The following is a 72089-nucleotide window of genomic DNA, read 5'->3' on the forward strand; positions in this document are numbered from 1 at the left end:
ACAGACCTTCAAGATGTGCATTTCACTGATCAGCAACTGAACCACAAACTTTTATTTGCCATGGCCAGAGCACCCATCATTAAGAATAACAAGGTCCATTCTATAACGAAATGTTGTTTACGTCGTTCAAAAATTACCCATGTGACTACAGTGGACCTTCGCTTCCTTCGCGTAAAAGACATCTCTAAACTGAAGCTGAGTCATTTCCCTGACTGATCACTTTAGCACATTTGCTTTATATAGCAAATGGCAGTTGACTGCAAGTGTGGTGGGGGCAGGTTTTGCACTTCTGCTGTCAACTGCAATGTCATACACACTACTGACTGATTCTCCTCAAAATGTGTCAGTATAACTACGTAATATGGTGTTTAAGAGAAAAGAAACATCTACATTATCTATAAAAAAAGAATTGGGTAATGCATTTATACATATTACAGCTGACGTCACGAAACTTTATTATTTCAAAAGTAATGCCATAACAGTTGCTACATTCATGCCACTGTGAGACAAGACGGCCAATACTTTCCGGGCAAAATGTTTGAGGTTGCCTGCGGAAAAATGACTCTACACAGGCTTGTACCTCTTTATTCTAAGCAAATCAACAGCCACCGATATCTTTCTCCAGTGCTCCAAAAACATGGAAATCGAATAAGGAGAGTCGGGACTGTATTTAGGATGCGTAACAAAATACCCATAGGAACATGTGAGAAACCTTAGACATTTCGTCACAATCTACAGTGGTAGCAGCAATTTAAAGACACTTGTTGTTTATGTGAGAGGAGAATACAACAGAGTTTCGAACGTACCTAACTTTGTGGCGCGCTTTGTGGCAACGTTTGTATTTCAAACCATGGTCGAGCATGAGAGAGACTCTTCAGATCTTCGTGTCTTTTACGCCGTTTCCAGAGAAAAGATCTACGGATCCTTCTGTTTCCCAAGGCACGGACTCATGGAACTCACGTACCTAGAAAGCCTCCCACTGAACTGCAAGTTCAAACGAAATTTCGTACAAGCTTCGCCCTGATTTTATGCGCTTAACGAGCGAGGTGGAGAAATGGTTAGGACATTGGATCCCTTTTCGTACCACACTTACCCACCATTTCTTAGATACCATAAAAGGGCAAGCGGGATGGAATCATGGAGTCACAATTTATAATTAAGACAATTTATTGACATTACGCCTTTTAAGGAATTTGAGAATCACAAATTGTGGACGAGCCACTAGATAAAGCTTTGCAAATACAGTTAGAAACTCAACGTACTCAGTACTCAAGTAAACAGTCCCTTAAGATTTATAAAAAACGTAATGTGCCAGGCATTTATAGGAACCTTAAGCATGGCAATTATCAATTACTTCACATAGCCACTTCATGAACTCCTTAAAGCCAGTCATTATATCAAGATGGCCACACTTAACGTTCTTCACTAAAGTACATCTAACAACGGGGGATTAGTAATTGCAGTCTTAATCTGTGCGAAGGCTCACTGCCGATTTTCTCCCCATGCGAAATCGCTATTCTTCTTCTGAAGGTCATTAAGGGGAGCTGCAAGATGGGCGAAAATGGCAATGAATTTACGGAATAAATTCGCTAAGAAAAAAATCTATTGTTTACACAAGGTGATCTTAGATGGTTTAACGATGAGGCCAGCCGAACGCAATCTTAGAAAATCCTGCTCCATGTGAACAAGGTGTGACTGAAGATAACTACGTCATCTAAATATTTGTAGACACAGACGAACTTCAAGTCCCCTAAGACCACATCCAACAAACGGGACAACACAGCCGCGCCAGTGGCCAACCCAAAAGGGACCCGGGGGAACTCAAATAAATTCCAATCTGTGCAAAACGCTGTCATAGGCTTGGATGACTCGGAAAGGGGGATCTGGTAATATGCCTGACTGAGATCTCAGATGGTGAACACATTAGCACCTGCAAACCAGGTCAAGCAATTGTGCAAATCGGGCAAGGGAACTGACTCCAACACCACCTTTTTGTTAAGCCTCCGGTAATCAACTGCCATACGAAAATCGCTACCCTGGTCTTTGGGCAGTGGAAATGCAGGCGAGGTATAGGGCGAAGTTTATGGTCTAATCACCCCCTCTTGAAGCATCTTATCGTGTTTGGCTCTCAAAATCTTCATCTTCGGTGGAAACAGCATATAAGGGGCCTGACGGACGGGCACACTATCAGTTAATTGGATGAATTTCTGTCTCCCCCCAACTTATCCGATAAGAGCTCAACAGCTCTCCCGGACGTGGTTGAGAGCCTGCACTTGATACGCTGTAAGACAACTTGTTTCAACCCGGACATTGCACACAAAGCTCACATTCCCTGCACAAGACTGTTGGCACGAACACAAAGAGACGGTGGTGAGGCGCAACCTGAAAATAAAAGACACTCCCGGCGTAATCGAATACCAAACCGGCATGCTGGATGATATCACACCTGACCAACAAGGGACCCTCAAATTCTTTGAAAAATCTATGAGGCCACGAGAATTTATCGACGTGCAACCACCCCCGCACCTCCCCTACTAAAGGTAGCTCTCGGCCATCGGCGACCCGACATCTCTGACCCGGAGACTGCAGAGACGAAAACCTGCACAAATGTCTACATTCTACGTACCAGCCATAATCGACTAAGGGTACGGAACTACCCGAATCTAGCAATGCACACACTGGTTCCTGTCCTACCCTACCACAGACAATAGGGAGCGCTGGAACATGCGTCGCCTTGTAAGTAGGCTGTTTAGGTTTTTTTATTGGTAACGCCACGTAGCGCTCTGTATGAAAATCACTGGCTGTGCTGTGTGCAGTCTGTGGTTAGTTTGCATTGTTGTCTGTCATTGTAGTATTGGGCAGCTGGATGTTAACAGCGCGTAGCGTGGCCTAGTTGGAGGTGAGCCGCCAGCAGTGGTGGATGCGGGGAGAGAAATGGTGGAGTTTTGAAATTTGTAAGACTGGATGTCATGAACTGCTATGTTTATTACGATTTTTCAACACTATTAAGGTAAATACATTGTTTGTTCTCTATCGAAATCTTTCATTTGCTAACTATGCCTATCAGTAGTTAGTGCCTTCCGTAGTTTCAATCTTTTATTTAGCTGGCAGTAGTGGCGCTCGTTGTATTGCAGTACTTCGAGTAACGAAGATTTTGGTGAGGTAAGTGATTTGTGAAAGGTATAGGTTAATGTTAGTCAGGGCCATTTTTTTGTAGGGATTTTTGAAAGTCAGATTGCGTTGCGCTAAAATATTGTGTGTCAGTTTAAGCACAGTCTTGTGTAATATTTCAAATTGGACGTTTCATATGTTGACCCTTAGCCGAGGATACCTCACTGGAATCTTCAGATTGTTTTCTTGTAGTTTGTGTAATTAGTGTAGCTATTGTTTATTGCTAGCGCGTAATTGTAGAGAGAATCTCCTTTGTAGCTGCAGTCTTTCATTGTTGTTATGGCATGCATGTAGATTTGCACCAAGTATTTCACAGCTGCGCTTGTAATTAACTAGATATTATTTACAGTGCTATGTTAATGTGTTCTCTTATTTTTGCTCTTCAAATTGTGTTTTTCTCTGTTGTCGTGTGAAATCTTGTGACAATAATGGCGTCTGAAAACGTAATACTAGGCTCCAAAGTAAACTGAGAAATGACAGTGAAGACGAAAGCAGTGTGTTAGCGCCACCATGTAATGAATTAACTAATGTTCAAAGTAGTAATTTGGTAATTGTGCATAGGGAAATGGAGCGGGCTGCAAATAATGGTGTAGGCAGTGAAACAATTAGTGAACAGGGAAGCATTATCGATCGATCGGTCGGTAACAGCTCGCCTCAGGATTCCGAAATGACAGGACACAATCTTGCAAATGCTGTAGATTCAGGTTTTGCGTCCTCACCGTTTTCTCAAATAAATCAAGACACATTTTCTGCTTTTCAAAATGCGAATATTGCCGGTTCAAATGCACTGCCGAACTGCACTGAGGAACATGTTTCAGACACCAGTGCATTGATATTACAGTTAATGCTACAAATGGGACAAAGGCTACAAAAGTTAGACACAACGCTTGAACAAAATCAGAAACAAACGGGACAAAATCTTCAAAAGTTAGACACAGTGGAACAAAATCTTCAAAAGTTAGGCACAATGGAACAACACCAGAGACAAACACAGCAACAGTTAGACACAATGGAACAAAATCTTCGGAAGTTAGACACCACACTTGAACAAACACGTGAAGATTTAACACTGAGTTACATAACATTGATTCGAAATGTCAAAAAGTCTGTAATGACGTAAAAACACAAATTTGTCAGCATTTCCAACCTATTTTTTCGCGTCATGAAAATGCATTACAGAATCACGAAGCAGACATAAAAGAACTGCAAACTATTGTTCATGAAAATCACGACACCTTGCAAGCTAAAATTGACTCAGTTGCATCTACCGATTCGGTTACGCAAATCGCAAAAACTCAGGAAAACTTAAAGGACACAGTAGATACGATTTCAACACAAATGGACACTCTGAAACTTGGTTCAGAAAAACACACAGGGGAATTAATTTCACTATCGGATAAAGTAGCCGAATTTTCAGATCAGTACACTAACTTCTCTACAAAGGTAGATGATGATCTAAATGACACAAGACCAGCCTTCACGGACACTGAAGAGTATGAACACATTAGAAAATTCAAACAAAATCAAAATCAAATCAATACTCAGTGCAAAAGAGAAATTCGGGAAGTACAAGATCAGTTGGCACAAGTAATACAAGAACTACATATTTCAGAGGCACTCGCGCTCCAGTACCGGAAGAGGGACATAGAAATACGGAACAGCCACAAAATAATAACACAGGACATTTCGGAAATTATGAAATAAATTGGCAAGGTGCACAGAATTTTGAAATGGAACCGCCGAAACGACGTAACAATGACCGATATGCGACTCGCCGACATGATGATTTTGAATATAAGCTGTTCATTACTACACGTAAATTTAAAACATTTCAGAATTCTGGCAACGACATTCATCCACAAGCGTGGCTCCATCAATTCTCTCATTGTTTTCCTCCCAATTGGTCATTAGAGCACAGATTAGAATTTATGTGTGGCTATTCAGAGAATGAACCAGCTGTAAGAATGCGATCGGTCATTCACGATTGTCACAATGAAGGAGAATTTTATCATACCTTCCTCTCAGCGTATTGCTCTCAAGCTACACAAGACCGGGTAAAACATAGCTTCATAATGATGAAACGTTTCGAACAATCTGAATTTTCCAGTCTTATGAAATATTTTGAATACATGTTGTATAAGAATCAGTATCTTTCAAACCCATACAGCCCCTCAGAACTCATCCGCATTTGCTTAATCAAACTGCCTGAACATTTACGACATATTATTTTAGCAGGACGTTGCAAAGACGACAATGAAGCTTTTCAGAGACTGTTACAAGAACTGGAAATTGACACTGACAATCGCTGAACGCGAAAACAGGAGCACAACAATTACAGGTCACATCTGTCACAATTCCGCGATGACAGAAATAATACACGACCAGGCTATTCTTACAACGTAAATCGTGACCAAACCAGACACCACCCCTATGACAACCGTTGGCAGAGTAGTAATAGTTACAGGGAAAGATCACCTCTCCGCGGTAATGACTATCACAGAGACAATCAGGGAAACAGACAATATGGGAACCAAAATAATTATTATCAAGGGAGACATAATAACTTCAGATGCAACGGTCCAGCGCACAGTTACGATTCAGGGAGAAATTCTCCACCACGTGACCGACAAGAAAGAAACTGTGGAATCTAACGACATGACTACAGACGATATGATCGTAACGACAGACCTGAATTGCATCAGAACTGGCGGGATTCAAACAGAGCAGGGCCCTCTCGACAAGGTGAATTTGTAGAAGTTAGGTCTCCAAATCCCAATAACGACGCGCGCCAACAAAGACACAATAGGCAATGACGCATAACGCTGGCAGCCACAAAACGTACTTCTGAAACTGACGACGCAGCTGCCGTAGCTAGTAATTACGTAAAAATGGAAGACATTAGGGACATCTTACACCAGGAACACGATGTAAAACATAACAACATTGCATATCCTGTGATTCACATTACAGTAAATGACATAAAATTTACGGCAGTACTTGACTCTGGCAGTCCCATTTCAGTAATTAGTGAAACGGCTTTTAGCAAATGCATCAAATCGAATGATTGTCCCACACTTCCGTTACGTAAGATTAAATTACAAGGTGCAATCTTTGGAAAAAGTGTAGATGTACTCCAACAAACCAACTTAGAACTCTTTTGTCAAAGCCACAGCTTCTCTGTGAACTTTCTTATTGTTCCATTATTGTCCACGGAAATTATATTGGGAGTAGACTTTTTGAATGAATCTCAAAGTAATCTTAAACTTTCACGATGCTGAAATAAGTTTAGAGAAAGAAGGTAAGTCAATAGCTTTGAAATTTGAAGATTGGCTCTCAAACCATGACGAGGAAATTAATCGGCTTTACCTTCTGTTAGACAAGAGTTCGGAATTTTCTACGGAACTAGACACTAACAATCACTCTGCAAGTACTGACGGGGATGATATCGACGGCATATTTGAAACTAATGAGTTAACTCAGAATAAAATTCAAACAATTGAGAATTGTAATGACACTGATAGGCAGGACCTTTTTGAGATTTTACAAGCACATTCCACAGTGTTTACTGACAAAACAGGAAGAATCAAGGGATTTCAATACCAATTTCGTGTTCGTGAGGATACTAAATTTTGTGTTAGACCAAACGTAATTCCAGCACATTATAGGGACCGTGTTAGAATAGAAATACAATCTATGCTTGACGAGGGCATTATTGAGCCTGCAGTAAGCTCATACAACAATCCATTACATGTTGTTGAGAAGAATAATGGATCGATCAGGCTTGTCTTAGATTCGAGACAAATCAATACTATCATTATTCCTGAAACAGATAGGCCGCAAACGTTGGAAGAACTTCTTCAAAATTTTAATGGTGTAAAAGTGTTGTCTTCCATTGATCTCAGATCCAGCTTTTATCAGATCGAACTTCATCCAGAATGTAGAAAATACACAGCTTTCCTTTGTTTCGGTGTTTGTTATCAGTTTCGGAAACTTCCTTTTGGTTTGAACATTTCTTCGGCAGCATTCATTCGCAGGCTAAATTCCATAAATTCTTAAAACGTCACATCACCTTATATGTGGACGATATTCTGATAGCAGAAGCCTCATGGGAACAACGCAATCGCATAGTCAACAGCGTGTTACATATTTTTGCAGAATCTGGAATTACAGTTAACTTGGAAAAGTCTGAATTCGGTAGGTCAAAGGTGAGGTTTCTGGGACATATTATTTCTTCTGAAGTCATTCAGCCGGATCCTGAAAAGTTAGAAGCAATCAGAGCCATTCCAGTTCCATCCACAAAAAAACAAGTCCGCAGTTTTCTAGGTCTCGTAAATTTTTACCGTCGTTTTATGAATATGCAGATTCTTGTTACACCAAAACTTTGTTCTCTCACTAGAAAAAATACTATTTGGAACTGGGGCGAACAAGCACAGTTGGAATTCAATTCTATGAAAGAAGCGTTACTTAACGCGCCAATACTAGCTCATCCAGATCTGTCACAAGAGTTCTGCCTTAGCACGGATTCTTCTAAAGTCGGTCGTGGTGCCCATTTATTTCAAGAAGCCATAGAAAATGACACTACTGTTCAGAAAACCATTGCTTTTGCTAGCCGAGTGCTAACAAAATCTGAAAAAAAATTATTCTGTTACTGAATTAGAAGCTTTAGCTATCGTTTGGGCATTTAACAAATTCCGTTTCTTTCTTTCTGGTAAGCACGTAAAAGTATACAGTGATCATCGTGCATTAAAATTTCTCATGTCTTCAAAAGTAAATCATGACAGGTTAAAACGTTGGGCATTGTTTCTGCAGGAATTCCACTTCACAATAGTCTACATTCCCGGCAAGGAGAACATTGTTGCGGACGCACTGTCACGCGCACCGGCTGGGCTTGAGAAAAGAAACACAGAAGGCAACCTCGAGAAAAATTTCAGTATTCTTTACATTCCGAAAGTCGCCTTTGAAAACTTCATCACCACCTCTTTAAAGGACATTGCTCATGAACAAAATAAAGATCCGATTTGGAAAGACATCAAAGGTAAATGGCATGAAAAGACACACACTCAGATTCGGCATTATTATCTGGTTAGAAACAACATACTCTTCAAACGCTGCACTGTTGATGACAAGCTATGGGTACTTTGCATTACAGACGATTTTGTTAATAAGCTCATTTGGTACATTCATTTCAGTTACGCACATTTTGGTCCACGAAAATGTTATCATATTCTTCGAACGACTTGTTATTTTAACAATATGGAAAAGAGAATTCGAAGAGTCTTGTCTATTTGTAAACTTTGTCAAAAGGCGAAACCATCTACTACCTCACATCGTGCTCCGTTGTTTCCTATTATTCCTTCTAAATTAAAAGAATTTGCTGCTGTTGATCTCTTGGGACCTCTTGTCAGAAAATCTAATGGATTTTGGTACGTTCTAGTCGCTGTTGAACTTACTTCAAAATTTGTTTCTTTCACACCGTTACGTAAAGCCACTGGACGGTCTGTATCCAACGCCTTTGTTAAAAATTTCTTACGTGAAGTTGGACACGTTAGTAAAGTCATTTCAGATAATGGACCGCAATTCAGATCTGCTGTTTGGTCAAGCATGCTTCGGAATCATAAAATCAAACCTGTTTTTATTTCATTGTACTCACCACACTGTAACCCCTCCGACCGGATTATGAAAGGAATCAGTAAGCTTTGCAGACTTTATTGTCACAGAAAGCATCAGCATTGGGACAGATATTTACACTTATTTCAAAACGTGCCGAATGAAATGCCTCATGACTCCACTGCTTTACCACCTACTCTTGTACTGAAGAATGAAGAACCACCGAACAGAATCATGGAGCTTGTACCTTTCCCGAATACACGTAAACTTCGACACAAAGACATAATTGATTTGGCTATTAAAAATATAAAATCTGCAGCAGACAAAAGGAGAAAACTACATGGTAAAGCAAATGCAAAGAAACTATATATTGGTCAGAAAGTTCTCATTAAAGCTCATTCATTGTCACATAAGAAGAAACACTTGAGTCACAAATTCTTTCTAGTTTACAATGGACCTTACAGAATTCGACGTATACCACATGATAATTGCGTTCAAGTAGAAACTCTGCGTACTAGGAAGAGTAAAGGTTTACACCACATTTCACATGTAAAACCATTTATTGAGAGATAATCTGCTTTTTAACTTAGTCTTTGCTGTAAAATTTTTCACTTCACGTTACTAGTACTCTATTTCAATCTTAGAAACTGTTAACATGCAACTATGTTTTAAAGTTAACTATCCAGTCAAGAACCAAGAGCACTTATTTAAACAGAAATTACGGATGCATTGTTATAGTGAACAGACGTCACAGTGTTATTGTGTGTATACATTCTTGCTTGTTAGTTGCACGATTACGTAATGACTATAAGGCTTACATACTTAGAACATATACTGGTACTGCTAATGAGATTTTAATGCAACATTTTGGTTTACTTGAAAATACATTTTGGATTTAAAGTACTTTCTGTGAAATACCAGATGACACAGTGGTTCGTTTATGTGACAGCTACACGATTGTATCACGACGCTACTAATGCATGACAATTTACAATGTTGCTTTTGTGGTGTTTCTGTTTCATATCTGCACAGTTTTTCTGAATTATTCTGGAAAATAAAACATGTTTTAGTAGTAACTTTTGTGGTATAGCTAAGAGACAGCCTTTTCCGTAGCACAACAATACGTTACAGCACAGTACTTTCTTCATCACGGCAATAAGCGTAATAACTAAGATATCTATACGCAAACATTTCACTTTTGTTTATCATGAGGTAAGTACATTGACTTTTGCGGAACGTAGCTTTCGGAGGACGATAATTACGACACTTCCACAGAGATTATCTTACAACAAGACGCACAGTTTAGCGCTACAGTACACGTATTTTAGTGATTATTTTTGTACTTAAAACATTTATTTTTAAAGATATTTGAAGTACAATGATACAAAGGTTTTCCGTGATACATTTCATTCCATTGCTGTAATCTGTAACACCTGAGGGTATTATTCATTAATCCTCAGGGGGGTACACGTTTACTTTGTGTACCATGTGTTTGGCAAGCACAAGGAGCCCTAGCTAATATGGTATTTGCTTATATAACTTTACACATCGGTACCATATTTCTCTAACACACAAATTACACAGCTATCTGATCATTTAACTGAGAGATAAACATTTTTTTACTACATCAGTGACACATGTTTACGCAATTACACAGTTGGGTAACTTCACACTTATGAAATTGTATTTTGTCTGTACTTAGTGAACTGTTCATTTTTTTTTTTTTTGGAACCATTGTCATACTATGAGAGCATTGAATGATGTATTTGGTAAGGGAGCATGATTTTAAAGTACGTTTGAGGTAGATGACACTATTGAAATGAGCAGAGATTTTTTATTAGGTTTTGACATTATTGCAGAAAGCTACGATGTTTTTGAGATTTGACTGAGGTGTTATGATGTTATTTTCATGACGACGATGTGTATTATGCTGTTGAGGTATGTTTATGATCAATAAGATGATGCTACCATAAATGGGGAATTTGATTATGCTACGTATTTATTTTGATGAAATATTGAAGAAGTGTCGACGAATACATATATGAATAATGACTAGTGGTTAGGGACTTTGGTTTGTGGAAAAGGATGTCGGAAACCAAGAATCGTACTTTAAGAGTTATGAAATGTGTGTAAATGTGCAAATGTATCACAATGCCGACGAAAACTTTTTGAACACTGTTATATTCAAAGGATTTTGTTTCTATACATTTGCAACGCAAATTCTCTACCTGTGAAATTTTTTATATGAGACTGTCACTGTAATCCAAACTGGTGGCGTAAATATTTCAGTAAGAAAGTTAAGTGACCACCTTCACGTAATGAGTCGTGGGCACTCAGCTGCGCGACAGTCGCCTGGAAAAAAGCCATTAGTGGGTGCTTTTCAGAGGCACAGGTGAAAAAAAAAAGAAGGGGCCATTATCCTCGCTATTGACATTCCTTTGTAGAAAGCATCGCAAATACGACATGCTCAAACTTTAAAACATATGATAACACTGTGGAGCTCTTAATTTATGATATTTACTGAAATGCCTAATGAAATGACGAGAAATATTTTTATGTCTATACACCTGATTATGACTACTGTCTTTCTAGTTGAGAGATTTTTTTACTACCTTATGAAATGCCATATGGCTAATCAATGATGTTTCATGCCTTCCTTTGTACATATTTGCTCATTTTCTTTAATATCTAGTTTCTAGCTGCACTGCAGCATTGGTTATTATAAAATTTGATAGATGGACTAATATCACTATTTTCTGTCTACAGACCCAGTAAAGAATACGTTTATGATGTACTTTCCCAGAAAAGATAGCACAAATAGACATTTCCCTCCACAGGAATTGCATAAATAATTTTTTTAATGACTTGGTAACTTTCTTGCAGAGTAAGTTTTTGTGAGGCATCACTCTAGTGTTAAGATGTGACATAGGTATTAAACATGGCCATTTTTACTGTAATATTTTTTCTACTTGAGCTATGTCATGTTTAGATATAAGTTATTGCATTTGCTGCTGCTGTTTGCCAGGCATAGTGCTACTAAATTTCACTTTACATTACTCTGTTAAGCCAGTTTTACTACTGATTTATTTTTCTTGTTTGCTGCTCATTGCCTTGCTTTACCAATTTGCATTTTTTTGTCATTGCTGTTTGTGTTAAATTGTTTTGTGCTGCTGCATTGCCTTGTCCCTTAGTTTAGCATCTGAGCTCAGTAGATTTAAGTTAGCTTAAGATGGGGTAGGCCATATAAGAGAACAAGTTGTGATGAATTGGAAGAAATGCATTGAGAAAGTATAATAAAATGGTTTGGCCAAAAAAAGTATTTTGAAAGAGGATATGAACCAAAGAAGTAGGGTTTAGCGACAACAGGTTTAGGTAGGATTTTCTTGGAAATAAATGATGAGGTAAGACAATGGACAATAAATAATGAGGTAAGAAATGTGTGAACATATAAATACAGAATGCATGCTTGCATAGAATTTTTTTGTTGGAAACAAATGTTGAAATAAGAGGAAAGATCTACAGAACGAAGTTTTGTGTTGGACTGCAGTACCAAATGTTACCCTGAAAACGAACCCTGTCTTTCCTTTTGTGTTATTCCGCTATGTGTTTATGTATCCTTGTGTATTTGTCTTTTTCCTGTCTTTATGTGTTGAGCTAATAAGATTTATGTTGTAGAATTTTTCAAATACTATGTTATTTTCTTTGTAAAGATGTTTAGACATTATTTATTGTGTTCTGTTTTAACGCTCATGTGTGAAATTAATGTTTCGAAAACTATTCTCATTATTTTATATATTCACTTATGTCATAATTCTTGTAGCACTGATGTACATGTTTATTTCTATTCTTTTTAAAGCCTGTTTTACTACAAATGTTATCTATATTGTTGTGTTCTTTAATTATGTCTTTTATACCTTTGTATTCTTATGTTATAAAATTGTAATTGACACCAGTTCATCAAATTAAGTAAGTTGTAAGTTACATTTCACTGCACACGTTTCTGTTGGTCATAGTATATGGACAATATGTGAGAAGTAGGGACTGATAATGTTTGCACATGTGTTAATAATTCCGCAAGGGACTGGATAACAGCATTGCTGGTTCTAAGGACAATCCCCGAAACTTTGCTATATTGTCTGCAAGACTCTTCGATGGTGACTGTGCACCTGCACAGTCGCAGCAGATGGCTGCTGGCCATCTCTACAAGGACTACAGTGGGTCTACACCTTTGATGACTCACCAATACCATTATTTCTAGAAGGACTGCAGTGGGTCTGCACCTCTGGTGGCCCACCAATACCATAATCTCTATCAGGACTACAGTGGGTCTGCTCTTCGACTTACTCTGCTGCGGGTTTGCTCTGTTGTGGCCTATTACCTGTCTGCATGTCAAGAGTCAGCACTGTCTTTCCATTGGAAGGACAACACTACTTCTTCAAGACTGCGTGGAAATACACTGCTTCCGTGTGCATTTTCTTTTACTACTCAGACTTTGAGAAAAACACTGCTATTTTAATGTGATGAACGATCAGGACTGTCTTTATGGACTGTGAGAAAATTTTAACTTTTGACCAACGTTGTATCAATAAGTGTGTGCATTTGATTTCTTTGTTATTGTAATTATGAAAAATTTTTTCAAACCTGTATTGGCCACTGCCCAAAACAATTTGTAAAATTTTTTGTGGGGAGCATGGGGGCTATGTAAGTAGGCTGTTTAGGTTTTTTTATTGGTAACGCCACGTAGCGCTGTGTATGAAAATCACTGTCTGTGCTGTGTGCAGTCTGTGGCTAGTTTGCATTGTTGTCTGCCACTGTAGTGTTGGGCAACTGGATGTTAACAGCGCGTAGCGTGGCGCAGTTGGAGGTGAGCCGCCAGCAGTTGTGGATGTGGGGAGAGAAAGGGCGGAGTTTTGAAATTTGTAAGACTGGATGTCATGAACAGCTATGTATATTATGATTTTTCAACACTATTAAGGTAAATACATTGTTTGTTCTCTACTAAAGTCTTTCATTTGCTAACTATGCCTATTAGTAGTTAGTGCCTTCAGTAGTTTGAATCTTTTATTTAGCTGGCAGTAGTGGCGCTCGCTGTATTGCAGTAGTTCGAATAACGAAGATTTTTGGTAAGTGATTTGTGAAAGATATAGGTTAATGTTAGTCAGGGCTATTCTTTTGTAGGGATTTTTGAAAGTCAGATTGCGTTGCGCTAAAAATGTTGTGTGTCAGTTTAAGCACAGTCTTGTATAATATTTCAAAGGGGACGTTTCAAGCCTGAATGGCTTTACAATTCACTGGCCAGTTAGTAGACTCCCCCTCTTTTCCCATCCTCTGGCGGCAGCTATTTGAACGAGGGCTCCTAGGTACCGGACAATCCCGTACTAAATGATCAACCGCATGGGAAAGGTAACAACACGAAACTACTGAATTAGAACTAGTATTAATAGAGTTACTACACGTTGGTGCCTCATATTACTCTTTCTTGTTCATCCTCCCAAGAAATCGCATGAATGAATCAACCAAGTGTTGGAACTGTTCCATAGAGCAAGGGCACTGTACAAGGTTCAACCTGGCGCGATGCTGTACCCGCATGCCTTCCAACATATGTTGCATACAATCAAGGTCGGACACACGCATATCCAACGCCCCTACGGCCGTGCGAACCCTCTCAAAATAATTCGCTAAGGTTCCGTTACAAGCTTCGATCTTCCAATAACATTCCCGCTCTAATTCGACGCGCATGCTCGCTGACGGAGCTGAACTAAAGTCCCCTGTTCCAATTCCTCGGCTATCATGCTACTAAACACACCCTTAGCCATCGCATATAATAATACTAATACGAAAGACTGCGGAACATGCAACGCATCAGAATGAATCGGGAGACGGACTAACAACCATAGGAAGGCTCAAATTTTCGATATACAAGACAGATATATCTTTCAAGACATACACAATTGGATAAGGTAACTTGGGAAATAAACTCGAATATTCTTCGTTACAGTTAACGCGTGTGAACTCACTCACATTTTCAGGCTCAGAATTAGTACTTAAACCTCCCCCACTTAAAAGCAAGCGCTACGGTGCGTAACTGCAAACCACCGGCAACACCAAGCAACTTATAAGGGATAGCACCCATTGCATCAATGAGATCGATTGAAGCGATATCCGATAAACAATTACATTAATGGGCTAAATGCGCCTACACGCGAACATTTTGTTTATGCATCGGCTGAGTAGACGCCAGATATTCAATTGGCCGACCTACATCACTTAAAACTGTTTCGATATTCGACAAGAAGTCGCCTACCTCGCTAACGATGTCTGTCGGAAGGGCTAAGGCGGCGTCGACCGCTGCACGAAGCCTGGCCACCAAATCACATTTCCGTCTACCTGCAGCCCGCGCACACGTAGTTCATACATCAACTGTTCTTTCCGTAAATAATTTATGCCGGGGCAAGCTCGGAGACTTATGTTATGTAACTTCATGACACAGGCAGACAAGTTTCAAAACACAGTAATGACAAATTTTACAACTTACCAAGCAAGCACTACCAGCCATAGGAGAGGATAGGAAAAGCAAATCCCCCCGCCCCCCTTCTGTCTCTGCCACCAAGTGGTACGTGTATCCTTTTTCGTACCACACTTGCCCACCATATCTTAGATACCACAAAACATGAAGCGGGATGGAATCATGGTTGATGGTCACAATTTATGGTTAAGACGGTTTATTGACATTACAACTTTCAAGGAATTTGACAATTACAAAATAACACTGGCACCACCTCACCCTGGCTCATTGAACTCGCATTCAGGAGGAAGGGTTTTAAAATCCACGTTCGGTGACACAGATTTAAGGTTTCCGTGATTTCGCTAAATCGTTTCCGGTAAATGCCTTGAGGGTTCCTCTGAAAGGGCACTGCCGGTTTCTATCCCCGTCCTTGACGGAGTCCTAACTGTAGTGGACTGTTAAGGCAGCCAGTCCACAGTGAAGTAGCCGAAAGGGCACGCGTCAACTCACGCCGTCTGGCGTTAAGTCTGGAACAGGATACGTGATGAATGTGATAAAGAAAAGAACGTAGCTACTAGAACACTTAACTTTTATATCGTCCTTTGGTATACAGCATTCTTGATGATACAAGTGAGACTGTCTTGAGATATATGCAATGATACAAATGGCGCCTTGCTATGTCGTAGCCATGGACTTAGCTGAAGGCTATTCTAACTGTCTCTCGGCAAATGAGAGAAAGGCTTCGTCAGTGTAGTCGCTAGCAAAGTCGTCGTACAACTGGGGCGAGTGCTAGTCAGTCTCTCGAGACCTGCCTTGTGGTGGCGCTCGGTCTGCGATCCTGACAGTGGCGACACGCGGGTCCGACATGTACTAATGGACCGCGGCCGATTTAAGCTACCACCTAGCAAGTGTGGTGTCTGGCGGTGACACCACACTAACCTCTGATCTGTCCCGTGCATCGCAAAAACTGCAGCGTGGCGTCCATACCTGACAGCTGAGAAATATTACGAAAGGTAACAGGCAGCGCAATGAAAAGTTAAAAGACGCCGTACTTTCAAAACAAACCACAATGGAAAATGGGGAAAGGTGCGATGACGCCACCTCTTACCAGTATGAATGAGTATATACACGTGGCAATAAGTATGCGTTCGAAAATGTGATAAATCAGTGTTAAAGTGTTCGAAATAATAGTACATAAATGGCAGTCTCATGTGGATAATGTAAATCGTCCATACAAGTTAAGCATAAGTTTCTGAGCATGTATCAGTTGATGGAATTCAAAAGGAGAGTAACAAATTGCTTCTTGCATCTTTTTAGAAAGACAGAGACAGATCGAAAGAGATATTACAAGCAATTTATATTTTTGTTTCGGATGTGTGTACTTGAATTCAAATGGGTCACCAAGGAACAATCAAATCCCATTGCAAATCGACATATACGTGCCACGAAAAAATGCGTTTGTAAATTTCTAAGGGACCAAACTGCTGAGGTCATTGGTCCCTGAACTTACACACTAATTAGATTAACTTAAACTAACTTATGCTAAGAACAACACACACACCAGTGCCCGAGGGAGGACTCCAACCTCCGACGGTAGGGGCTGCGCAATCTTTGATATGGCGCTGTAACCGCGCGGTCACTCCACGCGGTACGTGGAACGAAAAGCTACTCTGAATAAAAATTGTTTTGTAGTGCATTTGAAACACAAGAACATTAAACGGGACATGAATGAATCGCGCTGCTGTGGTCTACGCTCGTACAGCATTCTCACTGAGTTGTACCAGACGTCTTGAAGAAGCACCGAAGCAAAATCATCTTCAGCCACAGCGTATAAACCGTGCTAAATCAGGATCAGAAGCAAGTGTGTAACACTTACCCTTTCAGTTACAACTCCAGTTTGGGGGCCAGCACGCTCAGCGCCTCTCACTGGACAAAGTTCGCCGCCTGGCAGAAAGATAACATGCGACGCGATGCGAAAATACCTGCCATCGAGCTATCGTCTCCCAAGGCTCAATTTACTCTCACAGTTAATAAAACGTTATGGACTACTTTGCCGTGGTCGAATGGATTTCATATCAAAACCCAACTTTCGCCACCATCTGCGGATGACAGTTTTCGAGAAGGAGTGTAGTTTCTTTGAATTTTCATATTTCCGTTACACCACCGTATAATAGCCCGGAACATTTTATTAACTGTGACATATCCGACCCTGAAATTTTATATTTTGCTACCACACGTTACTTTGCAAACAAGCGACTCCCCTCGGCGCGCTTGTGCAGAGTATTTGGCTTTATGAAGCAGGTTTGAGCGCGTGTCACCGGCATGGATTAAGCTGGACGAATTTGACATCCTGCTTTTTTATAATCACTAGACCCTGTTTAAAATGCAATTTTGTAACATGGCGGAGCTATGTCGCAATGTATCATCATTTAAGATTAATTAGCTGGCTCAGTGGTGGATTGGACGTAAAGGATATACGGATGTTGCATAACACGAGTGGCCTCCAAGTTTGCCTGACTGGATGTAATTTTGCTTAATTTAGGGTTTGTCACTGTGCCTAAATTGCGAACCCGTACAGAAATAACAGTGACTGCAGTAATTGCAGATATGCTTGCAAGGTGTTTGCCTTGCGTCCAGTGGAGAGCATATTAAACAGTTGCGAAAGATAAATGCAAACTTACATCCTGAACGTAACTGTGTTACGTACCCCAATGTTATATGTGAGTGCACGTAAAGAATACACTCTCGTAAATTAAGGTCGTATGTAACACTATCGACTACTACTAAATTAGCAGTACACCGATAATGTTACTCCTGTGAAAGCACACTTATTTGACAGAGATCGTGCGTAATGACTTAACAAAACTTATTATTGAAAAAGAAAAGTGTTCCATGCAACTATACAGTAGTCAACTGATACTCAACTGGTAATTTGAGATAAAGGTTGTTGCAGTGTCTATCGCCAGTGTTATTAAAAAAAGGCGGGAATAGTATTCATGGCTCTTGATGTCTAACAAGCTCTGAAAATTCTCGTCTTAGGGTCGGATTTTCGTACTAAAGAGCTAATCAAAATATGCCACGAATAATAAGCGAAATTACTTCTGCATCCGAGGCTATAAAATATAATGTTGCAGTTCTTCGCACCTCTTTCAGTTCACAAGATGCGCACACTTCCCCTGCTAGTCACCGACAGACTCATGCCACAAAAGAGCTTTGCAGTTCGACCTCCAGATCCACCTTTTCTGTTCCCTCCAAGCCAGTCTCTTTGCACGGATACTTCCCTCCGTGTTTTACGTGATTACAAATCTAGAAACCCTATACATGAAACAGTATTAAAAGTAAATTTTAAACTTTTCCATTCCCTTACAGCACATTGTTTTTGACATTACATCCATAGATTAATTATAATTATATAAATTACAGTAAGTAGTGAATAAAACAATTAAGTGAATTTGACATCAAAGAGCATGTTTATACACAAATTACATTCCGTAAAAGCAGACAAAGAAGTTGGATAAGACCGTCGTAGGTAATATAGAGCAATTGTGTCACAAGGTTTCTACGTATGTTAAAATTTATCACACGTTTCTGTCTCCAATCAGGCAAAAGACACAGTACTCTGAAATCGGAAGTATTTCTTTGAAACACGGTATACATATAGTACGTAGTCCTCAATTACGAGTATGTACCAGAGATAAAGGCATTGTTTGGATGTCTCAAGCAATCGACACTGTTACTCTCTCCATACATAATTGATTCGACGAACAGCGTGAGCAGAAATCGGCGGCTGTTAACTGATGATGTGAGGTCGTCGTTAAGTAACTATAGGAAGATACACAGTGACTTGATAGAATTTTTAAGTGGTGGAATGAGTGGCAGCTGGATCTAAATGTGGAAAAGCGTAAGTTAATGCAGATCAGGAAAAACATTCTCGTCATGTTCGAATACGGCATCAGTTTTGTGCTGCTCAGCACAGTCACCTTCGTTAATCATCTAGGTGAAAAGTTGGAAAGCGATATGAAATGGATCGAACGTTTAAGGACGGTAGTGGTGAAGGGGAATGATCGATTTCGGTTTATTAGGAGAGAGATAGGGGAGTGTGGTTCATTCGTAAAAGAGAGGCGTGTAGGATGCAAGAACCAGAGCGAAGGAACATTGTTAAGTTTGTCACCGGTAGGTTCGAACGACACTCAAGTGTTGTGGAGATGCTTCGGGGATTCTAATGGGAATTCGTGGAGGGCGAGAGACGTGCTTTGGTAGATCATTATTGAGAAATTTTAGAGAACTGACATTTGAAGAAGACTGAAGAACAAGTGTACTGCCGTCAGAATACATTTCTCGTAAGGACCATGAAGATATGAGATAGTGTGGCTCGTACTGAGGTATACATAACAGTTTTTCCCTCGCTCCATTTGCCAGTGGAACAGGAAAGGAAGTGACTAATAGTGGTACAAGGTACCCTCCGTCACACGTCTGGTACAAAGTACCCTCCCCCACACGTCATAAGGTGCTTGTGGAGTATGAATATAAATGTAGGAATAGATAATCGTACAGGGGAAACACGGTCGACTCTCGTTTTCAGCTGTCGTGTTAATATTAAAGACTCTTTTGCAGTTAACTGTTCTAGATATACTGAATATGACAACCACCATGTTCTTTTCGCAGTAAGTTGTCCATCCACTTGAATACTCTAAAATTGAAATTGGTGCCATACCAGGAATCGAAGCCGGATTTCTCGCTTTACGCGAGCGGCATTGACCGCCTTAGTCCGCCGAGCACGCCTCCAGCATCGATCCAACGTTCCATAGTCTCGAATAGCTCTAGAATAGCAAGTGGGGATACATGAAAGCCTAAAAGTTTTCCTGTGAGCTCTGATTTCCCTTTTCTTATGATATAGTCTAAAAGAAAAATATTTTGGCATTGGGAGGAGATAGTTGATGGTTGCAATTTCCTGAAACGATATCATACCAACGGAAAATGGCTTTATTTAACAATTTCCAAGCCATGTATCATATCTGTAAAACTAACTACTCTTGTTCGTCACAATGAAAAACTAGCGACACTTCTTTGCAATTGCAATTTTGTAGTGGCCTCCGTCACTCCCACCTGTAAGGATGCCATTCCGCAGAAGTCTCCAATACAATATTCTGTCGCAGAGGTTGAAAATACCGCTTCAGTTGTAAATTACTTTATTTTCACACGACCGGTTTCGGAATGTGATAAGCCCATCCTCTGGCGTTGTAGCTGTGCTGTGGTCCCAGAGCGCCGCGTGCACCAGGCCTATGAACTCCCTGTTCTGCGCTATGAACTCCCTGTACTGCGCTCACGTGAGCGGTCTCTGCAAGGCAAGGTCAACCCATTTTTAACAGGACCATACATTGTAAGTAATTATAAGTTCAAACCAACCTTCAGACTGAGAACTGGTTTGCTTGTGCTGAAACTTGTTACATCCGCACTTTGTAAAACCAGTTCTTCCTCCTACGGCAAAGAGGCCACGTAAACAAGGTTCCCCAACAATCCTTCAAGAAAAAAATTCTTCATCAGCCCACTCTGGGGAAATTCTGGTGACATGATTTGCCAAGCGCGTTATTCAGTTCAGCCCCTCCTGTGCTGTGTTGCGCAGGTCACACCTAGCGGAGGTTATCAGGATTTGTCGGAGGATCATAATCATGAAATATCACATGAATTACGGGCAAATCTTTGCTTTATTGGATCATCGAGTGTAAAGAAACTCGCCGAAAGGTATGTCCACATCCGTTCCGACACATAATGTTATTCTGTAGGTAACTGAAGAACATAGTCAGTAGTTTTGGGTCCTTGAACTGACATGAGATGCCATTAATTCTTTCTGTGTTACATACGACCGTTCCATAACACAAAATTGATACAGGACACACACTACAATAAGGGAATTTGGTATTTGATGAGAGCAAGAACGCTAGTTTCGAATGTTATTGTACGACTAATAACAAAAGCAGAGACATGTGGCAATGCAAGATAGTACTAAGTGTAACACTATTGAAATTCCAAGCCTTTAACGTGACCACATTCCTAATTGTGTTGGTGCTATTAATTTTGAATACTCAAAACTCCCCGAATCGAGAAATTCTTATTATAATCAGTTGTTTCACTTTAACATCTTATGCACTGCAATCCTCTCAACGGATGTTGTTTCTTTTAAACCTGTCTTTGCGGATGGAACTCCTTTTATGGACTGCTTTAACAATATTTGCATGGTATCCTCATGACTATTCTATTATTCACACTTCAATGCTTGCAGAGGATTCAGGTACGGTCAGAGTGAAATATACACGAATTTCTTTCAATTCATAGCGTAATTCCCAGTAGCAAGGTTTCATTAATTCGTATCCCAGAATATTAACGTTAATGAAAATTTCCACTCGTTTCCCTTATCGGCATGCTGCCTATCCGCTCACGTTAATCCCTCCGCGCAATTGTAAACCAACATTCAATTTAACGTTTTAATTTACATTCATTGTCTGACATTTTCCACAGGGATATCTTCCTTTCATATCGCCGATCTTTCGAAGCGGAACGCGTGGATAAAATGGAATTATTGTTCCTTTCCTCACTGGAGATTAAATTATACTTGCTGGGTGTCAATATGGTGTCAACTGGTCACTTTCAGTATGTAACGAGGTTGTCCGGTCGGACATTTCTCTCGTGAAATTATACATCAGAAAATAATGATGATTTATTTTACCAGTTTCCTTTAATAAGTTAGTTATTTGTAACAGGTTTCTCATGCCGTGTGTATGCATTTTTCAGTTTTCTCTGTGTCCTACGGAGACCCATATATTTATTAAAATTCGACATTTGGTTCCACGTGAATATTACTCTCAGTGTTGTCATAGCCACATAAATTTCAATTTTCCATATTACTAGAACGGAATTAATTTAATACGTTCGTCAGACTGAGTTCAAACATCAGAAAGCATTTCATTCCATTTTTAAAGAATATGGATAAAGTTGTATCATCATCAAAACAAAAATGTTTATTGATGTATTGCAAAAGTGCAAAAGTACAACGTGCCGAAGATAGTAGTGAGACAGGTGACATTTTCGGTATTATAATTTAAATGGTCAAACATTTAAGTGTTTCGATATTTTTCGTTTACATCCATCGCTTAACCTTTTAACTTCTCGCGTCTACTACACTGAACATCCTTTATCGTCCTACCGTTTTTGTTTCCCTCCACTATTACACTTTTCTCTGAAAACATTTACGTGTGAGAAAGTATTATCGAAGAGTGTATTGTCACCTGTCTCTTGAAACCTCATTATTTTATTCTCTTTACTATTAATTAACAATACATTTCAAATTCATGCAGGGAATATTTGATTGGTTCTACTCTTACTCTTTCATTATGTAAAATAATGTTTATGCTAGTTCTCCAGGATAATACTGGAACAGTAGATGTGTACGAGATACTTGTCAAAAGCAGTATTTACCCGCGAAAGGCAAAGGTCCCGAGCTCGAGTCTCGGTCCGGCACACAGTTTTAATCTGCCAGGTAGCTTCATATCAGCGCACACTCCGCTGCAGAGTGAAAATCTCATTCTCTAAATGCAGTCCTCGTTTGTTAACTGAACGTCATTATCGTGTAAGAAGTTCATGGAATACGTGAAGTTTGTCATTTCCGCTGTATGACACAACTCATTATATGCAGTCAACCGCACAGTCTCAAGGCATTTTGATACGCTACAGGGCCTGTTGTTACGTGAGTGTGTACACAATTAGAATTAGTTAACGCCTGACACCTACTTGAGAATTAACCTGGTTTCTGTCCTGATATATGCCACATAAGCTCAACATGACTGGCCATGTTTCAGCTGTGTGAAAACTTTCACAGGTGCAGCGAAATGGGACGGAGACTGCTCGGAAGTAATACAAACGACATCCAAGTTAGAACTTTGACTGCAAACACTGTACTACGCTTTCTATGAAGCATATCTTAAGCGTCGATATAAAGATACTAGCTGACCCGGCGAACTCTGTTCCGCCTTAAAGCCAATAAATAATCACATTTTGGATGTTAAGTTCAATTTTTTTATTAGGAAATACAAATAAAGAATAAAGAACCATTAAAATGCGTAATTTTTTATGTTTTTTAGTGCGTAGCTTCCACTCTTCAATTAAGTACCTTGTGATACACGACATTTTCTGTTTTATTATCAGGAGCAAGAACAAACATCGCAGATGGTCTTCCGACCCGTGAACATGCCACATATAATTAACCATGTGAAAAACACCGATATTCCAGATTTAAACCACAAACTTTCAAGGATTGGCCTTGTGATTTGTTAATGGTCATGGCGAATGCAAGACGGATCGGAAATTGAAGTCTTTTAAACTCAAACGGCTTATCGGTTGGGATCATCGGGATCATCGGAATGAGAACTTCCTCACCTTCGAATTTTCCTTTGCGTATTGTCGCGTAAATAACATTGTTCATCAATTTACTTACCACCAAACGCGTACCGTTGCACAGTTTTGGTTGGTTTATGATTCGAAGCATGATTACTACGGAGCCAACTTTTAGGTGTATGTTGTGCGGTGGTAAGCCAGGCATATCCAAGGAGTTTAAAAATTCAGTTGGATAGTTGGTGGCTTCATCTTCATTTGTAACACTGTCAATAGATTTGAATGAATGCATTTTACCACTTATCTCATTCTGAATTATGTACTTTAGGTCATCTACGTCTTTATTTTTAGCCGCTAAAATTTCTCGCGCACTCAACCATTCATTACTTTTGTAGTTAGTAATGATGTTTGGGAATACTTTGTTAATTAGTTCGTCTTTGGACGAGACAAAGTTACAGAAATTATGAGGAAATGAAATCAATCCGCTTGATTCTTCGACAGGTACTCGACCAATACCAATGGACAGCAATTGCTCGGAGAAGTCTTCAGCAGATGTATCATTAACCAATGCAGCTCTCATGTTTGTTGTCAGCTGAAGATTCTTCGCATAGCGCCATAGATTCGATGATTTGAGGCAAGCATTTATTTCGTCTGCAGCCGTTGATCTTGGAAGTACTGGCAGTGTTTGGCAGAAATCGCCAGACAGTAAAATCATTGCTCCTCCAAAAAATCTCGAGTCACTGCGTAGATCTTTCAATGTTCGGTTAAGTGCCTCTAATGCACGTTTATGCGCCATTGTGCATTCGTCCCAGATGATGATCTTGGATGCTGATAAAACTTTGACCATTGCTGAGTTTTTTGTAGTATTACACGTTGGTTCTTCAATAGCGTGAAGATTTAACTTTAATTTTAATGCTGAACGATCCGCACGTCATGCTTCTAGCAATTTGGCTGCTATTCCAGACGAAGCAACTGCAACCGCAATGTTGGATCTCGCACGAACAGGAATGTCTTGCCAGTTCCACCAAGGGCATCCAGGAAATATAAAGCACCATTTCCATCATCAATTGCCTTCATTAATGTATCATAAACTTCCTTTTGTTGGGGGTTCAACAGGGGTACATTCGTTTGAACTACTAAATCGCGGCATTGTTAATGATGATTCAAAGAAAATACAAATTAATTCCTTAAATTTTTAATTAATGATATATACTGATACTTAACCATAGACGTTTAGCTGTCATTTGCGTTTTGTTATTCCATGTAAGATGCGTTTCTGTTATACCACGTTTTATAGTGACGTTTAGCTGACATTTGCGTTTTGTTATTCCATGCCAGATGCGTTTTTGTTATACCACGTTTCCAGCTGTCGAACGGGATAGAAAGTATCCATTGCCCGTCGCCTGTTTCTAAGCTACCTCTCCACCAATTTTCAGCCAAATCGATCCAGCCCTTCTTGAGTTATAAATAGTGTAACTAACACGACTTTCTTTTATATATATAGATTTGGAACACGTGGTGAAACATCGAAACAGAAAAAAAGGTGCCACATAATGAATTCACATTCATCAAACAAATGAAAATGTAATATAATTTTTAAAAAAGACAAGTTATATAAGATTATTTGTTATTGGTAAATACTAATTATCACATCATATTGTGTAACACCCGATATTATAGCAGAGGAAATTCAAAACAAACAAAGCTTCTGACACGCGTTTTTGCGAGTGGGTGGATGTCAGCGATCTTAGACTGTTTGCAGATGATGCTGTCATTTACCATCTTTTAACGTAATCAGATGATCTAAACCAATTGCAAACTGCAAAATAATATCGCCTGGTTAGAAAAGTGACAATTGGCTCATCCACATGAGTACCAAAAGGAATCGACTAAATTTCCATGAACAATCTAAAGGCTTTGAATTCAACTAAATGCTTTGCGACTACAATTACGAATAACCTATATGGGAACTATGACATAGACAAATTTCTTGTGGGGAACTGCATTTTTTGGGCAGAAAACCTAGAAGATGCAGCAGGTGTACTAAAGGGACTGCCGATATTGCGCTTACCCGTCCTCTTATGGAGTACTAGTGCGAGGTGTGGGATTCGCATCAGATACAATCGATAGAGGACATCGAAAAAGTTCAAAGAAAGGCAGTTCTTTACGTATTATTGCGAAATAAGAGACAGAGTGTCATGGACATGCCACGCGAATTGAGATGTCATTCATGAGAACAAAGGTGCTTTTCGTTGTAGTAGGATCTTCTCATGAAATTTCAGTCACCAACTTTCTCCTCCGAATGCGAAAATATTTTGTTCGCAGTCACCTACATAGGGAGAAAGGATCATCTTTATATAATAAGAGAAATCAGAACTCACACGCAAAGATGCTAGTGTTAGTTTTTACTGAGTGTTGTTCGAGTGTGGAACTGTAGAGAAATACTTGAAAGTGGCTCGATAAACCCTCTGCCAGGAACTTAATTGTTAATCGCAGAGTATTGACGTACATGTAGATGTGTATGTAAGATGCAGGACCACTTTGCAAGTCACTTGAATTTACGGATGGTTAAAGTAGAAGTGGAGACCGTACATCACGTGTTTTGACGAGATCGAAGGAGAGAACAAAGGCAAATCGTTCCCACCAGTATGTCCTAGTAGAAATGCAACACGAAAAGGAATACTCTGCATTCTGCATATCCTAAAGCACGCGTAAGCTATAACCTCCTAAATGCAACCCGAATACATGTCATTTACTGCGATCTCACCGTATTGTGAACAGCTGTTCGTTGAATACGCCTATCTCTGCAATACTACGTGGGTAGCTGCAAGAGGGTTCTACGGCGAAACATAAGCGACAAGCGATATGGTTGGTTGCTACCTGTCACATGCTCCTAGTAGGTACCTGCCGATTCCTCTGCAAGTAGCCTCTCCAGGCAGAGTCAGAGAGTGTCCATAACCTTGCTGTTGAGAAGATATATACACGTGATGCGCGAGAAAATGATATAAAAGGCGATCGCGATGTAGCGGCTTTCACACCCATGACAACCACATTAAACAATAAAGGAATAAAATACTACCACATCAACATATGTGCGTCCATTCAAGCACAGAATAAAGAATGCAACAAAAATGATATTTGAAACCCAAAATGAAATCGTTCAAATACTCTGTCTGGAGGCGACCATAAAATAAATAACACCGTATCATTAGAAATTCTCTTCGATTTTTTCACTTACAGACGACATAATGAAAGGATATTCAACATTAGCGGAAACTCGTGAGCCGCCTAACACTTCCACTCAAAACTTTTTCTTTATGAAGTACGTCTGTAATCTCATTTGTTACACGAATAGTGACAAAGGCAAACAGACGTTTAATGCTTCATTAATTATTGAAATACAGCCACTAAGTTGTTTTTTAAACGTAAGATGCGTCTGAGAATGATTCAGCAATATAACTCTTTTTTATGTGTAGCAAAAAATTTGTTCTTGTTGTGGTCTTCTGTCCAGAGACTGATTTGATACAGTTCTCCATGCTACTCTATCCTGTGCAAGCTCCTTCATCTCCCTGTACCTATTGCACACTACTTCCTTCTGAATCGGATTAGTGTGTTCATCTGTTGGTCTCCCTCTACGACTTTTACCGTCCACGCTGCCCGTCAGTACTAAATTGGTGATCCCTTCATACCTCAGAACATACCAACCGATCCCCCCTTCTAGTGACACAAATTTCTCTTCTCCCCAACTCTATTCAAAACCTCCTCTTTATTGATTGTATCCACCCATCTAATCTTCAGCATTCTTCTGTAGCACCAAATTTCGAAAGCTTCTTTTCCCTTCCTGTCTAAATTGTTTATCGCCCACAATTCACTTCCATACATGGCTACAGTTCATACAAATACTTTCAGAAACGACTTCCTGACACTTAAATCTATACTCGATGTTAACAAATTTCTCTTCTTCAGAAACGCTTACCTTGCCACAGCCAGTGTACATTTTATATCCTCTCTATTTCGACCATCATCAGTTATTTTGCTCCCAAAACTGCAAAACTCATTTACTACTTTAAGTGTCTTATTTCCTAATCTAATTCCCTCAGCATCACCCGATTTAATTCAACTACATTCCATTATCCTCGTTTTACTTTTGTTGATGTTTATCTTATATCCTCCTTTCAAGACACTGCGTTCCGGTCAACTGCTATTCCAGGTCCTTTGCTGTCTCTGACAGAATTACAATGTCATCGGCCTAACTCAAAGTCTTTATTTCTTCTCCATGGATCTTAATTCCTACTCCGAATTTTTCTTTTGTTTCCTTTACTGCTTTCTCAATATATAGATTGAATAACATCGGGGAGAGGCTACAGCCCTGTCTCACTCCATTCCCAACCACTGCTGCCCTTTCATGCCCCTCGACTCTTATAACTGCCATCTGGTATCTGTACAAATTGTAAATAGCCTTTCGCTCCCTGTATTTTACCCCAGCCACCTTCAGAATTTGAAAGAGACTATTCCTGTCAATATTGTCAAAAGCTTTCTCTAAGTCTACAACAAATGCTAGAAACGTAGGTTTGCCTTTCGTTAGTCTGTCGTCTAAGATAAGTCGTGTGGTCTGTATAGCCTCACGTGTTCCAACACTTCTACGGAATCCAAACTGATCTTCCAGAGGTCGGCTTCTACCAGCTTTACCATTCGTCTGTAAAGAATTTGTGTTTTATTTTGTAGCCGTGACTTATTAAACTGATAGTTCGGTAATATTCACATCTGTCAACTCCTGCTTTCTTTGGAATTATTATATTCTTCTTGAAGTCTGAGGGTATTTCGCGTGTTTCATACATCTTGCTCACCAGATGGCAGAGTTTTGTCAGGGCTGGCTCTCCCAAGGCTATCAGTGGTTCTAATGGGATGTTGTTTCGACTTAGGTCTTTCAGTGCTCTATCAAACTCTTCACGCAGTATCATATCTCCCATTTCATCTTCATCCTCTTCCATTTCCATGATACTGTCGTCAATTATAACATCCTTCTATAGACCCTATATAAACTCCTTCCCCCTTTCTGCTATCCCTTCTTTGCTCGGAATTGGTTTTCCATCTGAGCACTTGTTATTCGTACAAGTGGTTCTCTTTTTTCGAAAAGTCTCTTTAATTTTCCTGTAGGCAGTATCTATCTTACCTCTAGTGATATATGCCTCTACATCGTTACATTTGTCCTCTAGCCATCCCTGCTTAGTCATTTTGCACTTTCTGTCGATCTCGTTTTTGAGAAGTTTGTATTCCTTAATTCCTGCTTCAATTACTGCATTTTTATATTTTCTCCTTTCTTCAGTTAAATTCCATATATCTTCTGTTGCCCAAGGATTTCTACTATTTCTCGTCTTTTTATCTACTTTAACATTCACTATTTCGTCTCCCAAACCTACCCATTCTTCTTCTACTGTATTTCTTTCCCCCATTCTTATCAAGCGTTCCCTAATGCTCTCCCTGAAACTCTCTACAACCTGTGGTTCTGTCAGTTTATCCAGGTCCTATCTCCTTAAATTCCCACCTTTTTCCAGTGTCTTCAGTTTTAATCTACAGTTGATAACCAATAGATTTTGGCCAGAGTCCACATCTGCCCCTGGAAACGTCTTACAATTTACAACCGCGTTTCTAAATCTCTGTCTAACCATTATATAATCTATATGAAACCTTCCAGTATCTCCAGGCTTTTTCCATGTATACAACCTTCTGTCATGATTCTTGAACCAAGTGTTAGGTATGATTAATTTATGGTCTGTGCAAAACTCTATCAGGCGGCTTCCTCTTTCCTTCCTTACCCCCATTAAATTTTCATCTACTATGTTTCCTTCTCTTCCTTTTCCTACTATCGAATTCCAGTCACACACGACTATTAAAGTTTAGTCTCCCTTAACTATCTGAATAATTACTTTAATCGCATCACACATTTCTTCAATCTCTTCATCATCTGCGGAGCTAGTTGTCATAGAAACTTGTGCTATTGTGGTAGGCGTGGGCTTCGTACCTATCTTGGCCACAATAATGCGTTTACTATGCTGTTTGTAGTAGCTTACCCGCATTCCTATATTTTTATTCATTATTAAACTTTCTCCTGCATTACCCATATTTGATTTTGTATTTATAACCCTGTATTCACCTGACCAGAAATCTTGTTCCTCCTGCCACCGAACTTCACTAATTCCCACTATATCTAACTTTAACCTATCCATTCCCTTTTAAATTTTCTAACCTACCTTCTCTATGACGATGGACAGTGCCTAATCTGGCTTGGGGGTTATAAGGTTTCGACCACACGAAGAGGATGGAAACATGGTGTATAAGACAATTAGAATCAGTAGCTGAGTGTTGCCGAATTGTGAAAAGAATTACTCAGTCACTGAGCCCTGGGTTTCGAAAAGTTTAGGTTTCTTTCTGTTTGGGAGAAGAACTCGTATCTTCACTCTCCAAAAAGTACTCGAGTTGCTTCTCACGGCAAAACTCAGGGACAAGTGGTGTATAAGATGGTCACTCTGTCTCCAGGAGTACAATTTCACCATCACATATGTACCTGGAAAATAGAAAGTAATACAGGATGCTATCTTCCAATCACTCTTACGACTGGAGGAACAGGTAAGTGAAGAAACAGAACGATACCACTTTACTTTGTTCTGTATGCATAATGTCGCATTTAAGAACTATATCACAGTGACCATGAAAGATATTGCTGGAGAACAGGATCGTGACCCCCCCCCCCATCACGAGATCAAATGGAAATGGATATACCACACTCAAACTGCTATTAGATAATCTGTGCGGTGTTGCCCACTCGTCGCTAATAGGGTGCCTACACGATGTAGCGTTCTCGTTATGCTGTACAACAATTTCAAACAAACAAAATTAGTAGTTTTATTTCCAGAAATCAGAATGACAATTATTAACCTTATCTTTACAGCAAATATCGCTAGCGAGAGGGGACGTGAAAACAGGACAGTTATTGCTATACACCGAGTCCAGGGAACCACGCGATACGGATCTGACAGCGTAGCACTAAGCACGTTGCAGACTCTGGCCGATCATGTGCGGCCGAGGCTGGCAGGAGTTGCGTTTGTATGCAGCTGCCGTAGGGGTGCCCCTGAAGCTGCGAGGTCCGATTCCGAGCACCATTGACCGCTGATTCTTCACTGTCTTCTCTGGTCTTTCGTTTCGCATCTTCGTTCCGGCGTTTGTGGTTACGCCAGAACATAATCTTATCTCCTAAGAAACTGAATCCTTTCGCTGACGTAACACAGACGATTTGCTATGGTGTTGGTGTATCAGTGAGGAACTTATAAATAAAGTTATCTGCCACGCACATTTCTCCTACGCGCAATTTGGCGCTAGGAAATGTTATATCAAGTTAAGCATGTCGTGGAATCTCACTCACATGGAGCAAAAAATAAGGCGAGTGTTGTCCACCTGCAAGTAGTGCCACAAGAATTTTACACCACAATATCCACGCATGCTCCATCATACTCGATCGCTCCAGAGAAATTACAAAATGTAGCGATGACGGCTCTAATGGGCCCGCTTCTATGTACATGGAGTGTCCGCCCCGATACCAGAGTGGTCAGCGTGACGGATTGCCGTCCTATGGGACCGGGTTCGATTCCCGGCGGGGTCGAGGATTTTCTCCGCTCAGAGACTGGATGTTGTTTTCATCATCATTTCATCCCCATCCGGTGCGCAGGTCGTACAATGTGGCGTCGAATGTAGTAAGACCTTCACCTAGGCGGCCGATCTGCCCCGTAAGGGGCCTCCGGGCCAATGACGCCAAACGCTCATTGCCATTATGTAAAGGAGTGTCTTCTGCTATACTGTGGTGGTGACAAAACTCACGTGCAAGTTCACCACGCTCACGCTATTGAAAAAGGTGATGGGTTCGATAGTTTCACGAGCATTGTGCAATGATCTTCTCCGGCAAGTGGGCCGTGTGGACAAGATCATTTCAGGCGACGGACCTGAATTTCGTTGAGGCATTTAGAATCACACGCTGCAGATGTGCAAAATCCTGCCGATATATAAATATGCAAATCATCTTGGCAAGGCCCCCGCCCTCCTGGCGAATGTTGCGGAAAGTGTGATGATGAAGGATCTTGGAAATTTCTGTCAGATCTTTTGCTCAAATCAACACCCGTCTTGGGTCGCCTTCTTCCATGATTTTCAGGATGTAACTAACACGACCCTACTTATTATCACAATACGGGCTCCTCTGACTAATGCGAAACCAGCAGCCGAAGAACTTCACTAGAAAGGTTCTTGATTTCCCTCAGAGAACGAGAGAACAACACTGGAAGGTAACTGAGCAGGCTCTAAACAGAACTTAAGAAGCTGCAAGGAGGCACAAGGAAAAGCGCGACAAATGGGCGATCGCTCGAAATTTTTGTTTGGGACAAAAAGTTTTGGTGAAATCCTTCAGGGTATCAAACAAGCGAAATAATATATACCACAAATTTTCTTCCATTTACGACGGTCCCGGTACGGACAGAAAGGATGGCAAACCTGAATGCCTTTGAACTCGAATCCATTCAGAATAAGAAGTCAACGGGCGTTCGCCATATTTGCCACAAACCCTGTATAAAATAATTGGTATTAAGATTTGTAGTTGTTAAGTGTATATAGTTCTAAATATGAATAGTACACAGGTAATAAGATTTGGCCGTCTAATAATGTGTCCCTCAGGTTCTAACAGTAGTCATGTCACCTTATAGAGCATATGGTAATTCTATGAATCTTGTACTGATATTCGAAAGCAGACAAATGAAATTTACAAATGAGATAACTGCTGTATACGGTACGTCATTAATTCGATTGAAATCACTGTAGAGCTTTTTCAGTTTGGAAGAGCTGAGAGTGGGTGACTTTAAAGTCCTGGTCATATATTTCACCAGGGTCAAACCTATACTCCGTTGGCAGTATTGGGTCATGGCAGTTAGTGTATAGTGCCCACGCAAAGGGGCGTATGATGCGTTGCGTTTGAGTGAGTCTGGGCCACACTGTGTCAGTAGTGGATCCTGTTTTCTCTGGAGTATACGATTGTGTGGCGTTTTCCAGTTTTTGTAGCCTCCACGTCATCGGACCTGGAAGAAGCGGTTCGATTTGCTATTATATGAGAAGACTCATATGCATTGCACGCAGAGTACATCTCATAATCACATGATGATTAGGCACATCGAAGGAGGAAGTTGATCAAGCAGCAGATTTAAAAATAACCACAAAGTTAGCTGAGAGGGAAATTTATGAACATCAAGTGGAATCGTTGAAGATAAAATTTTCTGGGTTATTAGGCCGCGTCATATTTCTTCTAAAATGATCGACGTTTCGACCCATCTGCTGGGATCTTCCTCAGGATCTTCTGGTGTCCACTACTGCCGTATTTTAAAGTTTACACTTAAGTTTCAGCAAGGAGCAGACGTAAGGGAGACAATCATTACAGGCAACTGAAATTGCGAGGCAAGACAAACAGTTAGACAATGTGACGACCGGACAATGCACAGTAATCTGCAAAGAGACATGATGTGTGTGGAAGGGTAGGTAGGCAGTAACAGCGGCAGCAGTAAAATTAACTCCATATTTTAAAAGCGCCGATTATTAGACCATTATTTTATTGTATATTTTTTCTTTTTCTATTATCAAAAACATTTTCTTTCAGTAGCAGCGGAAGCAAGACACGTCCCCTATAACGCCTGTTGCTATAACTGTGCTTCATTTCAAAAAAATTATTTTCAAAGATAGTTTCGTCCCGACTGTGGACCGAACGAGTGAGGCCTGAGATCCCTGTAGTTATTTTAATTAATCCATTGCATAACCATGATTAACTATTAAAAAGTTTTGTAAGATGGTGAAAGGTAATCAGAATTGTAAAGTACTGATAGCCAATCCATCTGTTTGAGGAAGTAATTAGAAGCACGAATAATGAGGTCTAGTGCAACATATACATACGACACCACACCTGGTTCCATCGACACAGCTCTAAGATGATATAAGGAAGAATTTTACTGTTTACCTATGTAATAGTGCAGTACGGAAAAGTAGTATAAGATTTTTTTTTAATTTATCAACATATTACTTTTGTAAGACATTACTGTTCTACGAGGCAGCAATACTGAAAGAATATTATAAATCCATGGTTGTAAAATATCCGTTTTGAGATGTGTGCAGATTTTTCGATACGAGCACTTGCAAGTACGCCACCACACGAGCCAAGGGCAGGTTTTGGGGGGGGGGGGGGGGGGGAGGAGGTGGGGAGGCAGTGGTCTGGACCGACAGCTACAAGCGACGCATTGAACTATGCCAAGGCAAAGTGATGAGCCACCTAGCGATGCTCCAATTCTCAGCAGGCGGCGGCGGAGCAGCTGTCGCAGTAAGTGGTACTTGTCCACCATGCGCCTCACCTTACGTGCAAGACGACAACAGACCGTAGCAGGAGGCGAGAGTCCCCGGGATCAAGCACGTGTTCACAGCACGAGCCGAGGAAGACCACTTTAGGGCCGAAGGGCAGCTAACACAGTTCTCATGAACAGAAACTTCATCGCGTGTCTGTAGTCCCACAATGCCTTGCCCTGATCACTCCTTGGTTGATAGTTACATATTTTTCTGTTAAATGATGCTCGACTGTGATTCTTACCTCAAGTCATAGGCAAAGAGTTTTCGGATCGCGTTCACACAGGTACACTGTAGCCAACCAATGCTGTGGTTGCCAGGATATTTGGGCTTCTACTTTCTCGTCATGAGAGCTGTCACCTACTATCACCCACGCAAACAGATTCGATCGGGACACCAATACATGTACATGGATCCAAGACAGCAACAAGTGGCCAGTTGTGCTACTCTATTGACCTGCTCCTGCGTTGCTCGACACCGAGCCACAATAACTCTTACTTACCCCCTGTGAACCACCCATATGGTGCTAATCAGTGCCGGCCGGTGTGGCCGTGCGGTTCTAGGAGCTTTAGTCTGGAACCGCGTGACCGCTACGGTCGCAGGTTCGAATCCTGCCTCGGGCATGGATGTGTGTGATGTCTTTTGGTTAGTTGGGTTTAAGTAGTTCTAAGTTCTAGGGGACTTATGACCACAGAAGTTGAGTCCCATAGTGCTCAGAGCCATTTCAACCACTTTTTGCTAATCAGTAGCTACAATTCCTGTTTCAAACTACTTGTTTCTTACGCCACATAATAGAGCTGTAGCCCCAAGTCCACACTATGAAGACCATCCTGACCAACACTACAGCACCACGTCCTAGGGGGATATTAGTTGCACACTGCACGCAACGCTCTCGCTGCCCAGAGGCACAACTGCGCTGTACAGCAACTTCAGACCCGCAGAGCCAATCAAAATAGATCCAGAAATGTTGCAAATGCAGAAAGATCATGTGCAGTTGTAAAGCCAATGTTTGTAAGGGAAGTGCTCTCACGGAAGTGATCTGACACACATTCTGTAACCTTGTTTCTCTTTCAGCAGGACTGTGAGGTTACCATTCAAATTATTTTTGTGAAATTTTAGATAATATCATTGTTGTAAAGAATTTGTTACTTTTCTCTGTGTTCAGTAGTATTTTTGAAATCATGTCTTTCTTGTGGCACACTGTGGTGATCATATAAATATTTTGAAATACTGTGTATAGTGTCATGCACCACAATATTTTTCATTAACAAATGTTCTTTAGTTGTATATGTTAAATTCATATCAAATTTACCAGTGTACTTGATTCACTTCAGTCAATAAGATTTACACATAGATCTACTTGATTTAGGTTTTGTTGTCTATGAATGCTGGTAAATGCAGGCAGTTTCAAATCATTGACACTTATAAAATTAGGGAATTTAATGCTTCACTTATTTGTTAATTTGTGCATATTTGAGCGATGAACTTACTCCAATATAGAAGTAAATGTAATCAGTCCACATTAGTCGTCGCGTGAATGTGAATATGAACTAGTTCCATTTAAGTCAGTACGTGCTTTCTGATGGATCTGAACTGTTTCAGACCATGAGCTACAATTGTTCTATGAACAGCACCCATCATAGTTCTTTTTACACTCAAGAGTCAAAAATCTGGTACACCTACCTAATATCGTATAGGGCCCCCACGAGCACTCAGAAGTGCAGCAGCACGACATGGCATGGATTCGACTCTCCCGAGCAGCACGTTGTAAGGTATCGCAGATAGGCTCAATAATGTTCGTGTCTGGGGAGTTTGCTGGCCAGCAGAACTATGAGGTGTCGCTTTTTCCTTCTAGAATTGCCCAAGTCCGTGCGAAAGCACAACGGACTCGGATGCTGGTGATGTTTACGTACGTGTTGCCTGACAGAGTCATATCTAGAAGTATCAGGGGTCCCATATCACTCCAACTGCACACGCCCCACTCCGTTACAGAGTCTTCACCAGCTTGAACAGCCCCCTGCTGACATGCAGGGTCCATGGATTCATGAGGTTTTCTCCATACCAATATACGTCCGTCCGCTCGAAACAATTTGAATCGAAACTCATACGACCGGGCTACATGTTTCCAGTCATGAACAGTGCAATGTCTGTTTTGACGAGTCCAGGCGAGGCGTAAAGCTGTGGGTCGTGCAGTCATCAAAGGTACGTGAGTGGGCACTCAGCTCCGAAAGCCCATATCGATGTTGTTTCGTTGAATGGTTCGCACAGTGACACTTGTTGATGGCCCAGCATTGAAATCTGCAGCAGTTTGAATAAGGGTTTCACTTCTGTCACGTTGAACGATTCTCTTCAGTCGTCGTTGGTCCCGTTCTTGCAGGATCATTTCTGGACCTAGCGATGTAGGAGATTTGATGTTTTACCGGATTCCTGATATTCACGGTATTCTCATGAAATTGTAGTAGTCCGGAAGCGTGAGGCTGCTACGGTCGCAGGTTCGAATCCTGCCTCGGGCATGGATGTGTGTGATGTCCTTAGGTTAGTTAGGTTTAAGTAGTTCTAAGTTCTAGGGGACTAATGACCTGAGAAGTTGAGTCCCATAGTGTTCAGAGCCATTTTGAAATTGTAGTAAGAGAAAATCCCTGATTCACCGGTACCTCGGAGATGATGTGTTCCATCGCTCGTGCGTCGACTATAGCATGACGTTCAAACTCACTTAAATCTTGTTAACGCCAGGGTTCCCGGGTTCGATTCCTGGCGTGGTCAGGGATTTTCTCTGCCTCGTGATGACTGGGTGTTGTGTGCTGTCCTTAGGTTAGTTAGGTTTAAGTAGTTCTAAGTTCTAGGGGACTGATGACCACAGATGTTAAGTCCCATAGTGCTCAGAGCCATTTGAACCATTTTTTGAAATCTTGTTAACGTGCCATTGTAGCAGCAGTAACCGATCTAACAACTGCGCCGGACACGTATATAGGCGTTGCCGACCGCAGAGCCGTATTATGACTGTTTACATATCTCTGTATTTCAATACGTATGCCTACAGCAGTTTCTTCGGAGCTTCAGTATATTCCTGTGAAGATATACGTGTGCGTGCGTGCATGTGTGTGTGTGTGTGTGTGTGTGTGTGTGTGTGTGTGTGTGTGTGTGTGCGTATCACCGTAATGCTTGTTGCATGAAAGTGATTTAGTTACATCAACTTTCCCTAAGAGTTGGGAAAGTAACCATTCCACATGATTCAGATGTTCTGTGGTGGGACAAAGGACAAACTGATAGTACTGCTTATACATGCCACATTCCCTATATAATAATTTATCGCAATTGGAGGTTCTGAAAGATAGCTTGTTGTTCAGAATTGCTTTCGTTTCACTTCAATGTCATAATCGGTTTGTCAGCGGCTGTTAATTCGGTAATTAATTTTTCTGCACCTTTATAGGCACATCTCAGACGTTATTGACAATGGTACATTTCTAGATATGGTTGGTGGATGACGGCAGTTTGCTGAGCGTAATATATCTTTCTGGGAACAGCCATGAGACGAACAGAATTACTTTGCCTCAGCAGGGAGAGAACAGAATTTATGACCCCTAGTGGGGTCGGCGGCGGTCTTGCAGCCAGGTACTAGAACGTCGTCAGTCGCACATTATAAAAGTAACACGGATCTCGTGGACGGAGATGTGTGAGCAGGCGTTGCGCCTGGAACAGCAGGAGGTCTGAGTTACCATGGCGCCATTTTGTCGGGCAGTACAATGCGGAGCTATTCTGTTGTGATGGGCGAATTTCATCAAACAGAGCCTGAGACGTCGGCAGAGCGTCGTCAGTGAAATCTCATACTCTGAGAACACGGCGAACATTCCTGAAGTTAAATGCCGACGTGAAACCGCTCCCTACTTGGTTAAACAAACGCTATGTTTATTTCTTCCACCCGATCCCACTGGGATCTGAGGGACGCAATTTAAATCAGTTATTGTAGTCGGAATTGTCTCAGTTTCTTAAATGGTTCAAATGGCTCTGAGCACTATGCGACTTAACTTCTGAGGTCATCAGTCGCCTATAACTTAGAACTAATTAAACCTAACTAACCTAAGGACATCATACACATCCATGCCCGAGGCAGGATTCGAACCTGCGACCGTAGCGGTCACGCGGTTCCAGACTGAAGCGCCTTTAACCGCACGGCCACAGCGGCCGGCTCAATTTCTTAAAGAACTAATGCTCTCTGCTTTATGCAGCGTTGGTTCATAATATGAGTGTGGAAACTTTGTCGTTTGCCTTTCTGCTAACTGCGCTAAATTACGTATGTTAATAAAGTTAGTATTAACAGTGCATGCGCTATTTCGCTAATTAGTTAGCCAAAGCGATCAATCTGGAGTAAATCACTTTGTATTTAAAGTTCTTTCATTTCACGCTGAATTGCTTGGATTGGCTTGTTTCGCAATTATTTAAAAATGTTTATGTTAGCGATCAAAGATATCATTCCCTTGCAGTCACTGCGACTCATCTCTAGAATGCTTCGTACGTCTCTGTTTTTTCGTTGCGATGTATCATTCAGAAGAAAAAAAAATAACTTTAGGGTTTCAAACTCTTTATCGTTCGGCATAGTCTTTTGAGCTTAGGATTTTATTCAATCAATTCCTTTTTGTAAATGAGCACTTAGTTGGGCAAATACTTTTCTTTGAAGCTTACATTTTCCAATTACTCGAAACACGATAACGCGGAGAAATACTTTACTACAATATATTTTCACAAAGTTCATTTCACAAGGCATATATGGCTCACAGCAGCACGTACATGTGGCAAGGAGCAGTACCAATACTTGTACCAGTAGTCGAAAAAGTAAAGGTAGTAACTTGATAATACGCAGACGTAGGATTACACTGAAGCACCAAAGAAAGTGGTATGAGCAAGCGTATTGACATTCAGAGAAATGCAAACAAGCCGAATACGGAGCTGCAGTCGGCAACGCTTGTACAACGCAACAAATGTCTAGCGTAGCAGTTAGATCGGTTACTGTTGCTACAAAGGCAGGTTATCAAGATTTAAGTGAGTTTGTACGTCTTGTTAAGTCGGCGCTTGAGCGATAGGACACAATATCTCCGAGGTAGCGATGAAGTGGGGAATTTCTCGTGCGACCATTTCACGAGTGTACCGTGAATGTCAGTAATCCGGTAAAATATCAAATCTCCGACATCACTGCGGCCGGAAAAAGATCCTGCAAGAACGGTACCAACGACGACTGTAGAGAATTTTCCAGTGGGACAGAAGCGAAACCTTTCCGCAAATTCTGCATTCTGGGCCATCAAAAAGCATCAACGGGCAAACCACTCAACAAAACATCATCAAAATGGGCTTTCGGAATCAAACTCCCACTCGTGTACCCTTGATGACTGCACAGCACAAAGCTTTATGCCTCGCCTGGGCCCGTCAGCACCGACATTGGACTGTTGATGCCTGGAAACGTGTTGCCTGGTCGGACGAGTCTCGTTTCAAATTGTATCGAGCTGATGGACGTGTACGGGTATGGAGACAACCAAATGGGCCCTCCATGTCAGCAGGGGCTCTTCTTCAAGCAGGTGGAGGCTCTATAATGGTGTGGGACGTGCGCAGTCGGAGTGTTATGGGATCCCTGATAGCTCTAGATACGACTCGGACAGGTGACACGTACGTAAGCATCTTGTTTGATCACCTGCATCCATTCATCTCCATTGTGCATTCCCACGGACTTGGGCAATTGCAACAGTACAATGCTTCACTCCACACGTCCCGAATAGCTGCAGATTGTCTCCAGGAACATCCTTCTGAGTTTAAACACTTCCGATGGCCACCAAACTCCCAAAACATGAACATCATTGAGCATATTTGGGACTCTTTGCAACGTACTGTTCAGAAGAGATCTTCACCCACCTCCCTCCCCCCTCCATACTCTTACGGATTTATGACAGCTCTTCAGCATTCATGGTGTCTTCTTCAAGCAGGTGACACGTACGTAAGCATCTTGTTTGATCACCTGCATTCATTCATCTCCATTGTGCATTCCCACGGACTTGGGCAATTGCAACAGTACAATGCTTCACTCCACACGTCCCGAATAGCTGCAGATTGTCTCCAGGAACATCCTTCTGAGTTTAAACACTTCCGATGGCCACCAAACTCCCAAAACATGAACATCATTGAGCATATTTGGGACTCTTTGCAACGTACTGTTCAGAAGAGATCTTCACCCACCTCCCCCCCCCCCCCCCCCCTCCATACTCTTACGGATTTATGACAGCTCTTCAGCATTCATGGTGTCAATTACCTCCAGCACTACTTCAGACATTATTCGAGTCCATGCCACGTCGTATTGCGGCGCTTCTGCGTGCTCGTGGGGGCCCTACACGGTACTAGGCTGGTGTACCAGATTGTTTGGCTCTTTAGTGCATACAGTTCTCGAAAGAGTTTTCTAATCAACATTCTGTTGATTTGAACTTTATCATTTTAGGTAATTTCTCTGTTCTTATTACTAAAATTTATTGAAAGTTGTTCAAAAATAAAGAAGTATTATATACAAAGAAAATGTTCTTAAAATCTACACAGTAATCTCCGATCATACTAAGTATGTTTACAGAAGCCACGTCCCATCCCCTTAGCTGTCTGACAGCTTACAAGAAAAAACTCTGTTAAAAGAAAAGTGAATGCAGATTAGAGTGGTATGGGGAACTCTGTGAAGTCCACTTTGGAAACGGTCGGGTAGGATAATTTTTAGGATAGCTTCGACTCTCGGCAGCGCCCCATAGACGGGCCAGCCTGCAATTGGGTACATGCATTGTTATGTTAGTAACGAAGCTTCAAAATTGTGTGGAGGGGGATTCTGAAAAGCGTGGCATTGGTGCGTAGATGCGGAACAATGTTCGTATCCGTGTTGTAACACATTTTTCTGACTACTCCACGTGATGCAATGTCGAAATTTTACGGAGCGAACGTAGAGTAAGCACCTAACCTGTGGGCGGCATGCGGTAGAGACAGTACGGTCGTGGGAGCCACAGAGTATCGAAGTCCGCCGTGGGTGTCGTAGAAGAAAGAGACTTCGGTCAGCAGACGCCGCCTACGGGAGCCTACTTGGGAGGGATCCGGAGCAGCCAGATGTTCGTTCGATTACTTTTAAAACAAGGCACTGTATATTGTATCAGATTTCTTGAAACTTGTGTTTTGTGTAGGTGAGCTCCTCGCCGTTTATGCAGAGTACTTTCAGACAGTAATTTGTTCATGCGTAAAGTTGAGCCGTTTAACACCGAGAGCTGCTATACTTGCAAGTTTAGGGTAACCAACCACTGAGGTTGAGCCATTTTCACTTTTGAAATAATGTGTTAGATTCCGTTATCCATTCATTTCATCAAGAGGAAAGCCACGGAAATCAGTCTTCCATTCAGCCCACCCTAATTAATTTTACTCAGTGTATATTAGTTACGTTTATCCTTCAATGTACTTGTAAGTATTCATTTTGTCTTTGATCGAAAATAAACATTTTCGTGACCCTTAGCATGGTCTATAATGCAAGTAGGTACTATCTTGATATTTTTAATATCATGCTTTGGGTTTAAATAATTTAATTTATTTGGTAATTTGAGTGAGAGAGAGAAAGAGAGAGCAAGAGAGGGAGAGAGAGAGAGAGGGAGTGAGAGAGAGAGTGTGTGTGAGAGAGAGAGAGAGAGAAATATATGAAGTAATCCAGTCAGTGAGTCTGGCCATGTTATAACTTGCATTTTATTCCGTTGTGCACATATTACAGGACAATGTTTGGAGGGTGTGTTTCTGTACTGGCATCGATTCCGGCAGAGCAGTTTGTACGTGGTACACCCCCCTCCCCCCATATGTCATTTATAACAACGCATTCTCTTTCATTAACAAATTGATCCAGCGAGATATTATCTGTCACCCTTGGCACTTGTGTACTTCCAGCACATGTATTTCCCTCCAATGTCCATTCATTCATCCTTAACGTGGTTTTTTCACTTTTAGACCATCTTCAGAGCAGACTAATGGGAGTTCGCTAGCTAATATTCAAGTTCTGTGCCATTTTCAAATTGAAGATCGTCCTAGGCTCCTGAAAAATTAAAAATAAAGTAAATGTGGAAAGTTAGTGATCGCTTTCTAATACGTGCATATAGTTCGTAATAAGGAAATGAGCATAGTCCTTCGTCATTCTTATGGTGAATAATAGGTACGTAACGAACGCCGATACAGAGCGAGGAAACGTACAGAAAGTTGCCTCGCAGTCAGTGTAGGGACATGAGCCGTCAGCCGTGCAAGCTGCTCTTCGCTAGCTCACTAGGCAGGCGTCAGGTCTCGCAGCAGAGACAGCCAGGGATTACACCAGCGAAGCATTTCACCTCGGCCCAGAAGTGGCTGTCACTTCTTGTGAGGCGCCAAGCAAGAACTTCCCACATCAGGTAAACAACCGCCTAGTGGCTACTAGCTCTGCATCAAGGACAATACAAAAAACATTGTAACCTTAGATATGACTCATACAGTCATCACGATGGGTGACCATGAGTCGGGCGTAGTCTGCGGGTATGATGTCGGTAACGGGTCTCTCCGCGAGTTCTAAAAATAGCAGTAACGCGTCGATACTTGAATCCTACGTGGTATTAGAATAGTTCTGGAAGGATAATGATCTTGCAGTGGCATGAAAAACTATTTTTGTGATGTTAGTACTGGGTTCTTCGACCTTACATAGGCAGTAACTGCATTCCGTAAGTGCACTTGTGGGCTGTTCGCTTGATCTTGAAGCCAACCAACGGCAGTGGATTCGGTGGAGGAGTCATTAAGTCACCTGTGCGCCATATCTTATTGGCATCTCAGAGTAATCAGTAGCAGAAAGGTATGCAGGTCGTCAGCAAGAATGTTCACATGACGTGTGTGGTGTCACTGCCAGACACCACACTTGCTAGGTGGTAGCTTAAATCGGCCGCGGTCCATTAGTACATGTCGGACCCGCGTGTCGCCACTGTGTGATCGCAGACCGAGCGCCACCACACGGCAGGTCTCGAGAGACGTACGAGAACTCGCCCCAGTTGTACGACGACGTTGCTAGCGACTATACTGACGAAGCCTTTGCTCTCATTTGCCGAGAGACAGTTAGAATAGCCTTCAGCTAAGTTAATGGCTACGACTTAGCAAGGCGCCAATTGTAACAGTGCATGTATCTTACGAGTCTCATTTGTATAGTCAAGAGAGATGTATCACAAGGATTGATTAAAAGTTAAGTATATTCCAAAGCTACGTATTTTCTTTATAGTATTCAATACGTATCCTGTTCCAGACTTCAAGCCATCCTGCTGTAGCTTAGCGCGTGAGTATCGGCTTCCTTCTCAGTGTGGCGTAGCTAGCTTGTTACGCCACAACAACGTGCAAGTGTCATTAGACCCTGCAGGTGGACAGTGAGATATAAAAGTTATGGTGGAAACGTAGCCCAAACCTAACAACAGCACATACTGCAGCGACACTGCTTTGTTGAGACGGAGGATCCGTGGCCTCATACGGTGCCACTCTCTCACAATCATCGGTCTATACAACTGAAAATTTTTAGGTTGTCCTACTGTTCTAGAGCCCAGTGACGAGGATCCTAGGCGAATGACAGCAGTTGAACTCTGCGTTGAGGTATTAGCATGGAGAGAAGAGTCTCTCGTCAGCTACGGAACTCTATAAAACCCTGGGAGGAACTGGTTAGTGATGCCATATACAATCGTATGAATCTATGGAAACAACGCGATGTCAGTTCGTCAAAAACTTGTGGTCGTTCTGTACCACAGTGTATGTGTTTGCAAACGCTATCTCCATTGCAACCTGTGTACTGTGAACCATCTATCTAGACCCGATTATCATTCCTTTCAAATCGATTAACTCGCGACATTCTGACGTGTTCAGTGCACATCCGTCCGTAGCGGACTCTCAGATGTCCCACCATAAGCCGCAGTGAACCGCAGCCTTCGGGCTTCACACACATGTTCGATCATTGCAACCCTTTCTTTACTCTTAGTCACTCAGTTGATTTGAGGTTGGTAAGTGTCGTACCAAAATCTGCTGTTGTGATCCACATTTCTTTCTCTGGCTTTGTTGTCAGAGTTGTATTTCCTTTTGGTTAGTTCAAATGGCTCTGAGCACTATGGGACTCAACTTCTGAGGTTATTAGTCCCCTAGAACTTAGAACTAGTTAAACCTAACTAACCTAAGGACATCACACACATCCATGCCCGACGCACGATTCGAACCTGCGACCGTAGCGGTCTCGCGGTTCCAGACTGCGGCGCCTAGAACCGCACGGCCATTTCGGCCGGCATATTTCCTTTTATCTCTCTCTTTATTAATGGTCTTTCTCAGAGAAGTACGTTGCAATGGGAGTAACGTAACTATAGAAAGGTATCTCTTCCTGAATGAAGAGGTTTCCACTTTGCAATGAAGATGATAGTGTGGTACTAATTATATGAATTCAACAAAATTCATAACTGAAGAATTGCGCTGCTAACCAGTAGGCCCTGAAACACAGTGACGTTGATTTTGAGATTTTAGTATGTATGGATTCTTCTGACATCTGTTGATCTTATGGTGACTCAACTTCTGAGGTTATTAGTCCCCTAGAACTTAGAACTAGTTAAACCTAACTAACCTAAGGACATCACACACATCCATGCCCGACGCACGATTCGAACCTGCAACCGTAGTGGTCTCGCGGTTCCAGACTGCGGCGCCCAGAACCGCACGGCCACTTCGTCCGGCATATTTCCTCTTATCTCTCTCTTTATTAATGGTCTTTCTCAGAGAAGTACGTTGCAATGGGATTAACGTAACTAAAGAAAGGTTTCTCTTCCTAAATGAAGAGGTTTCCACTTTGCAATGAAGATGATAGTGTGGTACTAATTATATGAATTCAACAAAATTCATAACTGAAGAATTGCGCTGCTAACCAGTAGGCCCTAAAACACAGTGACGTTGATTTTGAGATTTTAGTATGTATGGATTCTTCTGACATCTGTTGATCTTATGGTGACTCAACTTCTGAGGTTATTAGTCCCCTAGAACTTAGAACTAGTTAAACCTAACTAACCTAAGGACATCACACACATCCATGCTCGAGGCAGGATTCGAACCTGCGACCGTAGCGGTCTCGCGGTTCCAGACTGCGGCGCCTACAACCACACGGTCACTTCGTCCGGCATATTTCCTTTTATCTCTCTCTTTATTAATGGTCTTTCTCAGAGAAGTACGTTGCAATGGGAGTAACGTAACTATAGAAAGGTATCTCTTCCTGAATGAAGAGGTTTCCACTTTGCAATGAAGATGATAGTGTGGTACTAATTATATGAATTCAACAAAATTCATAACTGAAGAATTGCGCTGCTAACCAGTAGGCCCTAAAACACAGTGACGTTGATTTTGAGATTTTAGTATGTATGGATTCTTCTGACATCTGTTGATCTTATGGTGACTCAACTTCTGAGGTTATTAGTCCCCTAGAACTTAGAACTAGTTAAACCTAACTAACCTAAGGACATCACATACATCCATGCTCGAGGCAGGATTCGAACCTGCGACCGTAGCGATCTCGCGGTTCCAGACTGCGGCGCCTACAACCACACGGTCACTTCGTCCGGCATATTTCCTTTTATCTCTCTCTTTATTAATGGTCTTTCTCAGAGAAGTACGTTGCAATGGGAGTAACGTAACTATAGAAAGGTATCTCTTCCTGAATGAAGAGGTTTCCACTTTGCAATGAAGATGATAGTGTGGTACTAATTATATGAATTCAACAAAATTCATAACTGAAGAATTGCGCTGCTAACCAGTAGGCCCTAAAACACAGTGACGTTGATTTTGAGATTTTAGTATGTATGGATTCTTCTGACATCTGTTGATCTTATGGTGACTCAACTTCTGAGGTTATTAGTCCCCTAGAACTTAGAACTAGTTAAACCTAACTAACCTAAGGACATCACACACATCCATGCTCGAGGCAGGATTCGAACCTGCGACCGTAGCGATCTCGCGGTTCCAGACTGCGGCGCCTACAACCACACGGTCACTTCGTCCGGCATATTTCCTTTTATCTCTCTCTTTATTAATGGTCTTTCTCAGAGAAGTACGTTGCAATGGGAGTAACGTAACTATAGAAAGGTATCTCTTCCTGAATGAAGAGGTTTCCACTTTGCAATGAAGATGATAGTGTGGTACTAATTATATGAATTCAACAAAATTCATAACTGAAGAATTGCGCTGCTAACCAGTAGGCCCTAAAACACAGTGACGTTGATTTTGAGATTTTAGTATGTATGGATTCTTCTGACATCTGTTGATCTTATGGTGACTCAACTTCTGAGGTTATTAGTCCCCTAGAACTTAGAACTAGTTAAACCTAACTAACCTAAGGACATCACATACATCCATGCTCGAGGCAGGATTCGAACCTGCGACCGTAGCGATCTCGCGGTTCCAGACTGCGGCGCCTACAACCACACGGTCACTTCGTCCGGCATATTTCCTTTTATCTCTCTCTTTATTAATGGTCTTTCTCAGAGAAGTACGTTGCAATGGGAGTAACGTAACTATAGAAAGGTATCTCTTCCTGAATGAAGAGGTTTCCACTTTGCAATGAAGATGATAGTGTGGTACTAATTATATGAATTCAACAAAATTCATAACTGAAGAATTGCGCTGCTAACCAGTAGGCCCTAAAACACAGTGACGTTGATTTTGAGATTTTAGTATGTATGGATTCTTCTGACATCTGTTGATCTTATGGTGACTCAACTTCTGAGGTTATTAGTCCCCTAGAACTTAGAACTAGTTAAACCTAACTAACCTAAGGACATCACACACATCCATGCTCGAGGCAGGATTCGAACCTGCGACCGTAGCGATCTCGCGGTTCCAGACTGCGGCGCCTACAACCACACGGTCACTTCGTCCGGCATATTTCCTTTTATCTCTCTCTTTATTAATGGTCTTTCTCAGAGAAGTACGTTGCAATGGGAGTAACGTAACTATAGAAAGGTATCTCTTCCTGAATGAAGAGGTTTCCACTTTGCAATGAAGATGATAGTGTGGTACTAATTATATGAATTCAACAAAATTCATAACTGAAGAATTGCGCTGCTAACCAGTAGGCCCTAAAACACAGTGACGTTGATTTTGAGATTTTAGTATGTATGGATTCTTCTGACATCTGTTGATCTTATGGTGACTCAACTTCTGAGGTTATTAGTCCCCTAGAACTTAGAACTAGTTAAACCTAACTAACCTAAGGACATCACATACATCCATGCTCGAGGCAGGATTCGAACCTGCGACCGTAGCGATCTCGCGGTTCCAGACTGCGGCGCCTACAACCACACGGTCACTTCGTCCGGCATATTTCCTTTTATCTCTCTCTTTATTAATGGTCTTTCTCAGAGAAGTACGTTGCAATGGGAGTAACGTAACTATAGAAAGGTATCTCTTCCTGAATGAAGAGGTTTCCACTTTGCAATGAAGATGATAGTGTGGTACTAATTATATGAATTCAACAAAATTCATAACTGAAGAATTGCGCTGCTAACCAGTAGGCCCTAAAACACACTGACGTTGATTTTGAGATCTTAGTATGTATGGATTTTTCTGACATCTGTTGATCTTATGGTGGGCCAGATTTATCTACACTCCTGCAAATGGAAAAAAGAACACATTGACACCGGTGTGTCAGACCCACCATACTTGCTCCGGACACTGCGAGAGGGCTGTACAAGCAATGATCACACGCACGGCACAGCTGACACACCAGGAACCGCGGTGTTGGCCGTCGAATGGCGCTAGCTGCGCAGCATTTGTGCACCGCCGCCGTCAGTGTCAGCCAGTTTGCCGTGGCATACGGAGCTCCATCGCAGTCTTTAACACTGGTAGCATGCCGCGACAGCGTGGACGTGAACCGTATGTGCAGTTGACGGACTTTGAGCGAGGGCGTATAGTGGGCATGCGGGAGGCCGGGTGGACGTACCGCCGAATTGCTCAACACGTGGGGCGTGAGGTCTCCACAGTACATCGATGTTGTCGCCAGTGGTCGGCGGAAGGTGCACGTGCCCGTCGACCTGGGACCGGACCGCAGCGACGCACGGATGCACGCCAAGACCGTAGGATCCTACGCAGTGCCGTAGGGGACCGCACCGCCACTTCCCAGCAAATTAGGGACACTGTTGCTCCTGGGGTATCGGCGAGGACCATTCGCAGCCGTCTCCATGAAGCTGGGCTACGGTCCCGCACACCGTTAGGCCGTCTTCCGCTCACGCCCCAACATCGTGCAGCCCGCCTCCAGTGGTGTCGCGACAGGCGTGAATGGAGGGACGAATGGAGACGTGTCGTCTTCAGCGATGAGAGTCGCTTCTGCCTTGGTGCCGATGATGGTCGTATGCGTGTTTGGCGCCGTGCAGGTGAGCGCCACAATCAGGTCTGCATACGACCGAGGCACACAGGGCCAACACCCGGCATCATGGTGTGGGGAGCGATCTCCTACACTGGCCGTACACCACTGGTGATCGTCGAGGGGACACTGAATAGTGCACGGTACATCCAAACCGTCATCGAACCCATCGTTCTACCATTCCTAGACCGGCAAGGGAACTTGCTGTTCCAACAGGACAATGCACGTCCGCATGTATCCCGTGCCACCCAACGTGCTCTAGAAGGTGTAAGTCAATTACCCTGGCCAGCAAGATCTCCGGATCTGTCCCCCATTGAGCATGTTTGGGACTGGATGAAGCGTCGTCTCACGCGATCTGCACGTCCAGCACGAACGCTGGTCCAACTGAGGCGCCAGGTGGAAATGGCATGGCAAGCCGTTCCACAGGACTACATCCAGCATCTCTACGATCGTCTCCATGGGAGAATAGCAGCCTGCATTGCTGCGAAAGGTGGATATACACTGTACTAGTGCCGACATTGTGCATGCTCTGTTGCCTATGTCTATGTGCCTGTGGTTCTGTCAGTGTGATCATGTGATGTATCTGACCCCAGGAATGTGTCAATAAAGTTTCCCCTTCCTGGGACAATGAATTCACGGTGTTCTTATTTCAATTTCCAGGTGTGTATATCTGTATCCCTACACTATATATACAAGCATTCCGGGTAACGTGTCTCAGCGATTTCTCGATTATTCGTTTCCATATGTGCCCAAAACACAAAGTATAATTTTGTTGTTCTGCACTGTTCAATTATTATGTAAATTACGCAGCATAATTTAATGTATACACCATGTTTTTGTCGTTGTGGTCTTCAGTCCTGAGACTGGTTTGATGCAGCTCTCCAAGCTACTATATTCTGTGCAAGCTTCTTCATCTCCCAGTACCTACTGCAGCCTACATCCTTCTGAATCTGCTTAGTGCATTCATCTCTTGGTCTCCCTCTACGATTTTTACCCTCGTAAGTAAGTCGTAGGGTCAGTATTGCCTCACGTGTTCCAACATTTCTACGGAATCCAAACTGATCTTCCCCGAGGTCGGCTTCTAAGTGTTTTTCCATTCGTCTGTAAAGAATTCGCGTTAGTATTTTGCAGCTGTGACTTATTAAACTGACAGTTCGGTAATTTTCACATCTGTCAGTACCTGCTTTCTTATGGATTAGATTAGATTAGATTAGTACTTGTTCCATAGATCATGAATACGACACTTCGTAATGATGTGTAACGTGTCAGGTTAATAAAAGGTGTCTATACAAGATATTACATTAGACAAAATACTACATGGCACATTTTTTATTTTTTTTTTTTTTTTTTGAGGTTGAGAAATTACTCACTTACTATATCCAAAAATTCATCTAATGAGTAGAAGGAGTTGCCATTAAGAAATTCTTTTAATTTCCTTTTAAATGCTATATGTCTATGTCAGACTTTTGATACTATTAGGTAAGTAACCAAAGACTTTTGTGGCAGCATTGGAATTATTATATTCTTCCTGAAATCTGAGGGTATTTCGCCTGTCTCATACATCTTATACACTACGTATATACTAGTAATACTTCATCCATGATGTCTCGTCAGCTTCATCTGAACCTGAAGCCACAGTATGTGCTTAAACGAAAATGACGATAACGAGGACCACAGTGTTGGAGTAAGTCATTGTTGTGTGTGTGTGTGTGTGCGTGCGTGTGTGTGTGTGTGTGAGACGCGGAGGGGGGGTGAGGGGGGGGGGGTGCCGGGAGGTGCATGGATCTGATCTTTGTGTTCTTATTTAGTTTCACATTAATTACAAACTTGACAACTGTAGAAAGGCTGTAGTGTCACTAGCCTATACATGGAAATTTTGTGGATTGACGTTCATAATATATATAATCTGAACTATTAATTAACATTTCATAATTGAAAGTGGGTAAATTGTTTTTTTTATGGGAAAATCGGACGTAGAGTCTTGGTCAAAGAAAAGTACAGACTTTCTGACTTTCACAAACATCCGTTTGTCTCTAAATATGGCTTTTATGCTTTGGATCCTTGCGGCTCTCAGTGTATCAGTTTTACTCTTCACATCACGTAGTTTTTAACACAAGGAGACCCTTGAGGAATATCAACTAATTAGAAATGTATATGACTTACTACCGCAAATAAATGCTGTGTGGATCAATATATCGAGTGTAACAAGAGTCGGTATTGGGAACATGGGGAAGCTTAGTCTGTGTTAAGAAACTAAGCTTAAAATTGGAAGGTCTCGATTATTTTAAACAAACTTTATATACTTAACACATCGATATCTGCAAATAATATGGAACATCTGTTAAAACCGGGTGTACCACACACCGTGTAAGTGTGTCACGTATGTTGAACGAAGATTTAAGAAGACAAACTTTACATCCGACTTAGGCAGGCGACAACAGCAGCTACCGCCTAACACTGCATCACGTGTGAGCATTAACCTATACAGGAAATCATCCGTATCGTGATGAAGGCGAAGAATTTCTGGAGCAGTAACAAAGAAGGCAATCGAAGTTAGAGTGCTGAATACTTCCATCAACAGAGACATTGGGTATTACTTAATTAAAGCGCTGGATTTGCACTTATTTTGCTTAAACGCTATCGTTAAATTTTTCGTGGCCTAATGAATTACTCAATGTTGACTTTTTTAGGTTTTCGCTTAATCTTTCAGTGGGTGTCAGTTCCTGCTCGTTATTTTACGATTTAACACGGCCAATAAACGATCACCAGAGGAGCGTGCAGCGTTCAATTGTCTGGTTGGAGTCACAACGCAGAGCTAGGGAAAAAAGCGCTCGCTAGGTACCTGACTAATAGACCTAGGGAAGTGACAGAAATATCGTGTGACAAAGCGGCTGCCAACCTAAAACTTGAAATCCAAAATTGATTAGACGCTATAGATACAGTGATGAGACGAAACATTACGACCATCTGCTTAATAGCTTGTTTATCCGTCTTTGTGACGAAATACATCGCTCATTCTGCGTATCCTACAGTTTTTGGGTAGGTTGGTGGAGGTTTGTGGCATTAGATGTCTACGCGCAGGTGATGGAATAATGGCCGCTGATTTGCGTAAGCAGTGATAGCGACCAGTAGCGATTTAGACGGGCCCCATAGGGATTACATGAGACGAATTTGGTTGGCGATACATCAATGTGAGTTCACTATAATGCTTTTGAAACCGCTGTACCACGGTCCTCAGTCCTAGGCATGGACAATGTCACTGCTGAGAGATGACACCGTCGCCGTGGCAGACAACATGCAGGTGGTTCGCAGCTGTCAGCGTGTCTTGATTACAAACAGAGGTCTCACGCACTGACAGGAGAAGGTCTCCCATACTACTGCTCGTACCAGCCTGTGTCCGTGGCGCGCTGGCGTTTCTAGCCGCCGTTCACCTCGTTGACGACGTTTGTGGAGACGACCATTGACCTACTGTATCAAACATGTGATTCGCCGAAAGAACTGACACGTTTTCATTGACCGACGGTCGAATCCCGATGGTTCCGTACTAACTGCAATCGTTGGGTCAACATCTGGTCGGTTCCAGAGCTGCATGTGCAACGATGTACGATGAACGGTGTGCTCCGAAACACTTATGCGCGCACCAGCGTTGTGCTCTTTCGGCATAGATGGCACAGACCACCATCTATCCTACTTTACAGAGCATAAAATCCTCCAAACCCCACGTTCTTTGAAGAGACCAGGACGTCCAACCATTTAGCGCCTAGAGCTACTTCCACTATTCCACCTCCTTCCGTAGATGCTCACAACAGTAGGACGTTAACATTCGACCAGCTTCGCCGTTTTCGAGATTCTCGTTCACAGTCTCTAAGTAATAATAGTCACCTCTTTGTCAAAGTCGCTTATCTCAACGGATTTTTCCCTTTGCAGGCCATGTCTCCGCTAGGGTGATCCTCGTCCCTTGTCTGATCCGCTTACATTCTTTTGCTACCGCATCACGTGCCCACAACACCAGTAGGCAGCATCCACTATGAGGGTGGGCAGTGGATATAATGTTTCGGCTGATCAGGCATATTTGTTCTCTTTTCCTAGTAGACTGAATAAATGAGTTGTCATGCATTCTCGGATAATCATGCAGCACTGGTAGGAAACACTTGGCGTACTTCCTTCTTTTTTCTTGAATACGGAAGTAAAGCAAATTGCGCTTACATCATGATTTTCCTAGTTCTATGTGTAATGGAACTCGCGGAATATTCTCAAGTTTTATCGTTTATGAGAGTTATAACTGTATTTTTTTTTTCTTGTATGGAATGTAAACCTGCCCTGAGAGGATGTTAATGAGCTACACCCAACGGAAAATGGAACATTATGCCTAACATCTGAGATGAATACGGAAGCGAGAGTGACGAAGTCAGAGGGGTCAGTGACAGAGACAAAAGTCCTTATGTGTAAAGGGAACAACAGCGATGTTGGTGTCTTACGTATTCTAGTACAATGTGCTGTAGCACAGCACACGAAAGTAACAGACGTGAGTTGAAAGTGGTACCAGAAGCTTTATTGCCTGTTCAATAATTCAGTGTTGCGCTAAAAATGTCCTTCTCTGCAAATCAGTCTAAAACGATTGTAAGATAATTACTGTTTGCTACGGTGAAACAGCCACGTGAATAACAGTTATTGTAAAACTAATCCTAGGGTGCGGTTTCGTAAATGGAGATTATGTTTAATGTACTAGAAGTGCAGAGAGTATTGCTCGAGAGCGCACCAGCGACTTAAGTTTGTCAGCCTCACTATTCTGTAAAAAATTCCCATCTGGAAACTCACTATGCTTCTGTCAATCTGTTTTTCAATTTTCACAAGGTTGTCTGGAGAACGTTTGGGCACAATACATAAACTGATGTAACAACTGGTATTTTTCGTCCACTGGAGTTGAACGTGTCGAAACAAGTTGTCATGGGTAATTGTGAGCACATTGAAGTTCAGCGAAGACGGCATTAATCACAGCGCGTATGATAATTGGTCTTCAAGTTGTCCAAACAGAACTGTCGTCCCTACCGAATGTCAGAATCCACAAATTAAGACTATAGCTGGCAAACCACGTTAGCAATTGTTATACCAAAATTTAGTGAAGGCTCGTAATAAACATTAAAGTAAATTAAGAGGAATAGTTGGTGTCAAAAAGAATACAGAGAAGCTGAAACCTGGAATACTCTGTCGCTGTTTAATTCAATGTGAAAGCGATTTTCGTAGTTACTATCGGGCAGTGATATTTTATAGAACTATTAAACATTTTTGAAAATTATTCGGCCTATAAATAAATGGACACACTTTTGCACTTGCTACATCCAAATCTTAGATGAGAATAACAGCCTAAACGAGATAGAATTAAACTCTGGCGGATAAAGGAATGGAAATGACACTGGCTAACATGAAACGAATAAAGGTACCCTGTGTGAACGAAGTACGTTTCGAAATGGTGAAGCAGCAAGGGGTGTTGGGGAACAACATTCGTCTTGTGTGATGAGAGTGGGTTGGAATGAGAAAAAGAGTGCAGAAGATTGAAAGAAGGCACTAACTGTCCCGAATATCATGAAAGGGAGTAGGAAAGATTGTAGAAACTACAGTTACAAAAATGGTTAAAATGGCTCTGAGCACTATGGGACCTAACTTCTGAGGTCGTCAGTCCCCTAGAACGTAAAACTACTTAAACCTAACTAACCTAAGGACATCACACACATCCATACCCGAGGCAGGATTCGAACCTGCGAGCGTAGCGGTCGCGCGGCTCCAGACTGCAGCACCTAGAACCGATCGGCCACTTCGGCCTGCAACTGCAGTTACACTAAGTGATCAAAAGTATCCGGACACTCCCAGAAACAAACGATTTTCACGTTAGGTCCATTGTGCTGCCACCTACTACCAGGTACTCCATGTTAGCGACCTTAGTAGTCATTAGACATCGTGAGAGAGCAGAATGGTGAGATCCGTGGAACTCATGGACTTAGAACGTGGTGAGGTGATTGTCACTTGTGTCATACGCCTGTCCGCGAGATTTACACACTCCTAAAAATCCGTAGGTCCACTGTTCCCGATGTGATAGTGAAGTGGAAACGTGGACACGTACAGCACAAAAGCATACAGGTTGACCTCGTCTGTTGACTGAGACCGCCGACAGTTGAAGAGGGTCGTAATGTGTAACAGTCAGACATCTATCCAGACCATCTCACAGGAATTCCAAACTGCATCAGGATCCATTGCAAGAGCTATGACAGCCAGGCGGGAGTTGAGAAGACATGGATTTCATGGTCGAGTGGCTGCTAATAAGCAATACATCACGCCGGTAAATGCCAAACAACGCCTCGCTTGGTATAAGGAGCGTAAGCATTGGACGACTGAACAGTGGAGAAACGTTGTATGGAGTGAAGGAAGAATCACGGTACACAATGTCACGATCCGATGGCAGGGTGTATGTATGTCGAATGCCCGGTGAACGTCTTCTGCCAGCATGTTTAGTGCCAACAGTAAAATTCGGAGGCGGTGGTGTTATGATGTGGTCGTGTTTTTCATGGAGGAGGTTGCAACCGTCATTGTTTTGTATGGCACTTTAATAGCAGAGGCCTACACTGATGTTTCAAGCATCTCCTTGCTTCCCACTGTTGAAGAGCAATTCGGGGATGGCGATTGCGTTTTTCAACACGATTGAGCACCTGTTTATAATGCACGGCCTGTTGCGGAGTGGTTGCACAACAATAACATCCCTGTAATTGACTGGCCTGCACAGAGTCCTGACCTGAATCCTATAGCACACTTTTGGGATGTTTTGGAACGCCGACTTTGTGCCAGGCCTCACCGGCCGACATCGATACCTCTCCTTAGTGCAGCGCTCCTTTACGAATGGGTTGCCATTCCCCCAAGAAAACTTCGAGCATCTGGTTGAACGTATGCATGCGAGGGCGGAAACTGTCATCAAGGTTAAGGGTGCGCCAACACCATATTGTATTCCAGCATTACCGATGGAGTCCGCCACGAATTGATAAGTCATTTTCAGCCAGGTGTTCCCATACTTTTATGTCACACCGATACGACAGTGTACCAAGGTATATGAAAAGATCCTGGAGAGGAAAATCTGATCAAGAGTGAGAACAAATTTATGCATGGCTTTCAACCTGGGAAGTCAACTACTGTCGTCTTATTTGCAGTAAGGCAGCTCCAGGAGCACGCCTATGAATTTGAAGAAGACACTGTGATCGCCTTCCTCGATACAGAGAAGACAGTTGATAGCGTCTGTAAAATAAAGCTCTGGGAAGCGGTAGAAAAGAAGGGAGTAATAAAAGAGACACAGGGCAGAAAACGGTGAGATGTAGTGTGGAAGTCTGAGTTGGGTAAAAGTGGGACATGAAAACTAATTGGTTCCAGAAAACTAGTGTTTAGAAACAGAGCAGTGAATTTTCACCTCTCTTCCGTATTGTGGTTCTGGATGAGGTTGTTACTACGGTGGCAGAAAAAGCTACAGTAAGCCAGATGAAAGCAGTTGTGTTGCCGGATGAGTATGATTTTTGAAACAGGGAGGAGGAGACTCATGAACAGCTGGAATTTTGGGAAGGAATTTTGAGACAGTATTGAACGAAATATAATGTAAACACCCACAAGAGAGAGAGATCCACTATCACAATAAGGATTGGAGGTGAACAATTGAGGAAGCTGGTAAGTGTAAAGTGCTTGGGATGTGTGCTAGGGGAAATGGAAGAAATTGCAAAGAAATCAGTGAACGCGGCAAATAGGAAGAAGAATTGCTGCTACTTCCCATTTCTGAACCACGCATCTGAAACATGGGTCATGAAGAAAAGTTGTAAGCAGATTACAGGCATGTGAAATGAAGTCCTTCAGATGTAGGAGAGGAGTATCATGGAGAGATAGGATGAGGAATGAAAGGGTAAGCAAATGTAGTGAAGAGGAACATCTGCAGAGCATGGGCGCTTACGAAGAATGGAAAAGCCGGCCGCGGTGGTCTCGCGGTTCTAGGCGCGCAGTCCGGATCCGTGCGACTGCTACGGTCGTAGGTTCGAATCCTGCCTCGGGCATGGATGTGTGTCATGTCCTTAGGTTGGTTAGGTTTAAGTAGTTCTAAGTTCTAGGGGACTGATGACCACAGATGTTAAGTCCCATAGTGCTCAGAGCCATTTTGAAGAATGGAAAACAAGAGGATTCCCAAGAAAATACACGACATAAAGATGCGAACGAAGTGACCCAGAGGAAGAGCAAAGGGATAGATAGCTGAAAGGTGTGCAGTAGTGTGTAGAAAAAAGAGGCGAGGCTGGAATATAGAATAATGGTGGGGAAACAGGACTAGAATGGCGAGGATTTATGTTCCATACAGACGCAGCCCACGGCTGGAAACGTTCAAGATGATGATGATTGTACATAAAATGATTATAGTTAAATGGACAAGTCCAGATTATATACGTTTCCTTCATATTGGTTTTGAAAAATAAATTAAATTTGTTTATTTTACATAAGTCATGTAACTACAAAAATTTTTGTAGTTAACTCCTAAGAACATATTTCACAAAAATTATGTTTATTAGATGTGTGGATGAAAATTTTACTTCTTTGTGACACTAATCTCAAAACTCTGCACTTTTATCTTAAGTAGTGTAATAATGAGTTAACTGAAAGCTGCCCACGTCTTTCCATAGCAGTGTTGTACTGGAGCCTGATTATCTTGTTACTACTTGGCATAAGTAGAGCAAACTGGGAATGAACAAACTACTGACACACGTTTTGTGACTGAAGTGCATCATAATTGGGGCACAAATAGTTTGCAACAGCTTCTACGAAGATTTCGGGCAGAACTGTTAGTCTTTGTAAACAAGCCAGTCAATAAGTGCATGAGTGACAAACAAATGCTTTTTTAATTCTTATGGCTGGTACCATGTGCAGTACTTGACAGAAAGAAGAAGCGGGTTAAATACAGAAACACATCTGATACAGGTTCAATTAATTCACAATTGGTGTCACTGCATATCATCAAATAACAGAAAAAGAGGGATGGTGTAGTAGTCTCATCATTACGGAGAACTGCCATGTTTCATTTAATTTCGATGCACCCATTGCTCACAGCTCGGTGCTAGCTTCAGTTGGCGAATAAAGACAATAAACTATTACACTTCTTTTCCTGTGATAAACACAAGCTTTTATTGAGTTGAGTATTGGCAGAAAGATGGAGTTAGCTTCTCCTTCAAAGCTTGGTAAATTGGACATCAAGTATCAGCAAAATTACAAGACTCGTTCCTCTTCTGCATGCTTGTCCAAGAGGTAAATTAGATAACATGTCTCCTTGTACGCAAATTAATTTCACATGCATGTTAGTATCTACCCGAAAGTCCACTCCCACCACCATCCTCCCTTCCCAACTGCCACAACCCAAGTGCCTCCTCAGTGACGTCATACAACAATTATGACTGTGGCACCGTTGAATTAGTAGACTGTTCTGTCTCGAGACACTGGCTCAGGTGTTGTATCGACTATCCCTCTTGTTTCTCCATTGCCAATAAATATGAGGAAGAGGTGGTATCTGTGGGTTGTGCCCGTAGAAGGTCTTTGCTTGAAGATAAATAGACGTGGTTCGCTGGCCCGAGAAGGAGGCACGAAGTTTGGCGATTGGCGGTAGCGTTGCGACAGGAGGTGGTCACGAGATCGGAGTGGTCGAAGCCACGAGCTGCGCAATGAGGGGCTGCGCAGATCAAAGATACAGGAGAACTTTACGGGGGTCAGCGTCGACTACAAGCCACAGGCCGACATCTCGTCGGTTGGAAGGCAACATTGGTGTGGGCGTGGCTGCCCTCTTCTAACTCGTTTTCATCGGCACCACTCAGGAACCACTGCGACGCACCGTGCATCCACAGAACTGCTTGCTGATAAAGGGGTGTAACATTCTGTAATCCTCTTGGTGATTTGTGTCATTGTCTACCTGCCCTCCTTATTATTTTTTGGTTTATACCCGACCTCAGAGTTTTACCGGGTGATCGAATGTCAGTATAAATTTGAAAACTGAATAAATCACGGAATAGTGTAGATAGAGTGGTACAAATTGACACACATGCTTGGAATGACATGGGGTTTTATTTGATCCAAAAAATACAAACGTTCAAAAAACGTCCGACAGATGGCGCTTCATCTGACCAGAATAGCAATAATTACCATAACAAAGTAAGACAAAGCAACGATGATGGTCTTTACAGGAAATTCTCAATATGTCCACCATCATTCCTCAACAATAGCTGTAGTCGAGGAATATTGTTGTGAACAGCACTGTGAAGCATGTCCGGAGCTACGGTGAGGCATTGGCGTCGGATGTTGTGTTTCAGCATCCCTAGAGATGTCGGTCGATCACGATACACCTGCGACTTCACGTAACCCCAAAGGCAATAATCGCACGGACTAAGGTCTGGGGACCTGGGAGGCCAAGCATGACGAAAGTGGCGGCTGAGCACACGATCATCACCAAACGACGCGCGCAAGAGATCTTTCACGCGTCTAGCAATAAGACGTGTATTTTTTTTGTTCTAATAAACCACATGTCATTCCAAGCATGTGTGTCAATTGTTACCTCTCTATCTACATTATTCCGTGGTTTATTAAGTTTTCAAATTTATACTGACTTTTTGATCACCCGGTACTTGTGGTTAGATTTAGATGTTAACCCTTTCAATTCGGTGATTGTAATTGCATTTCTGAGTCATTAGTTATAATCTGTACAACCGGTCGTCCTAAGCTGTTCGTTGCTGTGTTTGAAAGACCAGGTCATTATTGGTGTATTGTAGCTAGATCTTGTGATTTCGTCGAGTGAGCCTCCTGTAACAAGTAATGGTTTTAAGACATTCATCCAGAGCGGTCTTGATAGCTGACAATCAATTTAACTCTGAAAATATTAACTGCCAGCTGTCATCAGGGGCTTAGTCAAAATAAAATTGTCAGAAGAGACGTGTTGGGGTGCAATCGCACCTTGGTTGACGATTGAAATTAAGAGGTTGGTTGCTTTGAAGTATGCTTTTCGTTGTCATATTGTCTCCTAAGCTGTTTAACCTTTGAACACACGTGCGCATCCAACCCCGAACCTTTCGACATACTGCTTTCAAATTGAAAGTTACGTCATCTATTTCGAGTAATTGATTAACTCTTGTCATCAATGGTGCATATACAGTTTTCATGTGTTGCAGACGGGCAATTGTTTCACCTTGTAATGGGTGGGGTGCAGTTCCGGCCGTCCTGTAATCATTTACAGGCTGTTTACTGTTTTGCAATACAGCACTTCAGATTTCTTTTGCAAAAGTTTATTCAACTTAAGGTTGAAGGTCAAAAGAATTTCGAAAATTTGTTCATTTTGTTAAAGAAAATTTTACGGTTACATATTGTTCAATAAACTGATTATGTGAAAAGAAAGTTGCATCGGTTGGTCCTCCGTTCCACGTTTTCCTTAATTCTAGTAAGAACCACGTGTCAAATTATATAGCCAATTTCGGGTCTGAACATTTAAACTCCTGCGCAGAGAGAACAACGGAACTTCGACAGCTTACATGCTGACGTCAGTCATTTTAATTACAAGACATGAAATTATTTTCATCACGTAGATAAAAAGAACTATGTCTTGTGTCAATGAATGTTTGTTTCACAAACCGTGCTTGACCTATTCCAGCTAGCAGTGATTAGCTTTTTATAGTGCTGTATCTGGTACTCCAGGAGCAACCAACACGAATAGTGAGGCAACAGTTAACACATTTATTCACAGTCTGATAACCGACACAGTCTCATGAACACAGGGTACCTTCAAAACGACAGAAACGTTGCATAAGTTCAATGGGAAATTGCAGATATGAATTATACAACAGAATGTTTCCTCGTGACTTAAACTTAACTGAAGAACGCTCTTCTAAAAAGTAGCTTGTAATTTTCGTTCCGCAAGTCAGCGGCATGTGGAAAAGAGTCCTAGTGAACAAGCAGCGAAATAGTTCGAAGTCTAACACAACGCTAAAGTTTCAGTCAGTACGTGGAAAAGTATTTCAGAGTCAAAAATACAGTTTCTGCAGCCTGGACGAAGTGCGGGACGGTCAGCAGTTACCACTCTTCAGGAAGCCGAACAGAATACTGTCGGGGCTCCTCGCGGTGAAGCCATTACCGAAACTGCGTACTTCTGAGTGACGTCGCCGGTGATCCTCGGGCATAGCTTGCGATGGACGTGGCTTCGACGGCCGCAGCGCCGAGCTAAATAGGCCGCAGTGTAGAGAGACAAGTTTTCGGTTAGTTGGCATTGCAGATTCGGTGGGAGAGAAGGTTTTCCACGACGCGGGTGCCGACGAATGTCCTGAACGGCACGAAGCTGCCGCTGGCTCACCAGGCGTCACCGGCAACGTGTAGCTGTCGCGTCACCACATACATCTAGAAAATTATTTAAAAAATATTTTTTCTTCCGAGACCGGTAGTATTTCTTAGTAGCAGTTTTAAACTACACTACTGGCCATTAAAATTGCTACACCACGAAGATGTGCTACAGACGCGAAATTTAACCGAGAGGAAGAAGATGTTATGATATACAAATGATCAGCTTTTCAGAGCATTTACACAAGGTTGGCGCCGGTGGCGACAACTACAACGTGCTGACATGAGGAAAGTTTCCAACCGATTTCCCCTACACAAACAGCAACTGACCGGCGTTGCCTGGTGAAACGTTGTTGTGATGCCTCGTGTAAGGAGGAGAAATGCGAACCATCACGTTTCCGACTTTCATAAAGGTCGGAGTGTAGCCTATCGCCATTGCGGTTTATCGTATCGCGACATTGCTGCTCGCGTTGGTCGAGATCCAATGACTGTCATCAGAATATGGAATCTGTGGGTTCAGGAGGGTAATACGGAACGCCGTGCTCGATGCCAACGGCCTCGTATCACTAGCAGTCGAGATGACAGGTATCTTATCCGCATGGCTGTAACGGATAGTGCAGCCACGTCTCGATCCCTGACTCAAGAGATGGGGATGTTTGCGAGACAACAACCATCTGCACGAACAGTTCGACGACGTTTGCAGCAGCATGGACTATCAGCTCGGAGACCTTGGCTGCGGTTACCCTTGACGCTGCATCACAGACAGGAGCGCCTGCGATGGTGTACTCAACGACGAACCGGGGTGCACGAATGGCAAAACGTCATTTTCTTCGGATGAATCCATGTTCTGTTTACAGCATCATGATGGTCGCATCCGTGTTTGGCGACATCGCGGTGAACGCACATTGGAAGCGTGTATTCGTCATCACCATACTAGTGTATCACCCGGCGTGATGGTATGGGGTGCCATTGGTTACACGTCTTGCTCACCTCTTGTTCGCATTGACTGCACTTTGAACAGTGGAAGTTACATTGCAGATGTGTTACGACCCGTAGCTCTAGCCTTCATCCGATCCCTGCGGAACCCTACATTTCAGCAGGCTAATGCACGACCGCATGTTGCAGGTCCTGTACGGGCCTTTCTGGATACAGAAAATGTTCGACTGCTGCCCTGGCCAGCACATTCTCCAGATCTCTCACCAATTGAAAACGTCTGGTCTATGGTGGCCGAGCAACTGGCTCGTCACAATACGCCAGTCACTACTCTTGATGAACTGTGGTATCGCGTTGAAGGTGCACGGGCAGCGGTACCTTTCCACGCCATCCAAGCTCTGTTTGACTCAATGCCGAGGCGTATCAAGGCCGTTATTAAGGCCAGAGGTGGTTGTTGTGGGTACTGATTTCTCAGGATCTATGCACCCAAACTGCGTGAAAATGTAATCACATATCAGTTCTAGTATAATATATTTGCCCAATGACTACCCGTTTGTCATCTGCATTTCTTCTTGGTGTAGCAATTTTAATGGCCAGTAGTGTAAATTTTTGTCAGACTGACTTTGATGTAATTGTCTGTCCACAATAAGGCAATACTCAGTTTCATGACCAGAATGATTACTCACAAGCCATAGAAGACGTTGACAGGTTCGGGTTTATTCATATTGTTAGACCTATAGAAAGCATGGTGAACTACTTCTTTCCTTTGAGATCTGCCTGTAATGATAGTAAATCCCGGTATGTAAATATGTGCACGGTCTTCCCACAGCTTTTTCTTTTTCTTTTGTCTCGAACGATTGTTGCGTGTTGTCATATTGTGGTGTACAGGGATTTTTGCCTTCCTGAGAGAATCCATGATCTGTCGCCTTTGAACAAAGATCCCATGCCGAAATTTCATGTAATGAATGTTCATGTAAAATCCAACGACTCTGAAGGAACCATATGAAGATTGCCCATGGTATACGATGTATGAGTCGAGATGGAAGACCTCACTAACAAATAAAAATTTGTTTCATAGGATGTAAGTCATTCTTTGTTTCCTACCATGTGTATTGCGCTGGCATACCTACACCCGTCTGAAGTAACTGCCGGAAAGAGCCCAGCTTGAGCAATGAATAACAAGTATTTAATAAAACAAATTCCCTGGGATGTCATGCTGAAGTTTCAATATTAATTTCAATTGCGTTTTTTCAAATGATATATTGTTTCAAATAGTTTGACAGAATCTTTACACTGCACGCAGTTGAACTGGGATGAAGGATGGCTTTGCCAACTATTATTAGTAGAGTTAGTAGGTTTCCGTTAGTCCATGGCACGTGACAAGCTGAGCTCTTATCAACCGTATAAAATAGATCAATCTCGCTTAAACTACAAAATGATCCCTACAAGAACTCCTGTTGTACATAATCAATCTCATACACAAAAGTTGCCAAAGATGGAATAACTGTTCTTCTCTGAAGTAACGCTAATATCAGTCACAATGTGACATTGCTTGTGATCGAAACAGCGAAATATGTAATGGCGTTCAAAACTATTAATACGGCTTCATCACTTGTTTAGTAATTTAACAGAAGTCAACATGGATGGAATCCAACGTCTCAAGGGAATGGGTTCAGACCGGTTCATCCCTGCCATTACAAAATACACAAAAAAGAATAAAGCTATTCCTATAAGTGCCATATTGTTACTCGACAATGTGACGTCTTATTCTCCTGAAAAAGTTGAAGTAAAGCCTTTCTTTCTTCTTGCCAACGTTACAACACTAATCCAACCCATGGGTTAGGGGATCATTTGAGTGGCTTTATAGGTGATAGCGTCGAAATTACATTCGATCGATTTCCTAAAGGACAGAATGGGGCAGCAGTTTTATCAAGGAATGAAATTAGTAACTATAAAAGATGTATCTGATACAATCCCCGCAGCTAAGGAAAAAATGCCAGTATCAAAACTTGAGAAATCCGGGCGCAAAATGGACCTAAAATAATGAGAAACGAGTGAAGGGAACCGAGATGTGAGTTGCCAGAGACAAGTATGAAAGCCTGAAAGTAGACACTCAAGCGATTTTGATGGATATGCAAACATAACACCCGTGGGTTAAGCCCAGTCAAGTAATTGAGTGGACCAGTACAGCTGAAGTTGACTGCACAACGGATGATGTTGTAACTGGCGACTGAAACATTGAGGCTGTAGCTGAAACAACCAATGAGCACGAGAAAAATGATGACAACGAATACAATAAATCTTCGTCTCAAGTATCACATACAGATGTAAAAATATATTTTATAGCCATTCAGTACATCGATCAAAAGTCTGCCTCTGACCCAATATGCATGCTGTGTATTAGTAGATGGCGGAACTTCATTTGTTAAGCCAAATATTATTACAGAATTTTTTCGTTCTTCTTAGCAACAGAACATTTTGTTACTGTGTGATTTCTCATGTTTCAACAGTTAAGTGCAAATCTGTTGTGTGTTAATGCAGTACTATAATAAGTTCAGTCGATAAACCCTAATTAACAGTATTTTGCAGTACACGCTCTATTGTACATAAAATTTTCGTGTAATGTTTCGTAGTGTGTCGTCCTTTTCTTTTCGTTTTAACACGGAACAATATTTCAGGAAAGTGTTTCCAGTTCAAATTAGAATCTTTACTGTATTGCATTGTCATACTAAGGGTAAATAAAACTGTTCCTCTGATAATCCGAACTTTTTACCTTCAACCATGCATCCGATCCCGTAGGCGACTGATTGACGAGGTTGTATCTTAGCTGCTACTCGTATTAAATTACTTCATTAGGTCACCATTTAAGAAAAAATCACCTTAAATTGTCTCTTTACTGGAATTTGTAGGCTCATTTCACGTGAGAGTATTAAAAGTTATAAAGGCACATAAAATTGGATTAGAGCAGTAATTTTGTCCCTGCAGAATGAATTCCATTGGCGCCTGACTGTGGGAGAGGTCAGAGAAGAGCGAGGGGGGAGAGAACCTGAGCGCACACTCGCAGGTCTTAGCGGTAGTCTGATTCCTTCTGTCACCAGCTGCGTCTGTTTGATGTGGCTACGCAGTTCTGCACCCGACCACTTCAAAGTGAGGCCTCTATTTGCGGGAGAGTACGGCGTGTGATCCACTCATTATCTCTGCCCTATTCTCCGGACTAACCACTAACGCAACCACTTCAGCATCGTCCTACTCGGCTCTTTGAGGGCAATTACGAAAAAATGGCTCTGAGCACTATGGGACTCAACTGCTGTGGTCAGCAGTCCCCTAGAACTTAGAACTACTTAAACCTAACTAACCTAAGGACATCACACACATCCATGCCCGAGGCAGGATTCGAACCTGCGACCGTAGCAGTCGCACGGTTCCGGACTGCGCGCCTAGAACCGCGAGACCACCGCGGCCGGCCTGGGCAATTACGTTTCAGTGGAAACTAATTGTTAGTGGAACGTATCAGTTCAAAGTACATGTCATAAAGGAGTTTCGAGTAAGAGTACGCAACTAAGGGAAACATGTGGAGATCTACTTGATCTTTTATTGTAATCTATCTATGTACAAATCTGTCATTGATGCTCCTAAATATTTAACTGAGTAACAATAAATGCACTTTTTTCCTGAAAACAGGCACAATAAGTGGAAAAATACAAAAGCGTTATCTGAGCACTCACACCCACACAGACGGATACGGACGGCCATTCAGTGAGGTAAGAGTACAGCTTGATATTCTTCTGAAGTTATCACGTTCTTTGTAATCAGTACAGTCGTCACACCATTGTGTACAGTTATCACCTTGCATTCACTCATCATCAAAATCACACCAGAATCTTCGTAAAAAGCATAATTTTGGGGAATCAGTTATCTAAAAATCAATGATAAATTTCCCGTCTGGAGAACAAGGACTTTTTTCTACACTATAAAATCTCGTTTCCTTTCCTCCTTCTTCCCTTCTGGTTCCTTAGTCATCCTTCTGCTTCTGTTCGAAGCATTCTTCATCGACGATAAGACTATCCTCTCATTTTAGACACTCCAGTTACTTCAGTCAGCTAACGACAACTTTTTATGTAAGAAATGGGTAGTGCACTTACACGCCTGCAGTCCTGTGGTACTGACTTCCAAAACTCCCGAGGAGGTTCCTACCAGCATATCCTTCCCAGGATCATTGGTCGTGTATTTATACTGGATGACATGATCTACAGTTTCGACTCTTGTCGTTACAAAAGAAACAGCAAAATGCTCCCCCGAACAACATTATGGTTCTATGGAATATTCATACTTAAAATAATTTTCTTCCCTTCTCTGCTACTGTTGTCCTCCAGTAGGCTCTTCTGAATAAACTGCTGCATTGGTGAGTATGGTAGGCTTGCCTTTAAGTTCAGTAGTTTACAAATGTACTGTTAGAGTCCATCACATGACAAGGAAATATCTGGTAGCTGGTGGTCTTTGAAACTACTGCAAGTGATTCACCACGTAATGCAAAAATGAAGCTGCACCGACTGTTTCGTTAAACCCGGTTACATTTCGAGGCAGTTACTTTATTTTCGAGACTAATAAAAACTATTTCCTATATGAATACCAACAAAGCAACGCAGCGACACCTATCAACACCCGGCATATTATTAATTAAATTTGATTTCAAAATAGTGGAATCAACAAGACACACTAACGTAATTTACGTCAAAATATTTTGAAGTTTAATACACTCCTTACTTCTGTATATACGTATTGTGTGGTACATGAAATTAGTGTGTGGTAATTTCATATACATGTCACAAACCGTGTCTTTATGTCTATTCAATGCCCAAACGTGACTAACGTCAATGAAACCTTTGCACTACCAATTTACTTCATATACTCTTTCTTACCAATGAAGTTCAGTTTTTGGTGGCCGGCTAAAATACAGGACCAGTTTGAGTCCCCAGATGTCTGAATTTCTTCCTTTCTAAGCTCGAAACGTTTATAGCTCCTGGTGGAGCACTAGAGCACGGATGTAGAAAAATGATCGCTACCTCCAGCTGAGTTCAGGAATTTGAAGAACGTGAAACTGTCGTGTAACTGGAAATCGAAGAAATTTGCATACAATAAAGTAAAAGTATAAGTAATGAATTTCGTAAGAAGGCGTCAGTCTCGGTGCAGTCGCTCACGCAAGAGTATTGAACCGCTCACGTAGAAGATGCCCCGTTCTAGGAGACACAGAAGAAGTTCTCGTATGACCGTTTACAAGGCTATCGACGATTTGGAGATAACCACAGCTAGTGGTGTAGGTGCACAAGTTATATTGCAGGGCCCGTCTGTATTTTGTGGATGTATATTCAGTTTCAGCTTTACTAAAGTTGATGCTGTCCAATGTGTTTTGATTGCCTAACCGTTGCAGTTGTGCGTTGTAATGGTAATGAAGTTAAAACAATTCCAGGACTTGACACTTTTAATAATAGGGCTGTCATTGCCTATGTACCTTTCAGACTGGAGAGGTACGTAGAAGAGATATGGGTAAATCCTACTTTACATCTACAACACCATTGGTATTAAGGATCGTCAATCATCGTAAGATTAATGACCACTAAGGACCATGTATATGGATCAAAGGCGATCTTGTATGTATAAATATTAAAATTGTTGGTGATGTACGATAAATTTCAAATGTTTAGCCACTACTCAATATATGACCTGCTATGAAATATAGAGGTTGAACAAAATTGTTGGAAAAAAATATGAGAAAACTGCGATAAATGCATACTTTAACGTAAATGAAGATGTTGGCATACCCTACAGCTTTGACCACATCCGGCACCTGCGCAGTATGTTCAGTGCGTTTCAAGTCGTGCTCAGAACAGTGTTCTGTGTCTTTATGAATGTAGTGCGTCGGAGCTACGTCAATTCCAACGTCGTCATATTGTGTTGGTGCTCCTATGATGGGTGCCTCCGTAACCAACGTTTCCGAAGTGTTTTGTTTCTCAAGAGGCATCTATTGATGATTTTTACCACATACATGGAAAACGAAAAACTATCATTCACTAAGTCACATCATGATCAGACAGAGTTTCCCAAATCAGATACTGGATTCTAAGGCGTACCCAGAGTAGATATAAACTCACAAAACAATATAGTAGTAAGGCTATAGACACAGCAATAACAAATAGCTCAGTAGGCAGTACAGTTGAAGAGGAATGGACATGCCCAAAAAGGACTATCTCAGACGTTGGAAAGTTAATATAGGTACAAAGAAGGTAACAGTGAAGAAACCATGGCTAACAGAAGATATACTTCATTTGATCGATGAAAGGAGGAAGTCCAAAAACGTTGCGGGAAACTCAGCAATACAGAAATACAAGTTGCTGAGGAATGACATAAATAGGAAGTGCAGGAAAGCTGAGACAAAATGGCTCCAGGAAAAATGTGAAGAAATCGGAAAAGAAATGATTGTCTGATGGACTGATTCAGCATACAAGAAAGTCAAAACAACCTCCGATGAAAGTAAAAGCAAGGGTTGTAACATTAAGAGTGCAACGGCAAATCCACTGCTAAATTCAGAGGAGAGAGCGTATAGGTGGAAAGAATACACTGAAAGCCACTATGAGGGGAAGATTTGTATGATGTGATAGAAGAGGAAACAGGAATTGATTTAGATGAGATAGCGGATCCAGTATTAGAATCGGAATTTAAAAGAGCTTTGGTGAACCTAAGATGATATAAGGCAGAAGCAATAGACAAGATTCCACCAGAATTTCTAAAATCATTGGGGAACTTGCACGTTGGTGTGTAGAATGTATGATTCTGACTTTCGGAAAAATATCATCCACACAATTCCGAAGACTGCAAGAGCTGACAAGTGAAAGAATTGTTACAAAACCAGCTTAACAGCTCATGAATTCAAGTTGCTGACCAGAATAATAAACAGAAAAATGGAGAACAAAATTATTAGCTGACGATCAATGTGGCTTTTGTAAAAGTAAAGGTACCAGAGGAACAATTCGGACGTTGCGGTTGATAATAGATAATATTTGCAGGGCAGGTGTAAACTCTAACCTTATTTGTTGGTTATTAATTGCATACAAAAGGAAAAAATGGAGAAACGGAGGGAATTAAGGAGAGAGGACCAGCGTAAATTGAAAAAAAAAAGAAAAAAATTGACGTTGTTGAGAGTTTCAGAGTGAGCATTAGGCCATGGCTGCCTAAAACATGGATAAGGAACACAATATAAAACGAATGGGTAGCGTTAAGAGATGAAGCAGTGAAGGCAACAATGGATTAAACGGACAAGCAAGACAAAGCTCAGTAGAATCCCTTGGATAACGAACGACGTACTGGATCTCACTGAAGAAAGGAGAAGATCTGAAAATACAGTAAATAAGAAAGGCAGAAGGGAATGCAGACATATAAAAAATGAGGCTGGTAGAAAGAGCTAATTGTGGCGAAGAGGGTATGGGATGAAGTCGGACGCTGTTGCATTACGATCAGTTGCGTCATACAGAAGGATCATGTCGGTGTATTCTGCAGAGGTTTACTTAACCATGTTGCTCTAACATTCATAGACACGTGAATGAGGCTCGAACCAGTTCAGACATAATAGACGTCACATAACATCACCCGATCGCACGTGATCACCCTCATAATGACTACACTGTTGAAAAGCTACCAAGCATACATGTTTCCAAATGGCTGTAGCACGGAACATGCCTTCCAATTCAAGATATTATGTACCCACTCCTCAGTACAAGTCCTAGAAGTTTTTAACGGGAACACCCTGTATAAAGCCACTGACAAAGCAGTAAAAAAAAAAAAAAGGAAAAAGAATATTAGGGACCGTAGAAGTGATCTTAATTGAAGTAACAGACGAATGTGATTAAAGCTGTCAGTGTACATAGCAAAAAGCCCATTCCACAATACTTCATTCTATTCCTGTTTTATGTTACCGCATATAACATGGAACTCTTCCAATTGCGATTGGAAATGCAGGATATGGAAGAGGTCTACGTGTATTCTGCTGCATCAAAGCATAACACAGATTCTGTGGTGATTCAGCAAGCTGTTTTCTCCTAAAGTTGTCTTTGTCCCAGCATAGATGTAGCACTCAGGTCACGAATCCGTTGTCCTTGAGATGACAATGTGAGAAGGTAGTGAGATGGCGAAGGCTAACAACGCTATAGAATGACACGCGAAATTTCTAATCAGGATGCCCCATGCATTTTTGTTTATCATACGAATCACGTCTCAGACAGCTTCAAACTGTTGAATATATACATTACGAATAAACACCTACTATACCGAGCGAGGTGGCGCAGTGGTTAGACACTGGACTCGCATTCGGGAGGATGACGGTTCAATCCCGCGTCCGGCCATCCTGATTTAGGTTTTCCGTGATTTCCCTAAATCACTCCAGGCAAATGCCGGGATGGTTCCTTTCAAAGGGCACGGCCGACTTCCTTACCCGTTCATCCCTAATCCGATGAGACCGATGACCTCGCTGTCTGGTCTTCTTCCCCAAACAACCCAACCCAAACACCTACTATGCAAAATGTATCAAAGTCTACGCTGGAAACACTAATTAGTTCTTGAATATAAAGTACACTGGAAAATTGTATTCACAAAGTTAATTAAACTTCTATTCTTCTCTGCTTTACACGCAGAGCTACGAGTGTGTAAGGTCATTCTACACAGCGGGATATTCAGATCTTAATCGAGAGGTTCGTATTGCGAACTGTACTTTACAGCCCCTTCTAACAGACTGGACTGATCACCACGAATCACTTTGCTCGTCCCGCACTTTTGGCCACAGGCAAAAATGCACGAAGTGTTTCTTTTAAATATAGCTGGTCTAACGTTAATGAAAGTTGTTAATAAAATGACACCTGAAGTAAATGGATGACAGCCTACTATTGAGAGAAAGCTTAGCGTGTTAGACAGTTAAATATGATTCACGCTGGCCGGCCGAAGTGTCCGTGCAGTTATAGGCGCTACAGTCTAGAGCCGAGCGACCGCTACGTTCGCAGTTTCGAATCCATCCTCGGGCATGGATGTGTGTGAAGTCCTTAGGTTAGTTAGGTTTAAGTAGTTCTAAGTTCTAGGCGACTGATGACCTCAGAAGTTAAGTCGCTTAGTGCTCAGAGCCATTTGAACCATGATTCACGCTGTATAAAATATTAAAAAATGAAAAGTAGTGAGCTGGCCGCTGTTCCCGCGCGGTTCTAGGCGCTTCAGTCCGGAACCGCGCTGCTGCTGCAGTCGCAGGTTCGTATCCTGCCTCATGGCCGACCGTCGACGTACAGAGCGGATGACGAAGAAAAAGTGTTAGAAACTGTTGCGGAGGACCGAACAATAAGCACCAGAATGAGATTTTCACTGTGCAGCGGAGTGTGCGCTGATATGAAACTTCCCGGCAGATTAAAACTGTGTGCCCGACCGAGACTCGAACTCAGGACCTTTGCCTATCGCGGGCAAGTGCTCTGCCAACTGAGCTACCGAAGCACGACTCACGCCCGGTCCTCATAGCTTTACTTCTGCCAGTATCTCGTCTCCAGTTGGTAGAGCACTTGCCCGCGAAAGGCAAAGGTCCCGAGTTCGAGTCTCGGTCGGGCACACAGTTTTAATCTGCCAGGAAGTTTCATATCAGCGCACACTCCGCTGCAGAGTGAAAATCTCATTCTGTAAACATCCCCCAGGCAGTGGCTAAGCCATGTCTCCACAGTATCCTTTCTTTCAGGAGTGCCAGTTCAGCAAGGTTAGCAGGAGAGCTCCTGTAAAGTTTGGAAGGTAGGAGACGAGATACTGGCAGAAGTAAAGCTGTGAGGACTGGGCGTGAGTCGTGCTTGAGTAGCTCAGTTGGTAGAGCACTTGCCCGCGAAAGGCAAAGGTCCCGAGCTCGAGTCTCGGTCAGGCACACAATTTTAATCTGCCAGGAAGTTTCAATAAACACCAGGTTCTAAGATTCTGCGTGGTTTCTGTTTGTTATAAGTCGTGTCTCCCTACCACTTTCGCGCAACGACGCTCTGAGCGTGTTTTTTAGGCAATTGAGTAGTTTGAACCTGGGACCTGTTGCTGGTAAGGAGACGCCAGACCAGACACGACATGTAGAGTTCAGAAGAGTTCAGTGAGACTAGCGATGATATAACCAAGTACTTAATGATATCAGCGACAGCTCCACTGCTCTCCCTGTAAAAGAATCTTAATACTAACTAAATTTAGTGGAAGGGGTTCAAGGCTTTCCTATTTTTAGTTAGCTGGTAAAATGAC

Source organism: Schistocerca nitens, chromosome 1, assembly GCF_023898315.1.
Source record: "Schistocerca nitens isolate TAMUIC-IGC-003100 chromosome 1, iqSchNite1.1, whole genome shotgun sequence".
Taxonomy (NCBI): Eukaryota; Metazoa; Arthropoda; class Insecta; order Orthoptera; family Acrididae; genus Schistocerca; species Schistocerca nitens.